A 72,089-nucleotide genomic window follows, 5' to 3' on the forward strand; every position below is an offset into this window, starting at 1 on the left:
GCTGTAGGTATTAAATCCCTTTAGACAATCTTAACTATATGCTTTTAATCCCCTTGCCATTTCCATGGTATGGGCAAGGTATTAGGCAGATGGAGCTGAGTGGGTTTGAATTTGCAGCTCTATGCATTCATGATCATGGACAATGGAGGTGTAATCTTGCCTAAATGCTTTCATGTGCCCCACATTTTATGTATACTAATCACCATATATATTAATTTAAATTCACATCAAGTATAATTGCCTTGAAACGTGACACTATATCACAACTCATAAAGAAAGAGAGGTGGTCAGCAGAAACCCAAATAAAATAGACAAATGCTTCATTAGTATTGCAGACAAATGCTTTCCAACTAAAAAAAATAAATAAATAAAAGGCTTTATTTAACCAATATCTCACAAAATATCTGTAATGGAAAATTGGAGTTAAATATTCTAATCAAAGATAGAAGACCTGTGTGCAAGTTATCATAAAGGAATCAGTACTCAAGCAAGAAAAGTTTGATTGGAATTTGAAAATCAGATATTTTAATACACCTCTCATTATTTCGTCATATGTGAAAGAACCTTGTGTGGGATTATGTTGGAGAAATAGGAAAAATAGGCAACCACAGATATTTTGGGATTGCCCAGAAATCCAAGGATTTTGGAGAAGTGTTAAGAAAGAAAATGACAAAATTATGGAATTGGATGCCACCTCGGATCCATTTTTATTTTTGTTAGGAGATGTAGCCAAAGAGATATGTGGCACGGATCAGAGATACATAATGCAGATAGTTTTATTGACTGCCAAGAAAATGAAATGAATAACGGTGAACTGGAAGCATGAAAAACCACCAACTATAATTCAGTGAATGCAGAGACTGAAAAGGGTTTAGGCTACATAATAGAGCCAGTGACTGCAAATCTACAACTGAAAACTGACACTTTTACACAAAAGTGGACTTGTGTTACACAATATCTGGGTGTTTAACCAAATCCAAATAATCTGCAATGTAAAAAATGAAAAACTACACAATAAAATTTATAACAGTTTTAGTCTTTTTAAGATTAAAATGATGGTGTTGATACCACACCACATTTAAATGTGTTAAATATTCAGTGCAGAGGTGACACAGAAATAAACATTTTGCTGTTTCATAGCTTAGCCAAAAGCTGTTGTACTGTGGAGCTTCAACCCTACAGCAGACGTGCATTTTAACGACACCCTGGAAAGTCTTTACAAGCCACAGGTGGGCAGTCACTTTCACCACATTACATTTGGGTCTTAATTTCCCGTCGTGCAGCCCCCTGCAGAGCCACAGTGGCTGGTCTTTGCTGGTTTAGTTTAAGACTTCCTTGCCTCACTTTATCTTACAGACCTGCAGCAGTGTGTTGATAGAAAACATATTTGACTGCACATTAAAAGATTTTTTTTTTGGGAATATATAACATTTAATGGCCATTAGCCACATGTTATTGCTAAAACACTGCCATTAAAATATTAAAAATAACCATCTGTAGCTGGTTGCACCTTAAGTTTCAAATTTGTTAAGCAAAATATTGCCCCAGTGTTGTATTAAGCCTCTTAGGTTGTCTCTTTACTTAAATGTTTAGACTGAGGCTTTTGCGGGAGTCGCTGTCATAATACATCACCCTCATATAATTCTTCAATGTTTCTAGACAGCACTATAGCTTACTTAGCTAACACCAGTCAAACTGGACAGAAATTGAGAATGTTGTTCTCCTTGAAGAAAATGAAAAGCAAAAACACATAATCCAAAGTAAGTTTAAACATAACAGCTGATGGGAAACACGTACAGCAAGGATACACAACTCGCTTTGCTCGAGGGCAAAGGGCAGGAGGAGGCCAGGAGCCAGTTAATATACAAACATTAATAATAATGTTATTTATCAACTGGCATTATGATTTCTTATACTTTCTTGTGGTGCTACCAGTTGGGAGCGCTGCACCAAAGCTAGCATGTTTTGACTCGTGATGACACCTGATATTAGCAGCTTTGTATACAGCAATGCAAAGCATCATTTGCCAAATTAAACACAGTGATTTAGGACTGGCATGAGATGGAACAATAAATGCAAACTCATCTGGCCATTTTTCATTGAATTGCCTTTTTTCATTTTCAACCTTTCCACATTTGCTCTCCTCACTCATCTTTGCAAAGCAGCACATTTGAGCGTCACAGCCCCATGCATATGGGGGGGGGGGGCAGATTTGGCCCACGGGCTGCAAGTTGAGTGTCCCTCCTTTATAGATTAAAGGGTTTTCCTTAACATCCTGAGTAAATCCTAAATGTGATTTTATGCCTCTCATTTTTTCCAAAGGCATCCGTAGATGAAAATCTAAGAGAAACCTTACCCTAAGTGGTTTTACACCTGGGCACCGGCACTTTGCATGTGTTTTATGTTCTTGTTGCTGGGAGTCTTGCGTAATTCTTACATAATACTATCCTAGGACGATGTGCAAGGATGAGTCTACATTCACTGACTCATGAAATGAACAGATAGTGGACTGAAGTATACAATATATCAATTTAGACCACCCTACACCCCACCTCTATGACCTAACAAAGGTTATAACAAACACTATGAGGCTGTATCCACCTGTTTAAACAAAAGCAGAACATCAGGACAATGTATCACACAATGGACAGATAACATTAACGCCTGCTGCATTAGGGGGGCCCGAGTAGACAATGATGTCACTACCACTGGCATCAGTTTTAATGAAAACCCTGAAGAATATCAAGGCTATGCTATCGTCAAAAGAACTGAGGCAAGAATGACTTCACTCTGCTCGGAGAACAAATAATAAACACAGCGCATTAAACTTTAAACTTTAATTCAATATTCCTAGTGTGAAATAGAGAAAAGTGCCCATTAGGTACATTATTGCGAGGCAGGGTTGCAGTCAGTGGGCTTGAGCAATTACTAGTGGCATAAGTCACCATTCAAACATGCATGAATGAGAAATTACAACAGTGTGGAGTGCAATTACCTCTCCCAAATCAGTGCGTGTCAGATGACATTATCTCGCCAGCGGAGAGCCATTACTGAAGTGAGGGTTTCTAGCCCCAGAGGAGTACGCAGAGGTCAACTACTGTGGGGGGAACAGACCATTTGGTCCCTGCCTGTGACATGAGGACATCTCTCTGCGGAGTCAGAGGGCCTCAAATGTTCTAAACCTGCAAGGCACGAAGCATTTAAGGGTTCATTTCATTTTTATTGCAGAGATGATTTATTTTTATGTAGGGACTGTTGAAAGTGTACAATTCAGAACAAAAAGCAGCATGTATAGTTGTTGAAATGGCACAAGGGATAATTTACATCTGAAGTGGTAATTGGGAAAACAGCAGAGTGTGTTGCGACAGACATGTTACTGCAGGTGCTCATGGGTAATGTGCATTATGTAATCTTTGTCACTTGTACAACATCTGTGGAAGAAAGACTCATGTAAATGGCAGCATTTTTACATTCAGAGGGAGTGATGCAATGTAAGTACATTTACAAAGTACTGTACAGTTGAAACAATTAGTTGGTGACTGTAACGGCATTTACTCACTATTTTTAGAATTTGTACAAACCAAACAGTCGATAAATGAAGAAAATAAACAGCAGATTAATCCATAATGAGAATAGTAATTAGTTGCAGTCCAGAAACTTTCAGATCAACTGTTCGGTAACCATGGTGATTAGGGTGATTTAGGGTAAAAAGGCACAAGCAACCTAATTTCCTAAAATCTTAAATAAACTCTCCTAACTTTAGGATAACTGTTAAACTGTCCTTATATTCACTTTTCAACCTGTAATAGTCACTAACCTGCTAACTATTAGCAACAGCTAACATTAGTGTTTGCTAAAACAAGCTAACAGTAGTGTTAGCTAAAAGTAACTAATGGTAGTAAGTGTCGGTTGCTAGGTAACAGACATAGAAAGTTGATAAGCAGTGTCGGATTAAGTGAGATTTCCTAGTTAGGTAGGTAGTTCCTAAAGTTAGTTGCTTCTTGAGTACTAAATAGGGGGAAAAAAAACTTTCTTGGACTTGGACCTATCCTTACTTAAAACTAAAGATATGAACTTTCTGTAATAGGCCCCTACACAAAATAATTTAAAATGAGCTCCATCTCAACCAACTATAACAGTAAAATCCTGCTTTTACATGAATGAATGAGTCACAGTAATATAATGATTATAGTATATAATCATATAGCAGTCACAGGGGACATTTGTCTGCATTGAGTACACTTTTAATACATAAAGTAAAATTTGCTGGTAATAGTTACATACTTTCAACTGACAATTTAACTGTATTTTCAATGCAAAATTTTACCAGTACTTACTTTATCAGTACTTACATAAAGGATCTGACAGTTCTGAGGATTAACAGATTATGGGTGTTGCTTGGTTGTGTTTCAGGCTCTAGAGCAGGGCAGGGCTGCACAGAAAACTGACAACAGCCTCCCTGAAGATTAAGACCACTTAGCTCATATGTCCAGGTTATTAATGATCATAAAAGTGGATCAATTTCAAACTGAACTTGCTTTCATTGGACCTGTGACAGGGTGTCCTGTAGGGGTATAATACATTTTGACTACCAAGCACATCTCAGACTGAGATAACATTTAACTCTGCACCAGGAAAATCAATAAAGCTGTCATTAGTATGACAAGTCACATGAATAGATGCTTAGATCATAAATGATCTGTCATCAAGGACTTGGAGAGTTATTATGTATAGCCTGGTTTTTAATCCAAGCCACAAATATGCAAAATTGAGAGTAATTTTCAAGCTGAATAGCGAATTGAATTTGAGATAAACATTTCACTCAATCAGGAAAGACATTCAAGAGCATCTGGGGGGTCTTCATAGAGCGTGACTGACTGGAGCAGCTGCATTTGATTAATGAACAGTGAAAACTAATAATGGGGCCACTGACTCATCTCTGTCATTGATTAGTCAAGGGAGACCCCTGAAAACAAAGTGGTCGATGGTCCCTGCGCCTGTCTGATCAGTCTACTCAGCCACTGTGGCAGCTTTTGTCTGTATTTATTCTCACAAGTGACTCGGTGACACTGAAGATCAAACTGAGAGAAAACTGGAGAGATACTGAAAAGTTAAAATTCACTATAGTCTATTTAGGACAGACTCGTGCATGCAGTATATCACATTTCAGCTGTAATGCAATTAAGCCATCAGAAGGGCTCTGCTGAAAAAGATCGCAGACATCATGTGATGTCTAATGATGCTTGTATGAGCTTGATTTATTAGTGTGGCTTGTTGGTGAGTAAACAGCACATCAGTCAATAATTTGACACCTAATTGGAAGCTGTAGAGCTTTGAATACACTGAAGTTAAACAGTAGTGAGACTGGGGAAGCTGTAACAAGGGGCTATTGTAACACACTGCAATCAGAAACAAGCTAGAGTGATGACATTACTCTGCACATGCTCAGAAGGATCTTTTCTCTACCCGTAGAAAAGAAGCAGGGTATAAGAACGTTATATGCAGTATTTTTCTTCTGCTGTCTAAAGTTTAGATGGCTGTTTAGATGTTTAAATGTGAATAAATTTTGTCTTTTGGCTATTCATTAAGAATTAACATGACCAAAGTATTCTTGTAAAGGTGCTGCCAGCTAGTGTATAAGATTTCATCATGGCGGCAACATCAGGGGTTCTGGGGCAATGTGAGCACCTTCTCTGTCTGTGTCAACATACTTTTCTATCTTTATATTTCATTAAATTTTAATGCAAAATTACTTTTGACTCAATTTGAGTGATTAGACCTTGTGCACACATGAATAGTTCCCTTGTCCTCTGCAAAAATAGAGATAGATGTTTGCTTTGAACACACATGATGCCTGACATCTAAAAGAATTTGAACCATATACAAAAACAAACTTAAGTAACATTATTAGATACTATAGCAGTAATGTGATTACTTTGAGGTGTGCATTTATTTGACATGCAGTGGGTTAATGTGACTCCCAAACTACTGTTGAAAACTGTTCCCCCACCAAGGGGTAATAGTCTTGTCCTTGTCCGTGAAAACATATCAGTTGTATTACTAATTAGTGCGTGTTTCTTATATCAACAGGTGGCCCTTGTATTTCAAGTATTCTGTGAGTTATAAAGGAAATATAAAAAAGATACAATTGCCTCCACCTCCTCTAATAACTGTGAACATTCATTATGCATAAATACAAACCTTAATATTCTTATGAGATTATATGACCAGAGGCACTACCATCTTTATATGATCATTATATTCTTTTACTCAGCATCCTTATTAGCTTCAGAATCATCACTTTGTTTTTACTGACTACACACATTTCCCACTGACATCACCATATGTGAAGTCATTTCTCGTATTTGTTATGCAGAAAAGGGAACAGAAACGATTTGTAAGGAGCTGTAATCAATTCTATGGAAGTTTGTAAAAAAAAGAATATGTCATAGTTGCTCCATGTCTCCCCTAATAATTGTGAATAAGCGATATGTACAAATACAAACTACAAACTTTTATAATTTTTGGATTATATGACCAGAGACACTATTATATTCGGTGTGATATTTTTTTTTTACACAGCATCCTAAATAATCTTCATCACTGTATTTTTTTTTTATTGACAGCACTTGTCCTTTCCCGTATTTTGTATGCTTATAACGCAGAAAAAGGAACAGAAACCAACCGTGAAGACTTGGGAGTAATACTATGGAAGTTTGTCCCGCCCTCTCAAAGAAAAAAAAAAGGGAGCGAGGGCGCTTCCAGCCTCCCAAGTCGGAGTCAGGGCATGTTAAACTTTACGCACAAGTTTCCTTCAGGAGCACAGCAGCAGCGGCACTGCAAGGAAGGTCAGAGACGCAAGGTAGGCAACGTGATTTTTATGGATAAAAACAATCAGTGCCAGCGCACGTTTTCATACACTGAGGAGCCTATTTTGAATTCCACTTGACGGATCCCTCTGGAGAACATGTGAGGATAGGTACACATATTTAGATTTAGATCAATACTGAATGATATTTATTTGAGAGGTAATTTATTATAATCTAAATCCACTGTTCCTGCATGGGTGTATCATAATGAGAATAAGAAAAACGCTTTAAATGACTTTATACTTAATTTAATGTGTTTAATATGAAGTTCAAACTGCTGCTCAAGTCTTCAGTCTTACAGAAATAAGCGAGTCATACTTAAATTAATAGCCCGTCATTGAAATATTTAGGGACTGATGTTTCAGCCTGTTCGATGCTGCAAAACAGTGTTTGCACATGTGTATGTGGGCGCACACGGTGAGCAAAAGGATAAAGGTCAGTTTTTGGCTACTGGGATGGCAAAGCACACAAGTCGCTGTTTGAAAAGGCTTTGTATGACATACCCGACCTGACAGAGTCTACAAACAGTCCAACAGGCTGTTTTTCATTCAGCAGCTTTAAAAGTACAACCAGAGGAGTGTCATGCTCAGTCCGTCAGGTTTCCTTATCATCAGGTGTTTTTTTTCTGTGTTAAAATTTCCCTTTCACTTTCTATGAATGTTATAGACACGAGGTTTTGGGGGGTTTTGGTGTTTTTCAGGCTGAGCTGAACACACCATTGCAGTGGGCAGTGTGCCTGTTAAAGACTGTGAGATCTGGTAAAATGATTTTGAACCCACAGCACACAAAGACATCATTGATTCAGCTGCAGTGCACTTTGTGTTGTCCTGTGGCTTTAGTCTGTTTTATGAAGGAAGTCAGAGCAGCAGATGTTTGGACACAACATCTGTAGCTTTATTTTGAAGGCCTTTTGATTTTATTTGTTAATATTAAATAGGTGCACGGCATGTTTTGCTCAGCACAGAGGCTGGAATTGAGTTCCTCAGTCAGATGCACTTGAAATAACCTGTTTCCCACATAGGGCTGAGCAATATATCTATATTATATCAATATCATGATATGAGGTGAGACATAGGTCTTGGCATAAGTGTTATCCTTTTTAGGAGAACAGTTCACTCCAAAATCAGAAATACACATTTTTCTGTGATGCTATTCATCCATCTAGACAGTTTGGGTGTGAGTTGCAGAGTTTTGGCAGATATTAGCTGTTAAGATGTCTGTCTTCTCTCCAGTATAATGGGACTAAATGGCACTCGGCGTGTGGTGCCAAAAATACATGTTAAAAAGTAAAAAGCAATGTCTCCTTTCAGAAATCATGACCTGGTTACTCAGGATAATCCATATACCTTGTTTGGAGCAGTTTCATGTAGGAACAATTTTCTTTCCATGGTAGAATCTATCAGAACTACTGCCTTTCTACTAGAAAGAAAGTAGTTCAGACTTGAAACTGCTTACAGGTCATGATTTGTGGAAAGAGACATTGCTGTTGAGTTTTTTTTTTTGTTTGGTTTTTTTTAGCTTTGAGCAACACAAGCAGAATGCCATGTTGCCTCTTTATATTGGAAAAAAGACAAACATCCCTGCAGCTGATATCTCCAAAATTCTGCAACTCACACCGAATCAATCAAGACGGATAAATTGTACAACAGCCAATGGGAAAAATATGTAATTTCAATTTTGGGGTGAACCGTCCCTTTAAAGGCGTTACAGTAAAAATAAAAAATTTCTCAACTTACAAGACTGTTCAAGCTGTTCAGTTATTTGCCTTCACCCACTTAGTCTTAGTCTTATTCACATTGCTGATGATTGTTTATCAAAAAATCAATGATGTCTTTGGATTAATACTTCAAGCTGCATTCATGCGTCTGTATGCATTTTAAAGTTTGTACCATTTTTACATACTTTATGAATGGTTTGGTAATTTAATCTGCAATGCATCATATTCTATAAGATCATCATATGTCTGCACTATTTGAGAATTTACAGTATGTTATTTTAAAGAAACTGTGTATATCAAGATAAAAAATTGTATATCACAGAAAATCCTAAAAATATACATACCTTATTTATAAGCCATATTGCTCAGCCCTGTTCTGACATGTCTTTCTATTTTCTAAAAAGATGAAGTGTTGTAAGTTGTGCCTAAGTGGGTGTAGATATTGTTTGTTGCAGCTCCATACTTTCCAGGACACAAGAATAGGCTGTTTCTACTGAAGAAAAAGTAATCTTCAGACATCTTCTGCTTTCTGTAGCTGCTCGTCTTTTGGTGGGAATCTATTCCAAGGACATGCCGTTTGGGAAAAAATGTGATAACAAAATAGGGCAGTGAAAAAGCACCACTGAAATTGGTTAGAAACATTCCAGCAGGAAATGTTTTCAGGAAGAATAAAAGTTTGTCATGCAGAACCGATTCTGGGCTAATCTCTAATTTTGAAAAAGACTTTTCACCATGAAATGTCATAAGTCTCTTGCGACTGGCACAAATGCAAGCAGTGAGGAAAAACAGGAAAAGTCAAATAGAAAACACCTGGGTTTTTCAATATGCTGTATGATTTAAAGTCACATCACTTACGCACTGGATCAAGCCTGTCGTATACTGACTCTGCTGTCACTCTGTCTCTGTAGAGAATGACACAGAAAGAAAAGCTGCAGAAATCTCACCAAATCCATTATTTTTATACTTTATAATACATAATTCATTGCAATATGCCTTTTTCTTATGCTTTTTCTAGTTTAGATAGTATTAGTTGTGCATTATCCCTGTAAGAGCATGGTTTGCTGAAACAATTCCTACTCCACCAGTTATTATTGCCTTAAATTAATAATGGACCGAATTCTGGGGAAGTGTGACAAACTCTAACATTGTCACAGAAGGGAGGTTTTGTTATTTCAGCATTGTTTTTTCAACAACTGACCATTTTCGCTGGGCTATTATTGTGCATTTTTCCCGCAGTCAACCTTTGGTCAAAATATTCCACAGCTTTCATCCCCCTGTGGTGCCAAAAGAGTGGGCATGGAAAAATGTACACTTGGCAGGTGTTCAAATTAAAGCAGACAGGTTATTAATTTAAAACATGTGTTCTTGATAATAACTGTGAAAACAGAGCAAAAAATACCAGGACGCAGATTGTTATCAAGCTGATTGCCAAAGTTTACACTGTAAATATATCATTAACCTCTGTTTGCTTTCACAGGCTAAAAGAAAACAAATTCTCTCTCATAAAATCTGGCCTGAAGAGACGCTTACTTTGAAAAACAGACTTTACATTTTTTGCTTTTTATTTTTATTTTTTATTCAAAATGAACATTCAGAGGGCAACGTTGTTTTTATGTTGGATGATCCTGTGCATGGACACCTGTCTGAGTCAGAAAGACTGCGCAGGTGTGGACTGTCCTCCCTTGCAGAACTGCATCGAGACGGTTTCACAGAAGGGAGCCTGCTGTCCCACCTGCACACAGAGAGGCTGCACCTGTGAAGGCTACCAGTACTACGACTGCGTCCAAGCAGGCTTCCATAAAGGCAAAGTCCCAGAAGGGGAATCGTACTTTGTGGATTTCGGAAGCACTGAATGCTCCTGTCCCCAGGGCGGAGGGAGGATAAGCTGTCAGTTTATTCAGTGTCCTGAAATTTCCCGCAACTGCATTGATATTTTACAACCTGCGGATGGATGTGCTGAATGTGGCCAAATTGGCTGTACCCATGGCAACAAGAAATATGAGGCAGGACACACGTTTCAGATGGACGGGTGCCAGGTCTGCCACTGTCCAAATGAAGGTGGAAAGTTGATGTGTTCACTAATCCCCAACTGTGATCTTCGTAAGCCCATGTGGGTCACGACCACTGAGAACAACAACCCTTTGAGAGACATTAGTGGTCACCATGACAGCCAGCAGACGAGTCCCGTAGAACCTTTTTCCAAGCTGGCGCTGGGAAACACTCTACCACTGTATAAGCCGGACCCACCCAGTTTTGGCACAGAGGATTATGACTACACACTGGCAGGGCCGACATCCTCCACCATCCAAGATCTGGCCCAACCACTGGAATCTACTACAGCACCACTAGCTTACCCAGCGTCAAGCTCCACTTCCTTCAGCTCCCATGATGACAGGAGAAGACATGAGCTGAGGGAGACGCCAAAAAGCCCTGATCCACAGAGGAGTAGAGAGGCTAACATGGATCCAACCACTGCAGCCGCATCAACATCAACAACCACACAGGGAGTGACCACAGAGAACCACAGGCCACAACAGGAAACCAGTGAAAGGACCATTAGACAAAACAGTGACAGAAACAGAGTGGCACAGGACGTTTTAAGAGACGCAACACACACCACCAGTGCAAACAAGGGGGCCAACAGGCACTCCGGCCATCACAGACGTAGCCAAGGCAGCCGCACAGGGAGTCATGGCAGCTCCCGTCCCGTCAACCATAACAAGGAACAAGAAAAAGCGTCAGTGGAGCGCAGGCAGCCGGCCGGTAAAGAGGAGCAGGGCTCATATCCCACAATACAGTTTAGTCCCACCAGCAGAGCTCCAGTCAGGATGAGGGAGGATGGAGAGCAGCCACAAAGACAACCCCAAACCCTCTACAACTACCATGGTGTGCGTGGAGACACAGAAGGTAAGATAGCATATTTTAAAGAGTTTTAAAGGGATAGTTCAGATCATTTGAAGTGTGGTTGTATGAAGTTCTTATACAAAGTCACTGTATTACTTGCAGTAGATGGTGGATGGCACGCTCTAGGAAGCTAAGCAATGTACTGCTGCACAGCTCCTGCACTGAATGATGTGGAAGAAGTGACGATGTTGAGAGCTTCCTTTTGTAACCTGTAGGGGCAGCTGTAACTCAGTCTGCAAGGACTTGGCTTTGGGACCAGAGGATGGCTGTTTCAAGTCCAGCATGGATCACAATATGGAGTGTAGATTGGTAGCACACAGAGATGCCAATACGCCTTTTAGCATTTTAGCCACCTAAAAAGTCAATATCAGTATATTTAGAATATTTTTACCACATTACCTTGTCCTCAAACAGTCTTTTCTGCTGGAAAACCACCACTATATAAGACAAACATCCCTCTTTTTAAACCAGTCAGACTCAATTGACAAAATCAGTATTTTTTTTTTTTTTTGCAAAATTTTGCAAAAGTGATATTTTGTGCATATAAAGGCTGTTTCCTGTCAGAAAATGCTATCTGATGGCAAGTTAAAGCAATGAAAATATTTTGAATAAAACATACACTTAAACTTGTATTGATTTTTTTAGATAGGGGAAATTACGTTTTGCGGCTGATCCTGTCCACAGCAGTACATTACTTATACCAATAATCCTGCTGCTTCTTCAAACTGGGGACGTGCCAACCACCATCTACAGTAGGCAATACACTGAGTATTGATAAGTACCTCATATATCCCCACTTTAAGTAATCTGAACTGTGCCTTTCAGCAATCCTGACCTTTTATGATCAACAATATCCCAACTCTCCTGGTTAAAAAAAAGTGATTGAAACAGTTGAATTGAAAAGAAATGTGAAATCTTTTGATTCATTTAATGCCTACATCACCATACAACACAGTGTCACGATTTATAACCCAGTAATGACAATGTTTGGTTGTTGCTTTTTTAGAAGACTTTCTGCCTTTCCGTGTCTCACATCCTGTCTTTTGAGGAGGAATTCATAATCACTCTATTCGAGCTGGCAGCGTTCCAGGAAAAACAATTGTCCATGGAAAGGCTGTTTTCCCTAGATAGCATTTATCTACCTTACTCAGAGGACAAAAGAATTATACTTGGCATGTACTTATTTTCATGCATTTAAGTTGAGAGAAAGCTGTATTTATTTCTCCAGAGGTTTGTAAATAGCGAGCTTGACGGCATATTTACATTGTTATGCTTAATGTATCTGATATATATCTGATAAATCCTGTAAGAGCAGCTGAAATCGCAATTTCTCTCCCTACTTTGCTCCTTTGAGAGTCCTGAGGTTGTGCCTCCTGCCTGTTTCTTTCATGTGATTATCAGCATGTTCTCAAACAGATCAGCCTCCTTCAGGGCATACAGGGCCATCTACTGCAGGCACTAGGATGGGAGGCAGATGGTGAAGCGATTACAAGGATGTCTAGAAGATGAGTTACAGTGCACTGGAAAACATCATGTCTTATTCCAACATATGAGATTAGGTTACATATATACAGTACAATACATTTAAAAATCTGTCTCATAATCTGAATTTCATGTCATGTCATATAATAATCCAAATGCTTTAGCTTTTCAAGGTCCAGTGTATAAAATTTATGGGTATCTATTAGCCAAATGTGGCAGAAATAGTCCCTTTGCGAAGCCCCTCCTCCATACAGCAACTCTCTCTCCATCATACAGTAGCAACTGTAACTAGGGCACCAGAGGCCTGTCAAGCTTTGCATTTCTCTTCATGTTGAGGCAGTTTGCATGGGGCTCTAAGAAGAGTGATGTTCTGTGTCTCATAAGTTTGCAGGGTGGCATCTATTTTGTAGACTTTCAAAAAACTAAAACTGGAGCAAATGTGAGAAATGGATTAAACTCCGTCTTTATCTGCTCTAATGTGCAAATGATAGCATGTCCGGCTAACTATCTTACTACCTGTAGTAATGTTACATCTGGCCAAACGTACTGCATTTGCCAAACTCATGGCTTATTCTCAGGGGTTAAAGTGGGATTTGGGAAGTGGCATGTTTGTTTAAGAGTATGTGGGCTGGTGCAGAATCAAAGTGGGCTGCCACCTCCGCATCTCTCTGTCCAACCAAAATCTGTTTGGATGTAAGCTAGTGTAACACACTAATTGACCCTTGGCTAACAGGCCTGACTCTTTAGTGAATACTGCAGCTGATTGTGTTATGAGAGGTCGCTGGTTCAAATTCCCAATCTTAACATTTCGTCCTTTGGCTCTTAGGGGTGGGTGTTAACCATGCTCAGATGTTACTCTAGCTTTAGCCTCAGTCTTTCAGCATTAACATTTTATCATGTATGCAGCTGTTAAGTAACTTAACATATTTCAGACCCTTTTACACGGTTGTTGTTTTAAAATGTGTCAACGGACACGTTAAAAGTCAGCTGGAGACGGACTTCTCAGCTCAGTAACTAGGAGTATGGGGCTTACTGGAGGGTCGGTTGAATATAATATTCGAAGTATGTTTTCATTGGTGTATATTCACCTGAAAATCCTCAGAATGTGCCCTTTATTTCTACAGAGGGCATGGGTCCTCTTTAATGGAGGCCACCATCATGCCGCACCGCCATGTGTTGCCCAGAACGGTCAAACACTGGCAGGTCTAGTACGGCTTTTCATGAGTTTCATGGCCACTATAGGTTCTCCTACATGCTTGGAGGGGTAAGCGACGTGTTTGAAATCTTCAAGTGTACTGCTACATGCCACTAAATCCTACACACTGGTCCTTCAAGCTTTTGAAGAATAATGTGATTTTATGCAGCTCCGTAAGTGTTAATTATTAATAAACGTCCTGCCAAGGAAGACCTAATTAGATCATAATTTCCCTGCACTTTGTGAATTTATGGCACAAGGTAGTTTCACTATATTGTAATACTCCTCTATGAAGTGAGTGAACTAAATTATGAATGAGTGAAAGTTATTAGCCTTGTCATTTCATCTGTATAACCACTTCAGTGGCTGAGTTACTAAAGAAATTGGTTCAGGGTTCTGAGAACTTTCTTATTGGTGTTGTGCTGTCCAGCAAACTGCAATCTGGAGGTGTGTAGTTAACCTACTTTACTGCACTATGATGTTTGTTGAGACCTGTCAGGACTTTTCTTTCCTTTCAGCACCTGGCTTCTATAGGTATGTATAGTATACACTGAATGTATCTGTGGGTGCGATCCCCAGAGGTACTTTTACCAGCAATAAGTTACAGAGTATAGGTTAGAAATTGACTGTTCGCTGCTGTTTGCCATGAGACATTTTCAAATTGTGTGTGAATGCCTGTGAGCCAATATAGAAACTCTTTTCTCAGGGAGAAAAAAAACAGGTATTTGCTTTGACAGATGTCCTAAAATGTTTTCCACACTGTCCATAAGTGCATTAGGATGAAATCCAGCAATTCAATTGTGAATTATAGCTTGATGGAGGAGAGTTTAAATTCAAAGTCAAAGTAGGAATGTTTTTTTTCCCTCCAGGGACAGGGAGCTTGAACTAACTGGTCTGGCGGCTCAGTTTGTAGAATGGTTTGACACTGTGAGGGTTCAGTGTTGAAGGTCGTTGGACTGAAAGGGAAGATTTCCAGAGTGATGACATGTTAAAGTACAGAAAAAAAAAACAGCTGATAAGGGTCTGTTATCAATTCCATTAGCAGAATACGCCAAAGTTATTTGGAGAAGAAAATAGAAAGCATGAAGAACACGACCATTTTTTACTGAACATAAATGGTCTGACTTTGCAGTGGAACACAGCCCAAGATAAATGTTTTTTTTCTTTCAGTCAATAATTCCTGCTCATTTGCCCTCACTCTCTTTCCAGCCAGACACACTGTGTGCTCAGAGGGGGGATGGGATTGTTTAGGCTTTCTGATGTTGGGCTGGACCTGGTATAGGATTTCTTGGGGGCTGTACCTGTGAGCGGCATAATACCCATGTGATGAATGAGAGCACTGTTGTGGCTTGATTGCCAGACGCTACTCACTACTCCCTCATGAGCCGCTGTGATTACCCGTCTCCCGTGAGGCTGCTGGTTTCCCAATCTTCTCAGTAATCACTTCATGTGAAGCACACCTCCACACGTTCTCCTCTCAGTAACTTCCCTTCCTACTTTACCAAGCACCGAACCATGACATTGAACTAAACTTACACATCTGCTCAACCCACTCCCATATGCAGCCTGTTGTGACAGTGCTGTCGGTAAAAACAAGCACATCCTCAGTTATTCCAGCTCACCTTGGATGATTTTAATCAAGTTTGATTAAGTACATATACATACATATACATATCTCGCACTCTTTTAGGGTAAAGCATTATATTAAAGTCCTTGTAATAACTGTTAGTTAAGAGGTAATAAAACCCTTATAAGATGTTTATTAGCATGAATATGTGTTAATAAGACTATGTAAGTGTTAATAGTAGCATAAGAAACATGTTTATTGTTATATTATAAGACATTTATAAGCACTTTCATAAGACACTTGTTAACAGTTTATAGACTGTTAATAAAAGCTTTGTTAGCTTCTTATAATTACATTACAAACAATTTATTTAGGTCAACTAACTTACCTACTTATATCATTATGCATTTATTAGAGGTTAACTATGCAGTTATTAACAGTTAACTATTCAGTTTGGGGGGTACAAGATCTAAAGTGTGAACAGTGCTTATTAACGTTAATTAGTCCTTTAGTATGCAGCAATTAAAAGTTAACTTTTGATTTGGGGAGGTATCGTATCTAAAATGTGCATTATGTTTATTAAGGTTTATTAATGCATTTATTATACACTTATTAGCAGTTTAATTTTTATTTGGGTGGTACTGGAACCACAGTATGAACTATGCTTATTAAGGTTAATTAATCCTCTTATTCACTTGCTAACAGTTAACTATTCATCTAGGGGTATTGGAAGCGCGAAGTGTTATTGTTTGGAAGCATTTTATAATGTATGATTTATATTACATAGTACAAGCACCTTAACATAACGTGTTACTCTAGAAGCATGTTAGACATGTATAGCTTGATAAGCAGCAAAATCATCCAAGGTGAGCTGAAATAACTGAAGACGTGCTTGTTTTTATCAACAGCACTGTCACAACATGCTGCATATGGGAGTGGGCTGAGCAGATGTATAATTTTCCTTAGGATGAGAAGGAGGGTGAATTCCAGAGCTGGTCATGTGAGAGTTCATTCCCACTGCACAGTTACTGTGAAGATCAGTTTGAAGAAGATGGTTCACTCTGGTCAATCCAGGGTGCCTTCCAGGTCATTTCCAGGAATTTTGGCGTATCTCCGCATCCACAACGTGTGCTTACTGAAAAACCGCCTGATCCACATGTCACTCGTGCTCATAAATAAAAAGAAAACATCTGCTGCAGATCCAGGAAGCTACTCATAAAAGACACCCACTGTATAAGTAGACAGAGATTGGTGATATATTGTGTTACAATAACAGAACTGCCTCTTGCACAGATCTACAAGTGCAGCTGTATACAGATGTTTTCCAACTTTCAATCATGGCTACTTTTACTTGAGTATTGTTGTTTTTAAAGGAGAAATCTGTAATATTTACTGTACTAAATCATAAAATGACCATGATATGTCATCAGCGATGAAGAAAACATGCTGACTGGCCTCTGTGACAAAAACACCACAGCCATTATGTTCTTCTTTGAAATTTCAGTTGGGTTATGAATCCACTGCTGATGCATAATAATACAAAGAGTTAACTGATGAAAATACAGAGTTTAAATGGCTGAATTAAGTCCTTTCAGAAATCTATGTTTTCATCTTGTCAAACAATCACAGTACCATTAGTATGGACGGCACTGGGCCTAAATTATTAAACACAGAAGTATTGTTATGCTTTGAACCTTCCTCTGTACATTTTTTATTCTATAGGCTCTACAAATAAGTTCAGTTCAATGGTTGATTCATTAGGTTCTGTAAACGCATTGTTGCAACAATACAGCAATGCACTGACATTAAAAAGAAAATGTAGTTTTGAGTATTTAAACCTGCTGCAGGGAACTTTCATATTGTATTAATTATGGAGGCCCCTGTGGACAAAAGCGGTAGTGTTTCCTCCATAACCACAAAATATAACATCAAAAATCAAATTATCTAAAGTAAAATCTTTTAACTGGCCTTTTAACATACTACTCACTGCAACTTTGCCAGGGAAAATATAAACACAGGTTCTTGCAGATGGTCTCATTTGCTTATGTATGTCACATACAGGCATTAAATTGAGGCTGTTTCATAAGCTGTTCAAAACTCCTTGTAATAGGTTTGAGTCTTTTTAAAAGCAAGTGCTCAGTAATTTGACCAGGAGTCATCTATACCTGCCTCAAATAATGAAGTTTACTTTCTCCAATTCTGCTGACAATACAAGCAATCTTTCAATGCCAAATATGAAATACAGTAAACCTTTAAAATGAAGTCTAACGTCTATAGTTATGCTTCAGTGATATAATGATTTCTAATGCAGAAAATAGTTACTTCTAATGGGACTTGGAAAACAGCCAATCAGGCAACATTATTCCTTCATGTTATTTTCGTCCATCAGGGCCAAAATCAGGATTTGGATGGATTTCCACTGGCAAGAAATGACCAGATTTCCTGTGGTCTGGTTTGTGAACACACCTTGGAATATATAAGGCATAATAAGGCAATGGGAAACAGGTTGAGATGACAACACTGACTGGGGAGAAAATTTGTTCAGAGGCGTGCAGTGGAATACACTTAAACCAATTTAATATGCAAAACTAATCTCTAATGCTGAGAACGTTACAAAACAACATGGCTGTGTGTGCGCTTGGGTGTGCCAAGAACATGTGTGGCATCTTTAGAAAGCCACAGGAATAAATCAATTCACCATTAGCGACAAGTCTTGGCAGTGTGTATTTTAGTGTTTCTGTCAGGATTTTTAACCGCAAGGAGGTATAATTGGTTTGAAGGTTTGGAGGTTATGAAACCATCAAAGACTGAGGCAAGCCCCCTGGGCTCGGATCAACCAAGTTTAACCCCGATTAATACCGCAAAAAGATGGATCGCGTGATGGCTGGCTCACAATATCAGGGAGATTAAGACATGAGTTGACAATAATTGAAACCTGAATTGGCCTTTTTGGAAATGAAGTCATGGCGACAGCAGTCCTCCCTCTTATGTCACAGCCAGCTGTTCTGGGACAGTGATTATGTGTTTCAAAAGACACGGTATCTCTGCAAGTACTCATGTTAAAGGCGAGAAGAACATTGTGTCACTCCCCCCTGAGCTTCACACAGGCCTGCCCTGCGCGCACACACACACACACATGCACATGGACATGCTTTTAAGCTTTCAGCATCAATCATCTGACATGTTCACCCACATGAGTTTGTATGTCATGGACACTTGTGCTGTTATTCACATTGTTGGTCCCATTCTCTCCAGCAGCCCACCTGTCTTGTAAATCACTGCGAAGTCCACAAAAGCAAAGACACATGAGCCTTGATTAGTGGCAGCGCGCTCATTTATGACACCTCCAGACATGTCGAGAGTTGCCCTTTTTTGGTTGTTATTCCAGCTCCATATTTTCAGAGGGTGTGATGTCACCAGTTTTGGATTTGGACAAGAGCAAAGCATCTGGTGTAAATGCTAGTCTAATGGCCAAATATAATGACAGGCCTGGAACTGAGAGAGATGCTCCTCACTCAGCCATCTTTCAAGTTTGGAAGCACAGTAAATCATCTTAGCTAATTATTGCACAGCTGAATGGAACAAGTTACAATACAGGCTTAATTAGAAGGTCTGTCAAAGAGACAGGAAGAGACCTGGTTAGACTCAGACGCAGTGTGGCTAAAATAGTTTATCATTGTTTTCATCCTCAGTAGCTATTTTGGTGAAATGCAATCTCTCTCCAAAGTCATTTGATCAGCTAAATCCTCCGTAAACATGGTCATGAAGTGTATGTATTTTAACTCTGTATACATCCCAACGGACAGATGGAGCAAATTTGTGTAATGCTCATGGAGGCTGAACTGATTCCACCTGGAGAAAATGAATAGGAAGCAGAAGAAGGAGGATGAATAATTACGTTCTCTGTCTTTTAATATACGTTCACTCAGGTTCAAAGAGACTTGTTTAACTGCACGGCTGGTACAGATACTGTAGTTATGTATCAAAGAGTCATTGTGCCTTTCAAGGTTTAGATTTTCTCATTTCTAAACCTTTAAATTATGCACACTGCAGCAGTCACTTGCTCTATTCTTGAGTAATTGTCTCGGTCTTATTATGCATAGGTAAGTCAAGAAGAGGTATTTCAACAAAAATAAAGTGGATGTGGAAGTTAAAATGCTCGAATGACCTTAAGCGCTCTGTGCTGAGTTTTATCTATTTAGAATTGCAATAAGATTTTTGCCTGGTCTTTCCTCTGCGCAACCTCCAGCCTCATTTAACAGACCGAGCTTTGAGAGACCAATTAAAGCTTTTAAAAGTTTGTTCACATCATTTTTTAGCCACACAAGCAGTGTGGCTCTAAGGGATGGCAACATCACCCCGATAGTGTCTGTCGATCTGTTGGTCCAGCACTTTTGTCCAGACTGATATATCTCAGCAAATATATGATTGATTGTCATGAAATTTTGACAAGATATTCATGGTCCCCATAGGATGAACCCTACTGACTTTGCTGACCCTCTGACCTTTTCTCTAGTGCCTCAATGAGATTTGCATTGGTTGCCATGAAATTTGCTATAATTATTCATGTTTCCTTCAAAATTAATTGCAGCAATAGACCTCATCTAATACCATTATCTGGTCAAAAATTTAATTTGCCTCATAATTTGGTTTATGAGTGCTACAGGTGCTAAGCTAATGAGATTCCCATCAGCCTCATCTGTAGCCAAGCCTACATTGAGTTTGTGCTAATTAGTAAGTGTTATGCTAACACACTAAACTGAGATAGTAAACATGCTAACCAAAAGCATGCTAGCATTGTCATTGTGTGTAAGTTAGCACGATGACATTAGCATTTAGCTCAAGAACTGCTGTGCCTAAGTACAGCCACATAGAGCCTCAAGTATCACGTCAGATCAGAGGTTTTTAAAGTTTTGGTGACTAAGTGCCAAGTTAGGGAGACAGAAAATGACTGAGGACTGCACAGGAAAACCCATGAACTTGTTGTAGGATTTGTTATTGGTGGCATTAAATGGCATTTAACATTAAATGCCATTTTGAAGCAAGAGTCTATCCATTTTCCCTGAAAACTCCCTTTTTTCTTAACCAGACTGCATTGTTTTGTGGTGGCTTTTTCCATCTCACATCTACATTTAACTGTCAAGTTGTCCAGCGAAATTGAAATTGACTTTAGGTAATGAGACGAGCACTGTTGATGGAACATAATTCCTGTGACACACAGGGGGTGCCACTAGTCGCCATGTAATTTCTACAAGTTGTTAGTCCTATGTTGACAGACAGAGGACGCAGTTTGACACTAGCCAAGTTGAGTATTAAGTGTGAGCTACTGAAGGTGCAAGTACTGAATTGGACCACAGATGATTAAAATACAATGCATGCATTTCATGTCAAATATGGGGGCTGCACAAAATGTTTCATTGGCCCGTGAGAACAGAAGCAGGGACTGTAAACTGTTTTCTTTTCTGTTATCATTTCACATCTGTACTACATTTACAAACTATCAGCCTGTAAATGCAACAAAACAATTACAAATTTATTTAAAGGTGAAGTGCCAAGTTTACAGGGATCTATTAGCAGAATTCTTCAGAAATCGAATATAATTTTCATAGGTATGTTTTCACTATAATCACCCAACAATAAGAATCACTTTGTTTTTTTACCTTGGAATGAGTTGTTTATATCTACAGAGGGAGCGGGTTCTTGTTCATAGAGTTTGACATGTTAGAACAGCCAAACCAAACACTGGCTCTAGATAGGGCCTTTTATGTTTTTCACATTTTTTTTGGCCACTGTAGGTTCTCCTGCTCCCTAGGGAGGGGAGGGTGAAAGAAGATTTTTGCAATCCACAAGCTCACTGCCACAGTAGATGCCACTTAATGAATGAATGTCAGAATCTAGCAGCAAATATAATTATGATCAGAAATATTCCTAAATGCAGTGGCCTGGTTCTGATTAGATTTAAGTTAAATTGGAGTTAAAACACTCAGCTCAACATTCAAAAAAAGAAAAAAGAAAAATCCAGATTGACAGATATTTTGTCTTGTCTGGTGTGACTGACTGTAAAGGAATGAATGTCATGTGTCTTCTACAGTAGTGCAGGAACCACAAATCAAAGCTGGAATGCGCTGCCCTGTTATTGAAGGAACACATACATTTTCCTGTCTGTTCCCTGACCCAGTTTGAAATGAAGTGTTAATGTGTTACTTCTTCACTCCAGTCCAGGTCTGATTAGCCAGGATGTAACAAAAAAGGGCAATTTTACTCTGAAGGTAATTTTATACAGCAGAGTCTTGGGTTTCATACTTGTCCCTGCCAATGAAAATGAGAGCAGAGTCAAGGAGTCTGAAAAGAAAAACACAGATTGTACTTGCTATTCTCAGTGTTTAGTCACCAAAACCAGCCTCTGAGACAAGAGTTTCACTTTGAATATCCTGTAACCAGATTTTGCAGCACCTCACAGATGATGGTAAATGTTAACCATCCTCCTCCAGCTGAACTGAAACCATCATTTTATGCGATTCCTTTGAAACGCTGAGTGGGATAAATCTGGAACTGGGTGTTTGTGTTTCATTATAGTGTCTGCCAAGGAGCTGGTGAAGACCTGCTGTGAGACAGGGGAGAAATGGGCTTCAGCTAATGGTCACTGCAGCACCATGGAGCCACCCACAAAAGATAGGCACTCCATCTGCTGGTAAGGCCATTATTAAACGCCCATTCATGTCATTTAGCTCTGCACACTGTAAATCATCTTAAACAGTCCTCCGTGGGAAAAACTTAGGCTGTTTATTTGCTGTTTTTGATTTTTCAACAAGGTGAACTTGAAGATGGATTAGAAAAGTGGCATAAGGACAAAGAAATGTTCATGTATTTGTTTTTTATGATGTGTTTTTTACATGATCAGTCAAGTTTATTTTACAGTACACTCATAAAATGTAATAAGCTGTACTTACTATCAAATAAGAAGAAAAGGGTATTTAGGGACACATTACAACAGAACTGTTCTATAAACTGAAGTGTGTTAATTCCCACTGTTAGACCCTTATTAGACTTCATTAGAGGGTAATTAGGGACATGTTACAACAGAACTGTACAGTAAACTATAGTGTATAATTTATTAGAGGATAATTAGGGATGCATTATAGCATAGCTGTACTGTAAAATAAAGTGTATTATTTCTCTATGTTAGACCCTTATTAGGCTTTGTTAGAGGGTATTTAAGGACACATTATGATAGAAATGTACTGTAAACTATACTGAAATGATATATCTGCTACTTCCAACAAAGTACGGATTGTTATGTCTTAGTAGTGTATTGTGAAATGAAGTGTGACCTACTTATCTTTGGAAATACTGAACAATCCTCAGAGCTTTGTCTGGTAAATTATTAACTTTTCAATTTCTCCTTCTAATCAAATTTATAGAAACGTGAAAACACTGTTCATTCAGCTCTCCAGCAGCACTCGTGGGAAGAATAGCCGGCCCACTCGTTGTTGCCGTAGGGCCACGGTTGCAGTCCAAACACTTCCTCAGTTCTTTCTCTTGTGTACTCTTCTCTGCCAGGACTGCCCAACAACAGTGCTGCCTCGGTTCCCTGGGAGGAAGCCGGTGTTTGGCTGGAATTAATGCAGCCAGGGCAGGAGACGTGTGTCAAGAGAATGCCAACGATAAATGTGGAATCGATTCCTACAAGGCGAGTACTTGTGACCAGATACCATGGTAAAGGGCAAACACAGTGCACTGGGTTCTCCGTCAAACTTAATGATGTTGTACATTTCAAATTAAGCCTAATACAGTCTGAATTAGCAATTGATAAGTGCATTACACACAGAAGAATTGAAAACACATGTAGATGATACTAGTCCGTAGAGTCTCCTGCAGTGTTTGAGTCACTTTATTCTAGATATCTCCTCTGAGCATTACTGCTGTGGTGCCAATTCCCTGTTATTCAATTACCTTATTTAATTTAGACAAAATGATTTAGGGCCAATTACAACTGAAGATTCCCACAGACCTAAAGCTTTAGTATCTTCAAAGCAGACCAGAGCATTTGGAAATGTCAGATGTCAATTGTTTGGCCTCTCTGAAATTGTGCAAACATGGACTGATAATTGATGTGGTAAAACAGTAGCAGTGGTAGACACGAGGCTATTATGGCTGCTAATAGGGGGTCAAGTCGTGGTGACTGTGTAATTCTATCGTGTTCGTCCAGCTTCCCATAGCCACTCATTTGCCATCTGACCTGCGTGTGGAAGGATACTTGCTCACGTGCCTGCCCAGAGGCCCTCGAGCAGCATGGGGTTATTGTCGACTCTGTGCTGCAGTACAGCTGTAAAAAATTGTCTTTCACCACCTTTCTGTTGGACCCCTGTAGATTTAGTAATATTATGCCATCCACAGCCATGCTACATCACAGTGGTCATTACTTCAGTTTTATGTTTCGCTATGCCCCTGTGCACTCTAAGTGGAGGATCTTGCTGAGAGCTGCAGGGCAACAGAGTGAGAGGCTGTGAGCAAAGAGGGAGTTGCTCCAAATTCATGCTTGTAACTATCAAAGTTCACTTCAACAAAATTAAAAGTCTACAGCCACACTAGCGCCTCTGTGAGGCCATTTAGACACAGAAGTGCTTTGAGGTAAATGCTAATGCCAGCATGCTAACAATGACCATGCTAACATGCTGGTGTTCAGCGAGTAGTATTTACCTACTGACTGTATAATGGATGGATGAGGCATCTCCACTGTACAAAAATGAAGCCAAAACATCCCGAGTACGAGCGCTGCCATCTTAAAGTGGTGATGTCATTTGGAAGATCAGTAGTAATCAGGGTGGAGTCATGTTATCAATCACAAGCTGAGCTTAGCTGTCGATCATGACATGAAACCTTATTGTAGCATCAAATAACAAATTAAAACCAAGGGAAAAAAAAGAAAATTTGAACATACATCAGCATGATAATTGTCTGATTCAGCAGATGTTGACTGTGGGTATAAGCCTGCCTTTGGTTTCCTGCCCCAGGTAGTGAGGCGACATCTGCTACCTGCGTTGTCAGTCTCCCCTCGCTACAGGAAATAAAAAACATTTGCAACTACTCACTGAAAATGGCAAATTAGCAACTGGATTGCTAATGATACAAACATAAACAAGCTAGAAGCTGTTAGCTTTTATTTTTGTGTTGATTTAGCCACTTTAATGCCAGGGCTCGTCTCTCGATGTGCAAATGATTCACCAAAACAAGTTCTCCCTGACACTATTTTGCAGGGGCGCCATTGCATCTCATCTTAGTTTGGTTTCTTAGCATGTTAGTATTTGCCATTAAGAACAAAATACAAAGCACAGCTGAGAATAAGGGGATGGAATTACTATTGCTGTATTTGGTCAAAAAACAAAATATTGAGGTGATGGTAGCAGAGGAAAATCAAGGGATCACCAAAGTCATTATGTGCAAGAGAATATGGAAAATTCATGGCAATCCAGAGGATCACGAAAGTCAGTATAATATTTTATAGCAATCTGTCTTAAGCAGAGTGGTCAGACCAACATCTTTCGAGCAATGCTTAACACAAACCTGCATACAGTGACCACTGAATGTAGCCTTTTGCATAAAATGGACTTTAAAATGTTTGATGGTGTTGCTCATTAGCACATGGCTCATGTTGCTAATGAGCAACATGAGCCATGTATACATGTGTGAAGACTGATTGTGGGACCTGCAGGAGTGCTGCGACTGCTGCTCTCTGGGGCTGCAGCTCCGCAGTGAGGGGCATCGCTGTGAAGCCCACCAGTTCCTGAGCTTCCACTGCAGACACATCTTTCTAACCTGCTGCGAGGACGACGACAGCGGAGCCGGGAATCAAGTCAGAGAGAGGCCCACTCTCACCCCCACTCCACCACCTACAAAAGGTACTGTCGGGAAATATTCACTCACACTGACATTCAAACCCAAAATGCTATGCATAGCTGCTCCATGCCAAGGGAGGGGATGTTGTTTTGTTGGGGCATGTAATGCACACTGCTGCACTGCTAGGGCAAAATACTGATTTAAAACAAAGACAATGAATTTTCCTTATACCAGCTGTTAAGCATTTTGGTGGGATGCCACAGCCCTGCTGAAAAATAGTGCTCCTCATTGACCTTCCAAAATAATAGCCCAGATCACCTCTGTACTGTAATTCTAAGAGATCTAGTGCCTGTCTGCCCGCCTGGCATTGAATTAAGTCAAAATGAAATGAAAAATGCCCTTTTTAACCCTGTTAGATCACTGTCCTGATCATCACCTATTTAACCATACGTGCCAAAAAAATGCAAAAAGTATTCTTACATAAAATTTGCCTATATCTACACATTTCTTTTTGCATTGTATTAATACATTTTGTGCATCTTGTTATACTGTGTATGCATTTTTAGAAGCCCATTTAGTCATGTTTTCCTCCTGTAAAACAAAATATGATGTGCGCTTGGTTCAAATTCAACCAATAACATCATGACATCCACCATCAATAAATCTTCAACCTTTGAGTTAATATTCATCAGCTACCTTGGAACTGCATGGTAAGTCAGTGTCAAATCCAGTTCTTTCCAGCATTTTGTTGCCTATCTATACTATTTTACTTGGTAGTATGTTACAACACAGAAACTCTTAAAATGCCATTTCAGCTGGAATTTAAATCTTTTTTAAATTCAATATAAAACAGTATGTTGGTGGTCATATTCTTGCAATGATTTGGTTTGGCTGTTACAGAGTGAGTCAGGCTGAACACAGAGTGATCATGGAGCATCAAGAGCTTCTCAGTAGCTAGTTTTCTTGTTTTATGTTGGATAGTTCATTTATATTTCCACGTGATAACGAAACGTATGGCACATCTCATTGGTGATCAGACAGCGCTGTATAGGAAACATAACATGCTCTGCTAACACAAACACAAAGCAGAAAGAAATACAATAATCATAACATTATATACTACAGAGGAGTATTAAGGCCAGGCATAAGGGGAAAAAGAGGAGGAAATTGTTTTTGTTTGCATTTTGATCTTGACATTTCAACTTTATTCTCAAAATGCAAATAATTCCCTTATGGCCTTAATAATCTATCATAATCTGGTATACATCCATGTGGTTCTTTTATTGTAACTCCAGGTGATGAATTTTGTGCATCTTGTTATGCTGCATGTTTTTTTTTTTTAGGTAAAATATGCAGGATTACTTGTAATCGTGCAGGTGAAGCAATCCTCAGTCTGCTCTGCATGTGTGTGTGTGTGTGTGTGTGTGTGTGCATATGTGTAAAAGACTTTCTGCAGCCCTCAGCAGAGGAAAGAGACGGAGAATGTGGTTTAACTGTTGGTCGCTGTGTTTTTATTGTTTTAGGGTTTTTTGTTTATAGTTCCAATACTCAAAACTGTGTGCTGTATTGATCTACACACCACTGCCAAACAGGCAGAAGCACAGAAGTATCCTGAGTGCAGCCAAATAGGCAGAGGGTCTGTGCACGTGCAGCCACTACCGCCAGGGATTATGTTTATTTGAGTATATTAATTGTTTTTTAAGGAAAATGTTGCATAATATGTTGTTAAGAAGCTATCTCGGGAAGGGCGGTGCAAACTTGGTTAGGATGTGAATATTGTGGTGTGGTGCAGTGGTTGTTGCTGTGTATTTATCCCTGCAAAAATAAACACTTCAATAAAAACAAACAAAAATAGAAATCTTCTTTATCATTGTGACCATTGTGCCCTCCCTATAATTATTATATTTCAAAGGAGTTTTCCTTTAGGGAAAGTGATTAAACTATTTAAACTTTTTATGCAGTTTTACATTATTATATAGTTTTATTGTCTGCGAGAACAACAGCCGCTGTCTCCCTGTGCTGCAGTATCGGACAGCCTGTACCCTAAAGAAGCCTTCTCCATCGGTGAGGAGCGGGACGGGGAGAATGCAGTGGACGGTCCTGTTAAGGTGCAGGACATGGATGAGTGCCTGATGGGCAACATCTGCCACCACAGATGTGTCAATACAGTGGGCTCCTACTATTGCGAGTGCTTCCCTGGATACGTGCTGCAAGAGGACGCTTTCACTTGTGCACAAGGTAAAGTGAAGACCACCAATGTTGTTTTGTAGCAGGGTGCTAACAGACATTTCCAACAGGAAAGCAACTCTCTGTGCCATTTGCTCTTTGAAATGTGATTTACAGTCCACATTCCTGTCAGGAAGACCCCATTTGTTGTAATTTGTCCACACATTCACGTGTATTATTTTCCTAGTCTCTGTGACTTCCTTCCTGTCTGCAAGCACTGATACTGCCTAATAATAGTTATTTTAATCGCACACTAACATCCCTTTCCTGGACTGACAGCAGTGCTCAACTAATCACATTTCTGCTGTTGTCAAAAAACTTTTCACCTTTTAAAATTCATTCTTTGCACAAACTGATCTCCTCAGATGTTCAGTTTGGTGGTATTTTTAGGTAATGCTGACGTTTCTGCAGTGCACCAGACTTTAATCAACAGTGGCTTTCACCAACACAAGCCTGTCTCAACAGGATACTAATGCCAGAGCTCTCTGCAAATTACAGTGAGGGATGGGGTTCACTAATAAAACCAAATGTTTGTCTGCAGGCAATGTGTTTTCCTGTCTCACCTTCACTGCTATTACAACTTTCATCTGTAGCCTCATATCGTTAGATGAAGATGCAGGAATTGCACAAGCCTCTAACTAAGAGTGCAGTAGATTGAGAGGTGGAATATTCTTGATTACAGTGCAATTCTTGAGTGTGATGAGATTATTCATGTTTCTGCAGACACGGTGGACGAGGAGAACCGACTGAAGGAGGATGACAGAGCGGCGGTGGAGCCCACTTCAATGCTTGTGCCTCCCACTGAGTCCCCTGCCCCATTTAACCCCTGTGAAGGTTAGAAACGTGCATCTTAAAGGGATAGTTTGGAGTATTTGATGTGGGGTTGTATGAGGTATCAATAGTCAGTGTATTTCTGACAGTAGATGGCAGTCAGCACGCCCCCACTTTGGGGAAGCAGAGAGGGACACCAACATATAATATCCTGCTATAGATAGGATCAGCAGCAAAATTTAAAAAAGGTGTACAATATATTTTGATAATTTTCACCACTTTACCATGCCATTAGACCACTTTTTCTGGAGTGGAAACCACTGTTATATGAACCAAATATCACTCTCTCCAAAGCTGCCAGACTCCATGGGTGAAATCAGTAATTTTATCTCACAGAACACAGGAGCCGCTGGTCTACCTGTGCCTTGATGTTTTAGTTTGTTTGTGTTATTATGTGAATTTCATGAATCCAAACTGTCCTTTTAAAACACAAAAGTCACACAATAATGCAAACAAACCAACAGATTGCGTCAGCAGTAGACAAACAGCTCTAATGCTATGCAGGGTAAAATGACAGATTTCACCCATGGAGTTTGGTTGGTTTGGAGAGAGCGATATTTGGCTTGTAAAATAGTGCTTTTCCATCAGGAAAGGTTGTCGACGGCAAGGTGAAGCTGTGAAAATATTCTGAATACAGTGTATACTTAAATTGATACTGATTTGACCTTCTGAAGTGGCTAAAATCTATTTTTCTTAGCTCATACTCCTCACTGCTTCCCCAATCTGGGGGCATGCTGACCTGCATCTGCTGTAGGTGATACACTGACTATCGATACATACCTCATACAACCCCACTTCAAATAATTTAAACTATCTTTTTAATGAGGAAAGAGCGAGCTGCAGGCCCGACAGCCCACAGTGAGCACTTTCATTCATCCTCAAGTCTTAATCAGAGACTTGATGTAGTTGAATGTGTTTAAAGGAGAAGGCGACACAGGCTGCTATAGACTGACATGCTGTTATTTCACACTCACCTTTCCCATGAAATGTAATTGTGCTGCAAATGTCAAACACAAGCGTTGAGATGGTATCAAAGGTTAGTTTGTTTTCTGCATCAGCCACTCATTCTCACGAGCTCTCTATATTATAATCTGTGCAGGGACACATTTTGTTGCTCTTGTTTGGTTTCCATGACACCAGGGTGGAGGTCTACCACACTGTGGGCCAAAAGTAGGAAATACAATCTGACCAGGTCAGGGATCAACCTGGAAAAAGGAAATGAGCGAACGGCAATACAGTAAATAATGTCCTTGTCTCCCACCCAGAGACACAAAGCTCTCCTCTGTTTCACCCTAAACACTGTCGTGTGGAGCAGTAGTGTAAATTTAATTTGATTTGATTTCTTTTATTTTCGTGTCTTGCACACAAAGTGCTCAAGACACCAAAAGTACAGTTGCAGAGTTAAAACAATTCATTACATTTCCCTTCATTACAACATTACAACTTAAACAACATACTCAGCCTTCTCTCACAAGCTTGGCAAATAAAGTATGTTAGAAAAAAGATCCCCTTCCTGAGGCATAACACAGATTTTTCATAGCCAGCTAAATGAAATCAACATAAATGGAGGACATTTTAGTAAAAAATACATCCCTAATGCCCTCATAGATGGGATAGCAAAACAAAAAATGAACAGTTAACAGCCCCCCCCCCCCCTCTTTTATACTTACTAGGTCCCAACAGCACTCAAATTTAGTTTTGTAATTAATTATTTTTATTTATTTATTTACTTACTTTAATTTTAAGCAAGCACCTCCTTAATGATTCTCGACAGCTGATTTAATTGTGCAACAGAGCACTGCTTAATTTAAATCTGGATTTACTCATTTTAAACTCTAGAACTAATCTTTTATTAAATCAGTCTTTGTTGCAACCCAGTCTAAGTTCGTAGTTTTTGTTTATACCATATATTAACACGCCATTTTTCTCTGTACATGAAAACATAATGTTTCTAATCTCCTCCATATCAAAAAGTAACCTATTGTGGATAAAATAAGGATTTCAACTCATTGGTCCAGGGATGACCCTGCAGAATGTTCTAATTAAATATCTTTTTAATATTTCTCTGATCAGACATCCTCAGAAGTCTCTCTCAGACTAAAGCATTTCACATTTGATGCTTGGAAGTTCCCATCCCATATTTCCACTGATGGCCAAAACTGAAGTAAATTTATGGACTCCCAAAAAAGATTGAATAGCTGTCTGATGCAGAGTGTGCACAGCATGGAAACCCCAAACACCAGGAGCACAATCAGACATATATGTATATTTCATTTAACCTCACTACAGTATTGTTTTCAGGAAACGGCCCATGTGAGCAACACTGCACCTCAGTGGGCGGAAGGCCTCAATGCTCCTGTTCCACAGGATTCTCCCTGAGGTCTGATGGACGCTCCTGTGAGGGTAAGAAACTAAAACATTGTTATAATGCTGAAAACATTTTCTTACATCACACCAAGGTTGCATGTGGAAATTTTGTGCAATCATGGACAAAAAAAAAAAGGCTCGCAATTGAAGCCCTTGTATCAGGTTTCTTTGTCAGCCAGAGGAGTTTGGTTCCAGTTGAGTTTCTTGGCAAGACTTGTCTGCCACTGATTTGTCTTTTTCTGTAATCAGCGCCTCTAGATTTGCAGAGGAGATACAGCCCTAATCCCCTTCACTCTCAGCAACACACTGTGATGCAGACAAAGAATATATAGAAATGTAATGTGAGACTCTTTTCTCATCCGTTCCTGAACGGAGTCTCTACCAGAAGGATCATCCCAACTATCCATGCATTATCACGATGCCCATCTCGCTATATACCCTTTATTTGCACTCAGAATGGTGGTGCTGGACTGTGTCTTTTATCATGAGGCTGATCAGCACCCGCTCTGTGTGTCTCAGCTGTCTCCCTGGGGATAAATCTTTAAGTTAAGCCATAACCACTGGTCTGTCTCCTGCTTGACAGCAGCAAACTGTGGCAGTGACACTGAGAGCAGCTCAGTGTGGTGACAAATTTCTCATTGTGTGGATGTTATACCCAGTGGCCATGGCCCTAATCTCTCTCCCAGAGGAGGGTCCGACCTGTCTCTTTAATCTGCCTCTAACTGCTGACTGTTACACACAGACCACGACTCCGTTGATGGGTATTTTTGTGCATTTCCTTGTCTGCTTTTTCATTTCATCCAGTCTTCTACTGTGTACTTTTCATTATTTATTCTCTTTCTTCACACTGACACGTTTGTCTTTTATTCTTTTTTTAAACATCCAGATATAAATGAGTGTTTGTCCGCACATGCCTGCCAGTTGAACGAGCGCTGCGTGAATACTGCAGGGAGTTATGCCTGTCAAAGACTGATCACCTGTCCCCCGGGATACCAGATCAACAACGACATCTGTGAAGGTACACCACACCTTATCAGCATCAAAGTATTGACTTCCACCCGCAGTGAATGTGTGGTAAATACCAGCAGGAGAGCATTTGTATTACAGCATGTTCACAATGTAAGGAAAGCACATTGTTCAGGCGAACAATCCACCTTTAACACTGGCTGGCACCAACAAAGATTAAAGGACAAATCTGTATTATATTTACTGGAATAAATCCTAAAATGAGCACAATGTGTCATCAAGTTATGTTGAAATATTTGCTTCTCTTTACATGAACGCTACAGCCACACTTCCCCCCTTTGAAATGTCCATTCCAGACAGGAATAACTGTTTGATCTGTCTGTTTCACATTAATAGAGTTCAAATTAATTTGCCCAAGTGAGTTACTGCCTATTTATAAGTCATAAGGAATCATAAATAATCTTTTAGAAGGCGTAGATGTTTCTAAATAAATTGAGCAAATTGTTAATGAAATTTGACAGGCAGTGAGACTGGCAGCCACCTGAGTCATTATCCAGAGTGTGTTAGTTCAGTGCAGTGGGCTTTTGTTTTTAGGACTCATCGTTGCTTGTTATTGCCAATTTACGAGGTTGTGTGCGTCTTGCAGCTTGCCTGTCTCTGCTATGTATGGGGAGGAGGGTGCAAGAGGAACCAACCTGCTCATTTTTGGACACACAATGGCTACATATTGCTCTTTTAATATAATATAAGAGTAGTTCTAATCAGAATTTAGCAAAACTTAGTTTAAAAGGAGTAAATCCTGATATAAAATTAAGCAGAGCTCTGTTACACAATTAAACCCAAATTAAAATAAATAAAAACCAAATAAATATGAGTGCTGCTGGGACATAGTAAGTATAAAAGACGGGGAGACGTTAACATTTCCCTGATCTGCATTCCTTAAAAAATATTATATTGTTTGATAGCTAGCAAACTAACAAACATAAAAGTTATATTGTTTGCTAGCTAGCTAAAAATTTAACAAAATGTTACAGTGTTTGCTAGCTAGCTAAAAAGCCAAAAATAAAGCCATATTTTTTGCTAGCTGGCAAACTAACAAACAAAACAACATTATATTGTTTTCTAGCTACCTTGCTAAGAAGAAAAAAAGCTATATTGTTTGCTAGCTGGCAAACTAACAAACAAAAAGCTAGCTAAAAAGTTGGTTAGCTAAGTTAGGCTACTGATGACGGCTCAGCAGGGAGTTATTTTTGCTCAGTCCATCTCAGAAAAATCAGTGTTTTTAGAAGTTAAACATTGTCAAGTGTAACTTTGAAGCTGATACTGGATCACATTTTAAATTGAAGTTTAAAGTTTTGGTGCAGCAAACTTAAGTGAGGTTTAAAGAGAAGTTTAAATTTAATCATAATTTCAGAAATTTAAGATAGTTTAAAAGTTTGGTGCAACAATTTTAAGTTAAACCAATCAGAGTTAAAAATTAATCTGGGTACAACTCAGGCCAAGAGTAAGTAAGATTTTACTCTTCACATCCAGTGTAATTTCACATGTGAGCGGCACAAAGACAAGATGTAATAATAAGATATATTTATTGAGACTGCTGTTTCCATACAGTTTGCTTGCTGTTAACTCTCAGTATGAAGAGCTGCCTGACTTGTCTTTGTGGGTGGCACCCAACTTTGAGATGCAATAGTAAACCTCCCAATACGTCTCATTATTTCCATGCACCATAAAATGGGCCTGTGCAGAGGTCTCACTCATAAAGCAGCAGCAGTGTTCAGGAAGAAGGACCCCTCAGATGAGTTTTAGATGTGCTGTAAGTGCTGTTTGCCACTGCAGATGGGTTTCTAAAGGTCTCAGACAAGGAGACCCGGCTAATCTGCAGCTACTTGTGAACTTGAAGAATGTTCAATCAGGCAAAATGAGCATTTAACAGGAAAGTATGTTTAACGGTAAGCCTCCAAACAGCTGCCACTTCAGACCATCGACATAAGTGCGGAGTGAAAAAAACATCCGTGTGCAGCACTACCTATTCCCTATTCATGCCTTACTAAGAGACTGTAATGAAAAGCTCCTTCTGCCTGCTCTCACAAATGAAGCAAAGTCACCACACAGGGAGGAACTGAACTGTGTCCCGCTCCCTTCTCTAAACAGAATGACTCAGTTAAGACCAACAGAGATGGTGCTTATTTATCTTACTTAACAATATTCGCAGTCCTCCTAACCCAGAGTTCAACAGTCTTTAATACTTTGAACCCTATTGATGGTTGGTTGATTCTTCTCAGTGTCATAGATCAAAATATCTGGATGTCATATAAATATTATCCATGCGCCAAAAGTACAAATCAAACCGCTTGAAGCAATCGTTTGTTCCAGCCTTCATCAAGCTGCTGAACTGTAATGCTACACTGTGAAGCAATAGAGCAATGTGCAATAAATATACAAGCACTTTAGCACTTTAGCACTTAGCACTTAGCACTTGCAATTTAATTTTTACAGTTTGCTGCCCTGTTGTCAATTTCAAATGTAGAGACAAATTTCTCTTTGTGTTTTAATTTGTTTTCATGTGAGGCAACAGACTTTAGACAAACCTCACATCAAGAATAACACTATAAAGTTTTCTGTATTCCACTCTAATACCTAAATCACTGCAACCTGCTGTTTCCAGTTACAGCAGAAACACATTAATCATAAATGAAAATAAAAAAAAAACACATAAGGCATGACAGATTTTTTTTTTTTTTTAATGAAAAGTTTTCTCTGTTTTATGCTATTGGTGGATTTTTTTGGCAGCAGCAGTGGTTGTTAGATTCTCAGAACACCGATATTCTGCTCTATGCATTCATATTTCATTCATATATAGATATCTTTAAAAAAAAACGTAGGAAATAACGGCAGACAAGACTAACAGTCTGTAGCCATACCAGCAGCAGGAGATACAGTAGGTCTGCTTATGTAAGACTATGTCTTTGGTTATAAACTACACAATTGGGCAAATTAAGCATTAGACTTGATGCTGCTGCTAAATTGAGTTCAGTTCAGGTGTTGAGTTCAGAGGATCCCCAAAGTTATTACAATTCGTCCACAAGGGGTCATGGATGTTTTGCACTGAATTTATTCCATGCAACAGCAGAGATATTTCATCCAGAACCATAAATCTCAACCTCATGGTGGCGCTAACTGCGCTCTGTCTCTATTGCCCTGCCTGGCATTGCTAAAAATACCAAACAATTGTGTAAAACTTTTCTGTTCATAAAAAGTGTATTTGCACATGCATAGACTCTCTATTCTGGACATAGCAATATATGCCATGTTTTGATAACACATGTAGTTTGCATGTTAGCATAAGCATGTAAATAAAGGGAGTGAAGCTACAATATGTGACATTTCCAAACGCTAGACCTATGTTGTATTTTTAGTTAAATTGAGTACTTGCATTATTGCAAATGTTTCCAAGAATGTTCAACTGCTACGAAATCGATAATTTCTTCGAGGTAACAGTGCGTTTCCTGCTAGCCATTGCTAGCTAGTTGCTATAACTTCTGTGAAAACACGGGATAAGTCAGCTACATCAGAGAGTGAAGGTGAAAGGTGGTGAATGTGACGAAACATCATGTGAATAAAACTTTAATATTACCTCGTTCATGAACATTATTTCTGCCTGAGTCATGTCAGACAAATTTTCACCAGCTATGGTGGTTTTTTAACAATAAAGACAAGAAGTCCCATGATCCCGCACTAATTCACAACACCATCACCATCAACTCATCGTTGAAAAAAGGGGAGAAAACACAGCCAGGGATTCAAGAGGTTCAATTCTCACATACACTAAGTATCTCTTTGACCTTTGTCGGATCCTTGAGCGTCTGCCTTCACTGGGAGGTCACTGCCAATCCCTCACACATTTATCCTGCTTCCTGGCTTTTCTGTCTTTGTCTCCGTCGATGTCAGATTCACTCAGCTCCCACTGACTCTGCCAGGCTTGTGTCAGGAGCAAGATGCTCAATCACTATCTGCTGTTTAGAGACCTACCCTAAATCAGCAGCACTGCCTGCCAGAGCTGGTTTAAGCAATTACAGAGTTGAAATCCTGCAAACCTGCTGGAGAACATAAGACACTTATGCATTATGCACAGACACACACATACGCTCACACATACACTCATATATGCAGCACATTTTGTGTTTGGAGATTATGATTTCCCTCCAGCTTTGGTTCATACTACAGCAGCAGATGTGGAAAGATGATTGACAGGAGGTAAATCCCACAGCAGACAGGTGGTGGAGGGCTCTGGGGGAATATGCTGCACTGTTCATACACACACACTGCACAAGACGACTGCTGCATGTGACTCCCGCTGCTTTGACTGATGAGATGTATTCAACCAGCTGAAATAATAAACTGTCACTCAGGCCATTCTAGTTGTAATGAGTGATTAGTATAGATAAGACTCGTACGTTGTAATACAATTCTTTTCCTCTTGATTAACCTCTGGAGTATTGACAGGGAGAGCTTTTTGATAGATGAACTGCAGTAGAAGTGAGCATCTGCACAATCTGCCATTTAACCACAGTGCCATCCAGTGGTGAAATGTGGCATTACATGTATATCTCCAGGCATGCATTGTTGCCAACACATGTAGTGGATTATTAGACTGAAACTAATACTATTTCATTTGTGCTTCATCAGTTATTAATCTTTTCTTCAGTTTTCATCAGCTCAGTTATTCATCTTCTTCAGATATCGATGAGTGTGTGCTGCAGAGCCACAACTGTGGACCCAGCTTTGAATGTGTGAACACGGAGGGATCGTTCAGGTGCAACCCTAAACCACAATGTCCTGTGGGCTTCAACCGGGACGCACAGGGCAACTGTGTAGGTAAGAGAAATCACTTTGTTATCAGTGGTGGCTAGTGCAGAGGTGGTGAGTGTACACACATTCTTTACTCAACTAGAAGTTTAACTTCTTAAGACTGGTCAAGAAGAAGTACTGATTCAACTTTTTTGCTCAGGTAAAAGTGAAAAAGTACTAGTTCTGAAATGCACTGAAGCATAAAAGTAAAAAGTAGCCCTCTGAAGGAAATTTCTACAGGCTGGTTCTGTGCAAAGCAAACTGAGCCTCACATCATATTAATGAGTCAAAATCTATTAACCTTAAACCATCCTAACTTCAAATAAAATTAAAAAACAAATAGAAAATAATGAACATTGCTTCAATGTGCAAATCAGTGTTAGCAATCCAAGTATCCATTTATTTGAACTCTGTCTTGATGTTGCAGAGGCAGTGAGCAGTGATGCAAAATAAAAAGAATGGATAATCTCTAAGTACAACTTACTTACCATAATAATATTGGTTGTGGTGTACTGAAATTATGAAAGTAATGTTAATGTTAGTGAGGCAAAATGTTGGGTTAAATGCTTTCTTAAGTAAATTTAAAAGCCCAACAGACCAGTGGCTACAAGACGAGTTAATATGAATAATGTGAATAACATCAAAGATTAACATTACAAGTACCACTTTACAATAAGGCTATGCTGATAAGTTATTTATAAATGGTTTATAATTACATAATTAATTGGTTTGTGAACATTTTGTTAATCCTCAATAAGCTTGTACAACACACTTGCCAAATAGTGAGCTCACATCTCAGATCTCAGTCGTTACTTTATCTTCTCCATCAGCAGCATTTCTACCTGTCAGCTACATCACATTACTAGCATTTAACCACCATCAGCACATCTTAATAGTCCCAAAGTTTCACCCGGGAGATCAAATTAACATAATAAATTACCACTCATACGCTAAGGCTTTGGCAGTATTGTTTACCTTGACATTTTCAGCATGCACTGTTTCACACTTTATAATGAGGCTCTGTTCTGCCTGTAATAGCAGTGAGTCATTAATAAATGGTGATGAGTTGTATATTTTACTATATATTTTGCACACTTAAAAAAGACATATACACAAGAAGGCAAAGATGACAAATATAATACAGTGCAGGGGGAGGTAAAAAACCCCAGAGGGCTTATTCAAAGAACTTTAAAATACATAAAAATATAGAACAATACAAAAATAATACAAGTGATGTAAAGCAACAATGTGAAGCAACAATAATAAACAACATTTATAATAATATCCATTTAAAAGCAGAAAATGTGAGCATGTGATATATGAGGGTGTGTGTGAGTGTTTGTTAGTACACTTGGGCGTGTGTGTGTGTGTGTGTGTGTGTGTGTGTGTGTGTGTGTGTGTGTGTGTGTGTGTGTGTGTGTGTGTGTGTGTTGTATGTGAGGGGGATATTAGTTTATACTGTACCGAGCAACAGCAAAAATGCATCACAATGAGTAAATCAAATACAATATGAACAATAATACATGAGGGAAAGCGATTACAAAACAGCAGTTAAATGCTTTTTCAGGCAACTTTTGTAACTTTTCACAGAGATACAGCTTTCTGACATGTGGAAAAAGTAATTCCATAATTTAGAACCTCTAAAACTTATTGAAAATTCAACTCAACAAGCAAGAAATTTCAAGCAATAACTGGATCTTGCCAAAAAGTGAGCTTGCATAAGATAAGATAAAACTATACTTTAGTGTCCCTGTAGGGGAATTTTTTCTGGATGTTTGAAAACTGTGTTATAACTTCCATATAACTGTTTATTGAGATTTGTGTTTACAACCTGAGTTATAAGGGTTATAGTGGTCTGATTGTGTGGTAGTATGTTACACTAAACTGAGTATAGCTCAAAGTAAAAAGGAGATTATTGACTCAAACATAGATATGTGAGTAAGGAGTAGAAGTACAGCAACATGAAAAGTATTCATTCCCTGAAATAACAGCTCATGTGTATTAGTTGTAACTGGTTACTACCTGTCTGTGTTTCCTACAGAGATAATGATGTAACTGCTTATGTCCATTACGGTTAGGTTGTTCCCGGTCTTGAGCAAGAGCTTGAGAGAAAAATGGAGCTTTTCATTCCATTATACTCATATCTTTTTCTGGTTTTACTGTGTTGGCAGTGAAAATAAACTGATAAAGTTTTTGTTTGGGGTAAAGAAAATATCATTCAGTATGAATATGTGTCACTGTATGAGGGTTAAACACGCAAACAACAGTCTCTAGTCTTGTTTTACACAACGGTCTGTGTTGTTTTTGTTTTTTTGGAGATTCCCAGTCTTGCTCACAAGCATGAATGAATGAACCAGGCTGAGCGCAAAATCTCCCCCCTGGTGAATCACAGTCCATGTAGACGCGTGGCGTACAACCACGCAGGTGAATCAGTGGGGCTGCAGTGACAGAGGGGTTAAATGCCACACATACAGGAGATCAGAGAGGTTGCTGTTAGGGGCTGCAGCGGGGTGGATAAAAGCCAATCCTCTGTCCTCCTTTAGTACAAACTGATGCTGTGGAATTAGCCCCCAGGGGCAGGAACTGGGGCATGTCGAGGCAGCCGACGCCCCTGTAAAAGAAGTGTAAAAGAAATGCTCTGAGAAATGAGAAAATCGAGAAAATGTCAGACGCACACGTACAACAAAGTCATCCAAGAAGGGAATGCAACTGTGTGTGATGTGTGTTTGCTTTGATTTCACAGTGTGGTTGAAGAGCTGCCCTCCGGTCTCTCATGCCCTGCCTTTGTGCTTCTGGGTCGTCCCTCTTCTTCTGTCTTTCTTCATCTTCATCTCTCTCTGTCTTTGTCTCTCTCTGCAACAGACATTGATGAGTGTGGCGCTGCGGCCCAGCCTTGCAGCCCCGCGTTTAACTGCATCAACACGATGGGATCCTACACGTGCCAGAGGAAGATAATATGTAGCCGTGGATATCACGCCAGTCCTGATGGCTCCAGATGTGTTGGTATGATTTGTAATTGCTACACATGAAGAGTGTATCATCTGACAATTTGATATGCAGATTTAAAGACCTTGTCAAGTCAAGCGAGAGGGGTTAAATGATGAAAAATAGCATCATTTGTCTTGTGTTTTTCCAATGCAGCAAATAATAAATAATATGGTAACACTTTATAGTGAAGGAACATGAATTATCATTCATCATTCATACTGCATGAGAGCATAAAATCATTAATGTAGTACTTGAACTGAACTGAACTATCAGGAATGTACATGAATTAAACGTATCTCAACAAAATGTTAATTAATGCAACAGGTAGGGCCTTCCATTTCACTTTTCAACAGCAACCGACACTCCCCACCCACCACCCATCCCCTCCCACTCTCGCCTTGAATAACTTTGGTTTCATATGAGAAAATAAGGCAGAGAGGAAAGTGGAAAAAGGTCTTGTGCATAAATTGCATTGATTTTCACAGCCCTCTGTCTATTGTTTACAACAGTGGATGTATAGATAAAAATTTCACAGCAGTATTACTGATAATGATTGGAAATAAGGACTGGGGACATAATAAAAACACATTGATTAAGAGAAAAAAAAAACAAAAGAAGAAAAAGAAGAAGAACAACAAAGACACCACCAAGATAAAAACACTGACAGTCAACCAAAGATATAAATCAATCTTAAAGACGGTCAGGTCACCACTTTAACTGAAGGGCCACAGATGTGATGAAGTCATAAAAAAGTAGCACTTAGTCCCGCCCCTTTTTTCTCTGTGCTCCAGTGACAGTGGAGCAAGCTTGATACCTCAGTCAATTTTCTTCTTTTTCTGTTTCTTGTACTGAGATATGCTATGTGCTAGGTTCAAATTTTGAAGATGGTTGAAAGAAGTTGCCGGGGGACCTGTAGAAGTGACACGTATTCCCATCTTAATGATGTATTATAATGAGCTAGAAGCAATTAGCAAAAATGGTGCCCATCCAGTCCCATTAGAAACTGCTTGCCTGGCGCACAAGCCAATGAAGTTTTCTAGCTTCCAGGTTTACTTCCTGGATATTCGGCCAACTGAATATGTGCAGTAGTGTTTCACCCCTTGCCCACCCCCCGCCCGCAAGTTTTACAAATGTTAAACCTCCATAGATCAAATATTCATAGTAGAAAGTGCCATAATTTAATTGTCTTGTCAACAGTTTTACAGATGTCTCTATAATGGTGTTTACAGGAAAAGGGTTGGGACTTACTTGGAATAAAGCAGAATACAGACAGTATATGTATGCACTGTCCCTTTAACTGCAGACATACCTCTGAAGAAGACACAAACATCATCGGAAATCATGATGATTTAAATACGTTAGCTGTCGCACTATTTAATGCATTGTTCTTGCATTTAGCCCTGCATGAGATACTGTTAATTCAAGTTCATTCATGGTGGTTCTCAAAGTACAACAATGGATGAATTCATGTTTTCCATATTTAGTCAGCATGAATTTAATGATCATTCATGTACCATTACCTTTAAAAACAGTATTAAGCCACACACTAATGTGACTTGTTGTTATTAGTTTTTATCAGTCTCGAAAAACTAATAACAACAAGTCACATTCCTTTACGAAGTGAAGTGGCAGCTGACTGTTATCACTGTCATTTTATCGGGTTTTACGTCTCTTTACCGTTCATGTGTGTCGTGTAGATGTGGACGAGTGTCAGAACGGTCTGCATCGATGTGGAGACGGCCAGCTGTGCCACAATCTGCCTGGATCCTACCGCTGTGACTGCCAGACAGGCTATCAGTATGACTCATTCAGGAGGATGTGTGTAGGTATGTAGGACGTCACACACACCATCATGCAGAAAAAAGTTCATATACAAGTTTTACGATTTAAAAAAATCCTTCACACTGTATATACAATGTATTCCTGCGCACATAGCAGTTTTCTGCTCTTAACCTTTATTTGTTTAGCTTTGTTGTCCTTGTTCTTAGCTGTTATTTGTACTCCATGCTGTTATTCTAGTCTCAGTACATTGAAAGCAATGAAAAAACTGAGTCAAAATTCTGTGTGTGCACACATTCATGACCAATAAAGCTGATTCTGATTCTGTCTTCACCTTCCTGTCTCTCAGTTCCCTGCTCGATCTGTTCTTTTCTTCTCTTCCCTTCACCCTTCATCACCTTCTCACTCTTCTGTAGCACTGTACACTGTTAGACATGAAGGTGCTAACAAGAACCAGAAAAAGTTACTCAGCTTGTTCCCATAGGAGAACCCTTTTTGGTTACTGTCAGTGACTTTTATAAAGGTTCCACTTGGAACCCTTTCAGAGCGTGCTACCTAGAACTCAACATAAAGGGTTATACATAGAGCCATCTGTGAATGGTTCTACCAAGAACCCCCTAGGAGCAGTTCGAGACAACCCTTCAATGGTGTAATGGTTTCACCCAGAACCCTCTCTTTACACCACCCTCTAAAGTGCTAACATAAAACCACCCAGGGGATTCTACGGAGAATGTTTTTATATTCCAAGGGTGTAATCTAGAACCCACTCAGGGGGTTCTACCAGAAACCCTTTTATATTATTGTACAAAAAAAAAACTTTCAGCACCCCTTGATGAAAGAGGATTTCATCAATCCCTGAAGAATTTTTGCTTCCAAAGAGGCTTATTTGGATGGAAGGGGTCTTGAATCCTTAATGAATCCTTTCTTTAAAAAGGTTCTTCAGAAGCAAATGGTTCTGCACAGAACCACTGCCCTTCAGGAAGAACCTTTATGGAGCCTTTATTTCTAAGACTGTACAGCCACCCTCTTCTTTTTCTGCCTGCTCTGCTGCTCCTGTTTATTATTCTGCGGTGGAGAGCTGCTGCTGCTGCTGCTGCTGCTGCCTCCTGCAGTAGCCACCGGGCCGCTCACGTCTCCCGCTGCAGAGTTCTGTCCTGCTGCTGCTGCTCCCTCTGTTTGTGATTCACTGTGTTGTGACTCTCATGATAATGGACTCTGCTCAAGTGTTTAGACTATCAGGAGGCAGCTGGTCCCCTCACACCACACTCTCGTTGACATGCACACAAGCACGCACAGGCATGCACACGTCGTACGCGGTGGTGCCAGGCAGCAGGGCAGCGAACCCGCTCACGCTCGGCTGCACACGAGAACTTGCACACATGGATGCAGACACACAAATGCAATACACACTCTCAGAGGTATGATGACGCTGCTTCTTCCTCTCAGATGTAAATGAGTGCTGGCGCTACCCAGGCCGCCTGTGTGCCCAGACCTGCGAGAACACCCCGGGCTCCTATGAATGCTCGTGTACCTCTGGCTTCCGCTTATCCGGCGATGGCAAGACCTGTGAAGGTGTGTGTGTGTGTGTACGAATGTCTGCCTGCATGGGTGTGTGAGACAGTGTGTGCATCCATGTGTACGTGTTGGTGCATGCAGTTGTATGTTTTTGTGAATTTGTGCATGAAAATATGCCTGTGTGTGTCGGTGTGCCAGCCTTGTGTGTGTGTGTGTGTGTGTGTGTGTGTGTGAACAGTGCAGATTCCTAGACTGAGCTGATATTAAAGCTGGCCACTGTACAGCACGCTGCTGAAGAGAGATGACAGTTGGAGGTATTAGTGTATTATACTGTACATCATGCCATGCCTTCCAGCACAAAACAGTAAAAACATAATTGTCTTTAATAACAACATCTTGTTTATATGTTGGGATAAAAACATTGAAAATCCTTTGATCAGTTGAATTGTGACAGTAATGAGCTCTAACCTCTAATCTGCAGATGTGAATGAGTGTTTGGCCAGCCCATGCAGCCAGGAGTGTGCCAACATCTACGGCTCCTACCAGTGCTACTGCAGACAGGGCTACTACCTCAGGGAGGATGGGCACACCTGTGAAGGTGGGGCACGCTCCATTACACATCGCAAATACCAGATTTACAACAAACTTGTGTTTGGACAGGTTTATGAATGGGACTACCTTAAAACGTGGCATTGAACTGAGGGAGGCTGCTTATGTCCTGCGTTACACAGAATGTTGTGGGCCTGGACTTTTTGGACGTCGCTTTTTGGACGAGCTTGCAATACTGTAACCTATAAAGTTGTTTATTAAATTAATTTTTTGCCCTAATCCCCAAGTATCTTAGAGCCAGGCACAGTTCCAGAACAAAATGAGTGAGGGTGCATCTCAAATGAACCACACATGAACCAAAATTGAAGGTGCACACACAGTGCTTGTGTCCTCAACATGGAGCATGTTGAGGACACTGACACCTGCAGACACCACAGACACATAATCTACCACAATCTGCACTTGACATTTATTATTAAAATTTCAACTGGGGGTGCTGATGAGCAAACTTGCGCTTAATTGTAACTTCAGACAGAGATTATTTGTTGTTTTTGTGATCATTTATTTACCTAGATACACTTACTACTTCTTATACTGCTTGCATAGCAGCAACTGCAACTTCCCTGTAGATTTTCAAACCACTTTTACCTGACTGTTGATGAGTGACTAAATATACAAATAACAGGGAAACGTGAATAGTGTATTGTGTATGCTGTCATACTTCACATGTGTTCAGTAAACTGATATTGTATGCCTGTACTGCAGAACTGAAGTGTGTACTGCTGTCTCCTGCAAAACCACATCCATCTGGGTGAAATACCAAGCTTTTAGGAAGTCCCTTTATGAATCAGTTTCACATGATTTGCTTTGTCCTTTTTGTCCAGACATCGACGAGTGTTCCCAGAGCATCGGCCATCTGTGCACCTATAAGTGTGTGAACGTTCCTGGCAGTTACCAGTGTGCTTGTCCTGAATATGGATACACCATGTCTCCAAATGGACGCTCCTGCAGAGGTGAATTCCCTCTCTAAAGAACAAAAACAGGATGCATTCATTTTCTGTACTGCCTGTGTTCCTCATTGAGTTCTGCTCTGAAATAGATTTTGCAGCCATTTAACTCTACACAGAGTGTATAGTAATGGTTATGCTCAGATAAATATAATTGGTACTTTTACAGTGGCTCAGTAATTACACAGGCTATAAAACTTTATTGGACTAAAAATCTTGTCTGGCTAATTTGAATTTTTTACTTGAGCAGTTTTTTTCCTCCCACAAGGGCGAGTTTCTGTCTTACATGTTTCAGCAATGAGGCTTTTCCTCGGAGTTCAATTGTCCTGTGACTAACACACATTTCCTCGGCTCCAGGCAGTAAACCGGCTCTTGTGCATTAACTGTGTGTTTTAGATATTGATGAGTGTACCACAGGGGCCCATAACTGCTCTCTAGCTGAAACCTGCTACAACATCCAAGGAGGGTACCGTTGCCTTTCTCTCAACTGTCCACCAAACTACCGCAAGGTGTCCAACACGTAAGTAAACACCCATACCAGTGTTCAACACGATGCTTTCTGTTCTGTTCTGTTTTTGTGATTCACAGGAGGTTGGATAATTCCAGGAGGATCTTCTTGAATCACCGTTTCTTAACATGTCTCCCTTCAACACCATAAAAGCCTTTCATGTCTTATGTAAAGAACTTTTCACTGCCTGTTTTCTCCTGGTAGTTTTTAATCGGTGAAAAGCACAGGCAAACAATAAACATAATACCAAATTTATTTTCTTTTCCCCACCAACCTTTTAGCCTGCCCAGCCCCTGCACAACAACAGCAACACACATTACCAATTAAAATTTAAGTAAGAAAAATAGTAATAAGAGGACAGCGATACCAAATGAAAACTAATACTGTAATATTAACAATGGGTGTGTGTGTGTCCTTTTGCTGGGGGCCTCCTACAATCCACTCAAGAACCCCTGCTGGTCCCTGGACACCAGTTTGAAAACCACTGGTTCAAACTGGTGAATGTCCATGGGCAGTTAGTCAGGAGGAAGAACAGATAAGCCATTAAAATAGGACACAAAGGGGTTACCATGTCTTTAGAAAGTGCTCACTAGACCCTCTACATGCAAACTTTATCTTTTCTGCATGGGGGGTGGGGGGTGGGACAGTAACGGCCAAGTCTGAAGATTATTGTTATTCAACATCGTAGAGAATAATTGAAGACCAAGACATTACAAGCTGTGGGACTGGGTAGGACTAGAACATACTGCCACAATGATCGCAATCATGTAGTTTAGATTTACTGAAATTTAAATTGCCTTGTTGTTGAAAAATTGCCTCGCCTTCACTGTGTTCCTGTGTCCCTTACAGGCGCTGTGAGCGGATCAGCTGTCCTAACTACCTGCAGTGTCAAAACTCTCCTCTGAGAATCACCTACTACTACCTCAGCTTCCAGTCCAACATCGTCATCCCCGCTCAGATCTTCCGCATCGGACCCTCCCCCGCCTACTCGGGAGACAACGTCATCGTCAGCATCACGAAGGGAAACGAGGAAAACTACTTCAGCACCCGGAAGCTGAATGCCTACACAGGTGCCGTGTACCTGCATCGACAGGTCGAGGGTCCGAGAGATTTCTTAATCAATGTGGAGATGAAGCTTTGGAGACAGGGGACGTTTACCACTTTCCATGCCAGGATCTACGTCTTCATCACAGCCAGCTCGCTCTAACTCTCAGAAACGTGCTGTGGCCGCTATGGACCTGAACTCAACTCATGAGGAGTTCATATCACTATTTAACAATGTCATAAAGTATACCACTGTCTGTCATGATTGATTCAAATAGCCTTGCTTATGTGCAGTTGAAGTTAAAGAGACGTTTCACCCCAAAATCAAAAATGCATATTTCCTCCAACCTGCAGTGCTGTTTATCCATCTAGATTGTTTTGGTGTGAGTAACCGGGTTTTGGAGATGTGAGCCATAGAGATGTCTGCTTCATCTCAAATACAATGAAACTAGATGTCACTCAGCTTATGGTTCAGAGCAGTTTGTGCTTAACTTTTACTACAAGCTGACAGAAATAGAAAACTCCACTTCCTACGCTATTTTATGCTGTTTACAAGGTTCATTATTAGAAGGTAAGTCAACTCAATCTATGTGAATTATATACATTAAAATATTGTCTGTTCCTGGTGAGTGGATAGACTGTTAAACCAAACTCCAGTCTAAAATTAGGTGTTTTAGGGGCACAATGTCACATATGTCATTTACTCTGATATATAATTAACTAACCTGTGCCACAGATGTACACTACACATAACGAGTGCACTTTTTCGCCAGACGAAGTGATAGATATAGGGACGTTCAAAAAGAATTCAAAATAAGTTGTGTTTATGTGTGAATAATTTAAAAAGGGGAGTCAGTTTCTATCAAACATATATGTTCTGAATTATATAATTTATTTAGAAATAATTTATTCGGAAGGACAAGTAAATGTTTTTTAGATGTTAGCATGGACACGTCCCCTCCATCCCTCCTGGGATCTGCACTCAAAGTACGCTCACCAACCGTATCACCTCACAGAAGGAAGCGCGCATCTACTCACGGACCTGAGGCTCATCCTCGTCACAGCGCAGGAAGTAAACGTTAGTGGCTCGGCTTATCTGCGACATTAACAGCATTTAGTTAGCCAGCACAGTGATACGGATTACAGGTGTAGTTCGGTCGCAAGTTCCTACATGAAGCTGCTCACAACAAGGTCTGTGGATTATATGGAGTGACTGGATTTCTGTTGAGTTTTTCAAATGTATTTTTTTTGGTGCTTTAAACTGAGTGCCATTTAGTACCTTAAAATGGAGAGAAGGCAGACATTTCTATACCCAAAATCTTTAAAACTCAGCAACTCACACCAAAACCATGTAGATGTATAAATAGCCCTACAGTTAAGAGGAAAAGTATATATTTTTGATTTGGGGGTGAACTGTCCCTTTAATATTAAAACATTGCAGTGAGATGAGTAGAATATTCAGAGAGAAACTGTTTGCTTTGTGTCAGTTTCTATTTCCCTTAAAATTGCATGAAAACCCTGTAATTTCACCCAGTTTTTAATTTCTTGTGAATACACAATACATGTCGTTCATTTCCACGGCTCAAAAAACACGTTCCACATGTTCAAAACAACATTAAAATCCAAAACCGGAATCCAAAATAAGTTTGGAGATGCAAAGATATTTATTGAACCAGCAGAATGAAACAATTTTCCATTGTTTTGATTTTCTTAACATGATGTGAGTAAAGCGTAAAAATAATAACAGACAACTTCTTGCTTCTGCCAGACTCTTTGTTTTTTTTTTCATACTGAGAGACTTGTTGTATCACAGTCTTCTGTTATCAGATGATGATGTGTAATTTGATAACAACGTGGTGAATACAGAAGAAATAGTTTTGTAAGTGCTTCTATTACAGTGCCTAAACAACTTTTCTTTGACCCTGCGCTGCTGTTTTTGTTTTGTCTTCAAAGTATTTTATATTATATATAATTTTGTATTACTCAATATGGTGTATTTTTTGTATCAGACACATTATGGATGGATGTATCATATTTTTATGCTAGATTCACATGCTGCAAAGTATTTTAGTAAAATATTAAAAAACACGTCAATGTGGTTTGGTGGTCAATTTTATTTATTAGGATAAATATTATTATTTTTTCATTTATAATCATTCTTCAGTCATTTTAATTTGACATATTTGTTTAATTATGCATATGTTCTTGCCTATATGTGGTAAATAGTGAACATTATTCCTCAGTTAAGTTGTTAAAGTATATAATCCATTCTTGTCAGGGCATGTCACACAGTAAATATCCATGCCTATTTACATACCTGTTCACACCTTGCTGGTGAGCTCAACACAAGTGTCACTCGTCGACACACGTCTGTGTGTGACACACACACACATTCGACAATGGCTAATAAAAGCAATGATCATGTAAAGTTTTATTTGGGAAATAAAATTATCATAGTCCTCTTATATGTGTGTGTAAGCTCTCATAAACTCTTAAATTCAACCCAATCTACTGCTGGTTGAAACTTAGAAAGAGTTACACTGCCACCTACAGGACGAATGCAGTCCTACACCCTAAACTCTGGCTTCCTTCCAAGGCAGCACTTGTGTCTTATACAACAGAACAAAAACAAAGGGGAATGTGCACCAAATTCTCATTAATTTGAACCAAATTTGAACATTAAGTTTTTATAAACAAAGGAGTCAAGATTGTTTTCTTTTTAATAAGTTCTACCTTCAGTTATGAGGTGATCTTGTGCCCCTGCTCAGAGTTCAGTGAACCTCCTGGACCTGCTGTAATCATCGGAAAGGGTGTGTGTGTCTCTGTGACAGCTGTATTAATGCACGCTGCACATCCAAACAGAGCTGCTCGCCAGCTTTCTGGTCTCCGGGATGAGTTATACTACCGAAGGTCGTTTCAACAAAAGAGACTGATGTCTGCACTAATTTTAGTCCCCTGCTGCTTGTTTGGTGAAATTAATAATTGTGATAATTCTGTAATAATAGTCCCAAAATAATCAAGGAAACATTCAATAGAGCTTTCTCGACGTTCCTCCTGACATAACTCATAATAATAGCTGCGTGTGTGTGTGTGACTGACTCAATCTCTCAAACACACCCAGTGACTGAGATGCCACTCTTGGTATGTACAATTCATAACGAGCCCTCGAGCTGTGATTGATGTCTCTTTCCCCTAATTAGCTTTATCTGCTCTTCAAGATTAGGTGGTGCTGCGTTTCAGGGACAGTGAATCACGCATCCCAGACAGGGGAAGACACACACATCTATTACGGGTTTAGGGACACTGACAGGAAGTGTTGAAATCTCCTGGACAAAGGAAGAGGGACTGTAAGAGGGTTGTAGGACTTAGATAGATACAGAAGAGACAGACAGAGTGCCACAAAGTCACTGGACTAAAGATCATTAGGGCTGCTGGGTATGTTGCCTCAGTGTTTGCAAAACATCTACTGATATGGTATTTCTATTAAACAAATCCCGAGTAAGGTAAATCACACATAGGTCTTGATTAGAACTGCAATGATTAGGTGATGAATTGATTAGTTGTTAACCATAAAATTAATCAACTATTTTAATAATGGATTTAATTGTTTTGAGTCTTTCTTTTGAAGAAAATATGCCAAAATTGTCTGATTTCAGCTTCTTAAATGTAAATATTTTCTAATTTCTTTACTCCTCTATGACAGTAACCTGCATATCTTTGGGTTGTGGACAACACAAAACATTTGAGGATGTCATCTTGGGCTTTGGGAGACAGCAGATCAACATTTTTCATCATTGTCTGACATGTTTTGCATCAAACAACTTCAATTAATCAATGGAATTATCAACAGGTTTTTCAATCATTAAAATAATCATTGGTTGTAGCCATATATATGATGCTGCAGAATTTCTGCATTAAATTCAATCATCTTTGGTTGCAGGGGATCTGAGAGAGTGTCAAGGAAAATGTGGGTAAGGAGAATGAAAGGGGAATGCCCTCCTCTCAGTCAGAAGTAACTGATGACATGCCCCTGAGTGAGGCACTCAGGCCATGTTGCTCTAGGAGAGATGGTTTGTTAACTGAAAATTTGTCAGCATTTGTTACTGATCGAAAATAATGCCTTTCCTTTGTAGTTTTGAATGACGCACACTGTATTATGCCTAACGGTATCGATTCCTCCCATTTATCCATCTTGTTGTTTCCTGCCATCTTTCTTTTTTGATGAAGGCATGACACTCTCTATCCTTAGGCTCCTGATTTGTATAAGAAAAAAAAACTCTTCTGGAACCAACAGACATGCAATTGATGTCAATAATATGATATAATATATGCCTATGACATATGTATATGCTGTATGATGCAATTATAGTGCTACTGGCCAGTATTGACTTTTCCTGTACATTTGTATTGGAGAATTTGAACTGCCAATCAGCACCTGATTGTTTAAAGGCACACCTGATAGAAATTAAGCACAGAGAGAATCAGTGATGAAGCAAGGCTATGGATGGATGCCAAATCCAAATAAAGAAAAGATTGAGAGGAGCATATACAATTCAATAGTTGCAGTTCCAGACAGATTTATTTTTTTCTTTTCTGGCCAAAAATGGCTCTTTTGAATGTAAAGGTTGCAGACCTCTGGCCTGAACTGCTTAACTAAACTTTAAATGAAATGCCATAAAGAGAGATGTGTCACTGATAACACACCTTGAGGGAATTTATTTTAACTTGGCACAAATGACCACTTGGACCTGAGAAAGAACTGCTCAAATTTTGGTGGTCAAAGGTCAAAGGTCACTGTGACCTTACAAAACACATTTTGACCATAGCTCAAGAATTTGTGTCACACAAATGTCAAATAGGATACTGGTAGTGCTGGAATGTAATTAGTTAGATATTATTAAATTACAAAATCCATGTTGATGGTTTTCAAGGAGTTTTGTCCAAATATTCTTTTCGGGTTGCCTGGTGGAGCAACGGTCTGTTTTTGAAAACGTTTAATATTGCTTAACAGAGTCATGTTGTGTGCATTTGTCCCTTCATTGTTGTAGAATATTTGTTTGCAGCATCATGTTTTTAGATGGCTAAGTTAAGCAAAGGGCATCTATTGAAATGTGTAATTGTTTAAAGAAAAAGATGCTGTCAGGCTGGAATCCGTATCGGCAGATACTCAAGGTTGTGTATCTTTATCCGTATTGGACATGAAAAAGTGTTAATGAATCATCCATACTCTGTTTTGTTTCATGCACAGCAGTATTACTACTTTTTCTTATGTAAAAGATCTGAGTGCTTCTTCCATTACTGTCAAAAATACACTAAAAAAATTTATGTAGCAGAAAAGACGGAAGACAGAAGACTGCATGGAGCTGATGATGATGATGATGATGATGATGATGATGATGATGATGATAATGATGATATACAAATTCAAACTAATCTTAAAATGCCACTTCTGGAGGGAAAAAAACAACTGCAATCTACAGTGCAGGCAACTGTACGGCATGTATCTGGGTGGAGGTCGGAGTAAAGGCGGGGTGGGGATGGAGTGTGATGAGAGGAGGAGGAGGGGGTGGTGGTGGGGGTGGTGTTACAGACACGCTTGTCTTTGATAGCTCAGGTGGTCATCACCTGAGGGCGAAAAAGAGCGTTAATGGGCATTCTCAGCAGCAGACAAGCACAGGCTAGCGCTCCCTCTTCCCCGGCTGCCATAAACAGGGGGAAGTATGCATCATTAGATTAGGCTGAGGAGGCTAACTACTTGCAGTCAGGCCCACCACTTCATACAGTAGCTAACAGCAAGCAGAGCGCACACACTCGACCTCCAGCCTCCCACTGCTCACTGTGATTGGCTGGGTGAGGAAGTGGGTCCTGGAGCACGGCAGTGGAGTGATTACCTGCACCACAGAAAGAGTTATTATTGTAGACTATGTTATGTGTCAACATTTCTATTATAAGCAATTAAATTAACAATAAAGTACGATGATTGATCATCGACAGTTTTCACTTTAATTACATTAGAAGACAACAGAGTTGTCTATGAGTGCTCAGCCTGTGAGAATAAACCCAATAGCTTCTGAGTTTATTAAAAGGAAAAACAACCCTGCAGCTAATACGATTTACATGGGTGGGTCACAGTTATCTGGGCAAGAGACTGGGCATGAAAAGACAAGGGACAAGCACTGCAGAAAATATCAGTAAGGTTAAACCTCGACAGTTTGTTCCATCGAAAACATCCAAACTGTTGAACCTGCATTTACAAACTGCTTGTCATGAAAAATGAAGAAACGTTTGCGTGAGCATGAGAAATACATTTGTTTGTTGTTTGTTTGTGTATATGTGGATTTGTTTTGCAATTATGTATGTGGATTTTTTTTACTTTTACATACAAAAACATAATAGGCATAATAATAGACAATGAGACCCTCATAAAGCCAGCTGCAAAAAGTATAGTTAACTTTTTATAAGTGCATAGTTAACTGCTGATAAATGCTAATTAAGTATGTATTAATTTTAATAAAGCAATTTTTAAAAGGTAGGAAAAATTTAGCAATGCTTGGCAAGTCATTTAAAGTCAATAAATGTGTTTGTAATGCTATTATATAACAAATATATATACACGAAACTCATCAGGTTTTTTACTAAAGTCCTTAAGAAGTCTATAAACTGTACTGTAAGTGCTTCTAAATGTCTTATAATCAAACAATAAACACATTCATGATGCTATTATCAACACTTGGACAATATAGTCATATTAACACTTGTTAATATGTAGCTTATAAGGACTAATAATGGCCTTATTACCTAATTATATTAACTTATATTAACTAAAACTTATTACAGTGACCTTTACATACAGCATTACCTTAAGTGGCAAATGTTAGCATGCTAACAGACTAAACTCAATAACCTTTTTTGTGGAGAGAATCATTTATATATAAATCCTGAAATACATTGTGAATCCCTCTGTGTGCATTCATTAATACTGAGACTGATCTGACTTCATAAAATCGAGGGAAGAAGAGTTGAGAAACTCAGACAGAAAGACAGCGGCAGAGGAATTTGCCTGAGAGGAGAATGAAGGAAGGTATGTGAGGTTGCCTGTCACTTTGAGGCGCCTGATAGCTCTGCCGAGGTGTCATCTCATCACACTTCAGCAGATATTGCACCACATCCCTAATATTCCGCCTTTTTCTCAGTTAGACTGATTAGACGACATGCGCAGAAGGACCTAATTGTGCCCTTAAACCTGACATTTTGCTTCCAGTCTGACCCGTGAGGAGACCAGAAGGAAGCAGAGATCCACGGTAAAGTGTGAGATTTAGCCCCGGGGCCAGATACAGAGGAAAGCGAGGCTCATTAGCCCTGCAGGAGTGAATTGACCCGAGGGGAAGCTCTTCTCCTAAAGGCTCCCTGGGTGGGAAGATTTACTGGAGTCTTAATCACAGGTCGACACTCTGACCAATGGGAGCGGAGCCACAGATGATGCGCTGCCTTGTTAACTGCCATTCTGACAGAATGTAATGCCAGACATCTGTGGCATGTGTGACTTTTGACACCACAAACCATGTTTTTAACCTTCGAGATGTACTGTATTGACTCACTCTAAATTAGGGTTACACTTGTAGGGCTGTATAGTATGAAATATGTGCATAGTAAAGGGTCAGTTCACCAAAATGACATTACAAACCAAAATAAAATGTCAGAAAATCAAAAAATGGATTTCATTGAAACCTATTTCTATTGAATAAATTGTCTGCAAATAAAATCACAGATGAATTTAGTGAAATCAGCTATTCTTTTTCTCATTAACTAAATAGTTTTATTTGTTCAAGTCACAAAATTTTTATTTTTTTGAACTTCTAAGCATGAGTTTTTCTTATTTAAAGTGGCTTTGGCTTACTGTTCAAATTAAGTTTCTAAGGAAACATGATCATCTCATTAACAGACTTCCCAGCATGCACTGAAAGCCTCCTTTTTATAGTTTGAAGAGAATATTTAGATGGAAACTTACTGTGTGTCTCTAATACACTTGAAGATCAGTTGAGGTTTCTTTTTTTTCACAATAATGAAAACACTGTGAACCATGATTGAACTCATTCCCACCCCCTCACACCTGAAATGTAATAAATGCACTAGAAGCAGTTTTGTATGTCATCTTTGTGCCAATGCTGGAACAAAGTAGCTCCAACAGGAGCAGCTGCCAAATGAAGAACTGACTTTTCAAACTGAGAAAATGTAAAAGATAATCAAATATCTTTAGTTGCTTATTGAGCGAGTTTTCATGTTTTCACTGAATTCATGTTAAATTTATTTGACAAGAGAAACTTATTTGTTTTGAATCGTTGCGAAATTAACTCAACTTCTCCTTTCAAATTCAGTGAACTTTTAATTTTAAGATGATTGCTTCTTCAAACAAATATTTTTTTAATTTATGTGTGTGTGTGGTCTGTGTGGCCATTAAATATATCATGACATGTGATTTTTTTGTTGTTGTTGTTGTATTCTGTGGTTGCGTCTCACTTCGCAGTGTCCACATGACTACTGAAGGTGGCCACATCTGTAAGTTTTCAGAAAACGTGCATGAATTCTGACAAAATGAACACAGAGCACAGACAGAAGGCTAAGAAAGTTAAGCTTAAATGAGCCTTTAGTCTTGTTTGTCATTTGGATAAACTCTTTAGCAACTTACCTTGCAGATGTAGGACCAGGGATAAATTCATGTACAGCATGTTAACTGACTAATACAATCCAGTTTAAATATCTGACAATACTGTAAAGATTATAACATAAAAAAGCATAGAAAATAAACACTGTAAAGTTTATAGAGGGCGTAAACTTTTCTTCAAACCGATATCTAAATGATTTAATTAAATTATTGGTGCCAACATCTGTGCATCATAATTAATCTTTTGTTTTGTCTCCTTGATGATGATGTTATTGATAAAGAGAATGTTGATGCAGGAGAACAGCGTATCAGTAGATCATCTGTGATCCAAACCATTTGTGTTTATCTAACCATACCAACAATCCCTTCAGTGGTGATTTAAAAAAAAGGGCCTCCCCAATTTAAGCGTTGAAATTTCACAATATTCAGCAAATGAATTTGCAAGATGCAACAGGTACAGCACTGCTTTCATGACTGTCTGCATACCAATGTGACCGCAGTCTAACTATTACTCTCTTTATCTCTGCCCCCTCCGGCACCAGGCTAGAAAACCCTGTGTTCTCTTTCCAGAAAAACCTCTTCTTTAAAACTTCTGTGGGATATGTACATTTGTTTGTGTTTACCCCTAGAGCTAAGTCTTTTTATGGCAGGTCTGTCATTTATAGAACGCAAAGTGGATACAGGATTCTGATAAAGACAATTCTGCCCATGCTTGAATGATTAGATATGAAACCGTGCAGTATATCTGCTGTTTTACTAAAGACAACATTGTCTGTCTGGCAGTGTTTTGTTAAAAAAGATTGATGTGTGTGTGTTTATCTGGTGTAGATCCTGTTGTATGAAGCAGCGAGCAGGTTCATTCTGACTGACAGCTGCTCAATATTCTTATTCACAAACACAAGCAGCAATCAGCATAAATCATGTCATTCACTGCACTTTATACGCTTCAAGAAATATTTTTTTAACGACAGGTTGATTTGTTGTTATTTCTGTCTAATTGTCTAACTTGTCACTGATGCACACGCTTATGACTCACGAGCAACACGCCCAGATAATGGTCTTGTTGCAGTGGGAAATTTCCCTCACTCTTCACAATAACTTGCGGGTAGCCTTGGGGACTGTGGAGGATGCCCGTTTGCACTCAAGGCGTTTAAAGATATTTTCAGATCTATTTTGGAAAACTTCACCTACTGACATATGGCCATTTTTCTGTCTGACAGCGAGAAAAAAAGAAAGCCACAGAGCACCAGTGGAAAGTCTCATCATGTTGAAACAGTGTCACTGCAAAGAGAATGAGCTCTGAGTCCTGTCAGATCTGTTTTCCTCTCTGACACAGAGAGGACAATGACATCAGACGTTGTTTTTGTGTGCCAGTGACAATAAGTCATGGCTAATGTTGACTGAATTCAAACCTTGGCTTTTAACCAAATAATAAAAAGAAAGAAATTTTCAGTGATATCTAGCCATGCAGAGAGTTTTGATTTTATTTGGTCATATCTGGAGATCTCTGTCTTAGGTTCAGAGACTGTATGTATATATATATTAGGGCTCCACAGTTAATCACAATATTATCAAAATTGCAATATTCAAATTGCGGAACCAGAGCCAAGTCGTGATAAAAGAAAAAAATATCTGGTAAAGACATAATAATGGTGAACTCAGGGAGGAAAGATGTCCCTATTGTAGATAAAACATGATGTAGTCCCCTCTAAGAGGCCTCTAGCAAGCCGAAATCTCGAGGCGCACCTGTATTCATAACCTTGCAAAATAGCCTCTCAAACCAAGCTAACCAACAGAGGCAACGAGTGAAAGCCTGCCAGAGTTCCTGGAGTGCAGGTGGGAAGAAAACAATGAGGTGTCAATCATTCAGGGCCTCTGATGTGTCACTCTAATAACTCCAACCATCCAGGAACTGGGGTTCACTGTTTTGAAAGGATTTATTTTAGTGTGTACAGGGTATAGGATATACCTCTGTACTGGGAAACGAGGTCGTACAAAGTATTGATGAAGCAAAATAAAAATTAATTCTTGACTTTTTTGTATAATTGTATATTGCAGTAGTAATGTATGGTCGTCACAACTACACCTGCCTCACAGTACACCAGTGTGCTGCGGCACACCGTTTGGGAAACACTCCTCTAAGGTGCCCTTCCATCAGACGAAACGTGGTGAGGTTCCCTCTGGGGTGCCTTTGAGTGCACTGATGGGCTGAATATTAGAAATGTGTCGAAATATAATGCAGTCTGGTACAACTACAACACCACTAACTATGACTTCAATGCTAAAAGACATAATTTTAACACCTTTTTGATAAGTGTAAAAACCCTGAACATTACAGAATTCATAAACGTAGACAAAAAAAAAATCTTATTCAAAGAAAACTTACTCACTGATATCTCAAAACCGTGGTTGGCAGAAAACTATCTGCATGACTACATTCAACTTTATGTTAGTGAGAAAATATCAAGATATTTGTATAATGAAATGAGTGTTGTAGTTCCTTCATTCTGCACACACATGCAATACAGATAATTAATTACATTCAGATAGAAAAGGATACAAATATAAAACAAAACAAAATAAATTAATATAATATAATATTATACATTTATTTACATCTATCTATAATAATACGTTGCAAATCTGAATTTGCATCAGTTTGAATGCAACTTACAACTTTAAATTTCATGTAAATAAATTAGGTCTTGACTGCATTACTGTGATGCAAAAAGGCTGCAATTAATGACAAAAAATTATGCTGTTTCACAACATCAGTGAGTATAATTCTGTGATAATTTAAGATTCACACCTACCTAGGGGCACTTGTAACTACTTAGTTATGTTGTAGCTTGTCTCTGTGGTGCAACCGCTTTCATTTTAGCAATGCATAAATCACAACTTCATATACGCAACATAATTTACATTACAACTAGGCTTAATTTGAATTTACACACAGCTGTACAAGGCCTCAAGATTTAAATTAAGGTTAAAGATTGTAATGTAGATTATTATATAATTTAGATTATACAAGATATAGATTCATTTAGCATTATACCACACAGGGTTGTATAGCAAGATTTCCTGTTTTACTACTGATAAAAAACATTTAAAATTATATTTAACGGACTGGTTGGGAGAGAAAAATAAAACAAACTACTTGCATAGAGCAGTTTCGAAAATGAATTAAGCAGTTTCACTCTGCTCTGTAGTCTGGTGGTGCAGCAGTAGATGTTTCTGTATCTCTTCCCAGATGACAGCAAGTTGGACAGGCTGTGGCCGGGGCGATTATGGTCATTTGGTCTCCTTAACATAAATACATAAATAAAAAATGTCATGGTTGGAATCCATAATTGTACAGTATTGAGTTTTTCATGAATAAACTATCAAATAAAGCACATTTAACAATTAAAATTGAACTTTCTTTCCAATTCCAAACTGTAAAACAATCAATCAGAGAAAACAAAAAAACAAAAACAAAGTTTGTCAAAATAAAACTCTTCCCTGGAAAGATGGCATGATTTCAAGGTACAATTCCACCATCCACTCACCATCTGTTTAAAAACACGAGTAACATGACTGCTCCTACCCTCTTTCCAACTCTATCACCTGCCACATAAAGTTACAGGTGTGTTTTCTCACAGCTTTGGCAAATCAACATCCACGTGACACATCTGACCTTGAACACCCCATAAATAACTGGTCCAGTGCACAACTGTGCCACAGACTGCAAACACAGCAGTGAAGATGAAGATATCCTCGGTCTTCTCCCTGGTGCTGATACTCTGCACTCTTTGCAGTGCACAGAAACGCAGCGGTGACAATGATCTCTTGCTTCAAGCTGTCGAGAGCGGTCTGCAGCCCAGGACTGAAGCCGAGGGAGGTGAACCAGAGCCGGTGCTTCAGTCTGACATCTGGGCTGAGCTGAGGAGTCTGAGAGACGTGGTGGTGGAGCAGAGGGTGGAGCTGAGGCACCTGACAGCCAGAGTAACAGCTGCTGAGATCCTGGTGGAGCAACTGCAGATGGAGAATACAGGTACACTGGAATAAAGGACTCACTTTTTTTTTTTTAACAAAATAGATGTAGCTGAGCTCATGTGAGTACTCTTCTTACAGACATGGAGGTGAGGATGACAGCTGCTGAGATCCTGGCAGAGGAAATGCAGATGGAGAATGACGGTAAACACTGTGCCATATGCTGACACATTGCCTAACCATACCTGAGATATTTGTGTTGAATCTCTGACTGGTAAACTTTTACAATAAGGATCCAACTTTCCTGTCAATTTTTTCTGTCACATTAGCTCAAGCCATAGAACTTTCAGTCGCTCAGCAGAAGTTCAGCTCTCTGCAGGAAAGACTGACAGTCAGTGAACGCCTTGTGGAGGAGCTGGAGAAACAGCAGGAAGGTAAACAGAATCAAGTTTAACTTTGGTATTTTTCAACCTGGACTGCATTTTCCCACTTTCTTGTTTATGTTTTTGGGATAACATTTTTTGAAACTGGTCCAGTATTATAAAGTAAAAAAAAAAAAAAAGAAAGGAATTGTACCTTCATTGTACATCTATCTTCAGATTGTGAGACTCCTAAAAGTAGGCTACATACAAAAGAAAGCAATGTACATTTAAATATACTTGTCAAACAGTTGGTTCAAACTAAGGTCCCGCCTCTATCTGGACAGATCAATCACACTTGGGCGGACGGTGTTTTTCCCCTTTTTTCCCAACTACACCCTAGAAACTCCACCCATAACCCAAAATGTAATAAGTTAGAGCCACTATGTGCCTCACAATATGGTAGTTAAGTTTTCAAATGAAAAATTACTGTGTCTGCAAAGGGGGTCTGGTGAGTTTGGTGAGAGCAATAAAACAGATACTTCTGGTTTAAAAAAAAGCATATCTTACTCTTTTAAAAGGATCTGTCTCTGTTGTCATTGTCTCCATAATGTTGTCAGACACAATCTGAGTCTGTCAGTGGCAAAATCAAGCACCATCAGTGGATTGTACTTTGAGGGTGCATAGTTACCCGGAGGGATTATTATCAGCTTAGTTTTGCTTCTGCAGCACTTTCTGAATAAAGGCCAAAACTGTCCCCATTAGACACGAAAAAATTCCTTTAAAGGGTTTATGATTTGTGTGATGAAATGTGTGCACATAATTATGAGCATGTGTCGCATGTGATTTCAGGACAAAAGGTGGCCGTGCAGGAACTTCAAAACACCAACAGAGGTAAATCATTTTTGTGTTTTGTGCAAGTGTGACTGTGTGTATACAGGAAATATGGAAAGTAAATTAAATGTGTGTTCTTCTTTTATTTTGCACAGCGAGAAAGATGGCCTTTACTGCCTCAGTTCTGGCATCTGGTGAAGGTAACATAGTCCACGATGTTGCTCGTCCACTCATCTACAGAAATGTCATTACCAACATTGGAGGCCACTACAACCCGAACACAGGTAGTCTGATTTGTCTTCCTTCATGTGAGAAATTATCCTCTCACTTTCAGTAATTTCACTGGTATCAGTTGTGACTGTGTTTTTCTGTCTTAGGTTTCTTCACTGCACCAATAAGAGGAGTGTATTACTTCAGACTCACTGGCCATACAGCACACACTGACCGAAGTATGGTGATGAGACTTGTCAAGAATGGACAATTCATAGTTATTGCAGGCGACCGTTATACCACAGACACAGATCGTGAAGACAATGCATCCAATGGTGTAGTGTTGCAGTTAGAAGTGGGAGATGTTGTTTCTGTGCATCATTTTGGAAGTGTGTGGGATGACCAATACCACAGAACAACCTTTAGTGGCTTTCTGCTCTTTGAACTGTAAGACATTATGTTTGTCAAGTGTCTCAATAACAGCAAAATGAGAATTTCCATTTCCATTTTGTACCATAAAAGAAGGATCATTAAATTAAATCAATTAAATTTTCTGACATTTTAATAATTCCAAGACATTAAAAAACAACAAAAAAACAACAAAAGACAATGATATGACTATTATATGAACAAAAAACACTGAAACTACAAAGTAAAAGTGCTGATTTGGCCTTGGACCTAATTACATGACATTTAAAAATAAGAATTTAATTGACTGATAGTCAATAAACTGAAGTTACAATGGGTGACATGGACACATTTTCTGAAAAAAAAACTTGGGATATAATGAAAAAATACTTTCAACTGTACATGCTCATGCTGTATAATATACCAACAAATTAATAAACTTCCATTTCCTGCGTCTGAGTGTCATTTGCTTCACTCTGAGTTCTTTCAAATCAAACATCTTCAGATGTGAGTGGAAAGTTTTGTTCTTGTAACTGCATGTCGAACTTTTTTTGACTCAAACATTGCTTGACCATATCACATGATCTGCCACCTCAGTCAAGAACAAATACGGAAAATGGCAGAGGAACATTTAATGTCCAGGGATTCATATTATAAACACGACCACTGTGTAACAATCTGGCCACAATTTAGCACAGTGACCAGCCATATACCTAATCTTAATCTATAATCTAATCTGATTGTTGATCAGCAAAGACATTTGGCCAAAGGATTTTGGCCCCTAATAGCTGAATACTGAGTATTGATTGATTGAAGCACACAGATGGGTTGCTCTTATTCATGTCTTTCACTTTAGATGTAAGGTGAGCACAGCAGATTAACGTGAAAACGAACGCTGCACATACTACATCAGTCTTACATGTACATGTAAGAATAGATGCGACTGTAAAATCAACTGACCTGTGCCGTATTAATGAGAATGAGGTCAACCTTTTTCAAACAAAGCCTTCTAACAAAGGCCCACTTTGGATAAGGTCAACACATTACGTTATGAAAAAAGTAAGTAAGGAAAAAAAAAACTCAACAAATTCCTCAGATAAAAGTGGAAGAAAATGACATCTCATGAATGTGATCATTGTTTCCTTTCCTTTGGTGTTTCACATCATAAACCTCCCGGAATGCAGCTGCATCAGCGTTTGAGCTTTGACTAAATCCATTCAGACTCTTTGTTGTGCAGTCACTCAGATCACACAGGCACACACATGCATGCACACACACACACACACGTACACACACTTACACAACACCACACCTCAGTTATCAGTCATCTACTATGGCTCTGATAACCGTGATCAGCACACAACACACTACACCTCCATTCACTGTCAGTGTCTGTGGTGAATTCTTTCTTTCCTTCTTTCTTTTGCTGCCCTCTACTTTCTCTGTTATTTCCCACAATGCACTGAGAAGACTATCAGCCACACTTGATCTACAAGCTGTCAGGTGCCCTCACGGTACAATTTCACACCCTTGCTGGCAGATATAACTCTGTGAAACACACTGTGGGCAACATTATTCCCCCTCTACCACTGTAAGGTTTGTTTGTTGTTGACTCCTTTTTCTTCTGACTTCTGAAAGAAAGAAAAATGGAGGCCAGTATCAAGCAAGAGCGCTCAAAGGAATACTTAAGCTGTGTTTATGGAAAAAGCCTGAAGAGCATGAGAGCGTGGTGTCTCCTTGAAATCAGATGGGCTTTTCCAACAGGAAACTCACATTATATGAGTCAAATATTGCTCTCTCTAAATCAAGCAGACTCCATTGACAAAATGAGTAATTCTACCTCACAGAACACTGGAGTTGTGTGGCTACCACCCCCTTGATCAGTTAGTTTATTTTGTGTTAATGTTTGACTTAAGTGTTTTAAAATGTTAGTTCGGTCTCACCAAAGTCACACAACAACACAAACAAACCAACTGATTGTGGCAGCAACTTCTGTGTTCTCTGAGGTAAAATGACTGTTTTTGCAAAAGGAGTTTGGTTTAGCAAAAAATTGCAATATTTAGGTTATACAACAGCAGTTTCCCATCAGAAAAGGTTGTCTAATAGCAGGGTAAAACAGTAAAATGTCCTTAATATAGCATACATGTAAAATGATATTGATTGATATCGACTTCTAGCGACTTTTAGGACAAAAATGCTTCACACAGTGGAGACACAGTGGAGACTTCAACATTATACTGTCTTTAAATTAGAAAACACGAACAACATCACAGTAAAGTGACAGTTCTGCCGTGAAAAGACTGTCATCATCCAAGGACTTAAGAAATCTAATTCAAAGACACTTTTTACAGGTCAGGTCAAGTGCTAATGTTAGCTTCACAGACCAGCCACTGATGTTAGTTACACGGAACAACCACTAACATTTAAAACACAGACCAACTGCTAACCTTAGCTGTTAGCTATACAGACCAACCACTAATGTTAGATACACAGATCAACTGCTAATGTTAGCTACACAGATATCGTGTTAGCTAGCTGACCTCTGAAGCTAACGTTAGAATCACAAAACAGCCACTGCTGCACACAGCAACATCTAAAGTTAGCTACACAGGCCAATCGCTGACATTAGCTACTCAGAACAACCACTAACGTTAGCTACACAGACTAATCACTAATGTTAGCTACACAGATCAACTGCTAATGTTAGCTACACAGATATCTTGTTAGCTAGCTTACCTCTGAATACTAGTACTACTACAACTACTATTACTACATGTACTGCATGTAATTGCAAGATATGTATATAAATGTTCTAACAGTGCATTTAAAAGGCATAATTACAGCTATTAATCAAAATGTGCATAGGTTAAGTTAAACATTATCACCATATTTGGCATTAAGCTGATCCGAAAGTAACACAAAGTAATCAGGTTACATTACTTTAATATTGAGATACTTGGATTTGGTTATTTTTTTTTGTTTGTTTGTTTGTTTTCAGTTAATTTATAATTGTATCACATTGCAACCCTCCCAACCTAATCATGTCAGCTAGATTTTCATCAGCTGTGGTGGTTGTTTAAAAGTGAAGACAACGACTCCCATGATCCCTTGCCAGAAGAAATAACTCTGTGAAACACACTGTGAGCGTCATCATTCCCTCTGTGAGGTTTGTTAGTTGTCGAGACTCCTTCTTCTTCTGCCTTCTGAAAGAAAGAAAAATGGAGGCCAGTATCAAGCAAGAACGCTCAAAGGAATAATTCAGCTGTGTTTATGGAAAGAGCCTGGAGTGCACTGGAGACGCGGTGTCTCCTTTGAATCTGATGAGGAGTTTAGATCAGACCTGCAGCTATGGTTCGACTAAGGAGCGCTGTTAGTCTGATCAAACAGCTGCCAATATGAAAAGGACTGCCATATCCTCTCAGCACCCGGGGCTGTGTGAAATGAATACAGCTTCTCTGGTTTCCCTCTCACAGGCACCTCTCGGGTTGGAAACATTTTTTCATAATTGCATTTAATTCTATGTTAGGTGTCCCCACGGTGCCACTATTAAGGTTAGGGCTAAGCTGGAGAAGCTTTTCAACCTTTGTCATCGCGGCTTTTTGCTCATTTAGAGGTGGTATCATTGATCCAACGCTAAGAACACAAGAAAAAACACACAACATATTAAGTTGTATCCCTGTTATTTTCAATATATTACTCACTTAAAACACAGTGTATTTAATTGACTATGTGTGTGATATGAAATCCCCCTCTGCTTTGGTATATTTTTTGTAACCGATGAATCAGATGGCTTGGGAAATGGATCTTAGTTAAGTGTCTTTAATGAGAGAGGGTATTCCCGATTTGAAAACCTTAGTCATTGTTTCATTAAGGTAGTCTTTCATTAGATCTTTTTGTCTCACTGGGAAGCTTAAAGAGATGGTTTGGATTTTTAAAAGTGGGGTTAGATGAGGCAGAGGTGGGAGCAAGTGACAAGCTAGTCTCAAGTCTTAACCTTCAAGACTCAAGCTAGTCCCAAGTTACTGTGGTGCTGTGACAATGAATTGTCAACAAATACGTTCAATGGCAACTATTTCTGTCATTGAATTTTGTCCATTACATCAACTCATCATTGCAATCAAACAAGTCACAAGTCAATCCATACAAGATTCTGATGATCTACTCTAGATTCCTCATTTTAATCAGTTAAAAAACAGTGTTCTAACCCAAGTCGACCACGACCACCAAAAGGTTAGCATGTTCACATACCTTTCTTTGTGGGTTTTGTAGTGACGGATGAAGGTGTCACTGATTTTTGAGGCACAGACTCTGCATACCACTGTTCTCTTCCTACTACAGTCATCAACAACATGATCCTTGAATCCAAATTTTATCATTTTTTTGGACGAGTCTCCTCCATGATAAGCTGCCTCGTGCATTGGCCTCTGCTGGTCTGCTAGATCCTAGTTTGTGTGCATTGCAGTACTAAACTAGTACAGGGTTATACAGTACTAAACCTTAACTCAAGTCTCAAAGTCATGAATACCAAGACAAATTGAGTCTTTTATTAATGTTTGTCAAGCAAGTCTGAAGCCCTCAAATTTGCAACTTGAGAAGAACTTACATTAAATTAAAATTGGTGCCATTTGCTACATGTACCCTTGCAAAGTCAAACCCATCTCTATCATGGCTTTCCTTTTTCCTTTGCTAACATATCCTGTAAACAGCAAAATTGTATGCTTTTTCTATACAAGCTATAAACAAACTATAAAAACAATTCAGTTGATTATTTGACAAGATGATACATAAGCGAACGCAAAATCTATCGAGACTGATCAGCAGACCACACGGACGACCCCACTCCTGGCAGCAATGCAGCAGTTTGCCTGCACTGCCAACGGTGGTCTGTCAACAACCATGCAGCAGGTATCCTTAGGATAACAGTGTGTGTGTGTGTGTGAGAGAGAGAGAGAGAGAGAGAGAGAGAGAGAGAGAGAGAGAGAGAGAGAGAGAGAGAGAGATATTTGTCTTAAATAAAGGCATTTTACCATTGGAAAAGGCTGTTTGACAGCAAGGTAAAGCAGTGAAATTATTCTAAATAACTGTATGTTTAACATGACTTAAACTGATTTTTTTTGGATGGGCTGACCGTGTCCACAGCAGTTTATTGCCTCCTGCTGCTTTTCCAAACTGGCAGCATGCTGACTGCCATCTGCTGTAGGTAATACACAGATTATTGATGAGTACCTCAAACAACCCCACTTCAAATAATCCAAGCTATCCCTTTAAAGTGTGAAGGTTCATCAAAGCTGCAACAGTGCCAGGAAGGTTGCGTGCGTCCTCTGTCTCACTCGCAGCTTTTGTAAGAGGATCTGTTGAACTGTGGGTGTTTTGGTTCAGGCCGAGTTCACCAGAAAAGGACAAGTGAAGTGTCTCTGATATAATTTGCGGGCATCTTCTAGGATGTAGGTCAGGATTTTGATGTTAATACAGACAGAAAATCACACAGGAGAAGCACAGCAGCAGGCGAACATGTTAGAAAAGTTGGTGAAAGTGTACAGAAACACTCATGCCTCCACTTGCATGCATGTGTTCTCTCTCTCTCCCACACACACACACACACACACACACACACACACACACACACACACACACACACACACACACACACACACACACACACAAAACAAGGGAATGACAGTACGTCTTTTGACTTTAAAATTAAAGGACAGATTCATTATAGGATTATAAAGTCAGCTCTGGAAAAAAGAATCAGTATTTTGTGAGATTAGCATCAGATCTTCATAGAGAATAACTAATTATGGGGTAATTTATGACAATAGCATTACAGCAATTCCAAAGTAAATTAAAATTCAAGTCTGTTGTCCTCTTGACCTCATTTTCTACACATTTAGGCTACAGATGAAAAGACAAAGTAGTTGAAAAGTAAATAAAGAAAATCTGATTAGTACATTTTGCTCAGTCTACCCTTTTATTAGCACAGTTCAGACATCACTGTTTGCAATTTGTTAATCATTTGTATATGATGCCATAAAAATATAAATTCATTCTTACAGGAGGACTTGGAAGTGTGCCACAAGAGCAGTTTATGATACAGTTGTATGCATGTGGGAGCCCCCAGTTGGTGCTATTAGTCTTCTTTTCTGTACTCCAAAAACATGTTTGGTGCAGGCCAAGGCCCCAAGGCGAGCCGAGAGTAAATGTGCATTCCTTTCTGCCTGATTTAAAAGAGAAGTCTCATCTTTTTTATGCACTTAGTTGATCAGAGATGAGCGGGAGGCATTCCTTGAAAATCATGATTATCAAAAGAAGTCATGTGACCTTTCTGGAAATTTACCTTCAGTGCCGATTTCTTGAAGTTTCACATGCTTTAAGGGAAAGCATACAAGTGTTGAGAGACTGAAGATAAAAGAGCTGATTTCAGGTGTAGTTTATGACCCTGCTCAGACTAGAACAAGGTTTGCTCTGAATCACATGCATGGCATGTTTGTATATAGCAAAACATTGTGAGGTCATACAAGCGATCCTGGCACCAAAAACGTACACGTCTACTTCTGCTGCCCTGTTTGCACTGTGTTAAAGTCTTGGTGCAGGCAAGGTGCAAGCAACAAAAACACAAAGAACCACACTCACACATGCATAGACTCATGCACAAGCACAGGTATGCACACAGAGGGCAGCTCTGAGCCAACAATTCAGTGGAAATAAAGCCCTGCACTGAGGCCAGAGTCTGTAGATGCATATCTGCTCAGAACTCTGAAAACACCTGATTGTACTCAGATTCAAATGCTGAACATTGTAATTGACCAGACAACAGATGGGCTGCATAAGAAAAAAACACAGGAATGTATGTTTTTGCCTGCTCAAGCTTTGAGTCCTATTCAAAATCCTTGTTAATCCCTCTTAAATTATTTTACCCTGAAAAAAGAAGCATTATTAAGTTTTAAAATAATTTGGTGTGCCTATGCAGTACATTATGAAAGTACAGCCACATGAAAGTTTGTTGACAAACATGGTTCAACATATTATAGTCCTGAAAGTGTGAGTTTGTGCTGTTTTGACAATAGAGGCTAAAAAAGAACAAACTATAGAAGCAAAGTTAAATGAATATGATATATGGAGGGAGGACAAACAAATAAGAGTTTGCTGATGCTAACATACTGACCTTTACTTCACTAAAATTCAATCTGAATCCTTTTTCATTAGTCGCTGCCCCAATTATTGTTGGTGATTAATAGAAATAGACTTCCCTGAATTAAAGCAAATGATAATAATAAAAACAAACGCTAACAATTTTAATTGTATTTACCAGTTAGTTTTTGAAGAGCCTTTTTTTCACTATCTTCTGTATCAGCCATGAACTATAAATTTATGTTTTACTTAAATCATTTTAAAATGTGTTTTTATTAATAGGTAATTATTAATAGCTAGCTCTGAAAGAAAAGTTCTACCTGGAAAATATATTTTAAGCTAAAACTTTTCGTTTTGTTTTACACACACACACACACACACACACACACACACACACACACACACATACACACAACATTCAAAGATGAACAAAAATTATCAACAGAATGTTAAGAAATAACAGTTTTGACATTATGTCAAAGATGTCTGTGTATTGTGTATTCAGAGATATCTAAAGTTAGCATGCTAACCCGCTAACTTCAGTCTGTCCTGTCTTGTAATACCACTGTGTGCCTCAAGAGGCAATAATGAGTCACCGTTGCATCCAGTCCACCCTCAGTCCAACAACACTGAGGTGGTTTTCTTAATCCTCACTCAAGCCTGACTGGTGCCTGACCTCCCTGTGGCTCCTCTCCCGTCCCGCCTGAACCCACAGTGTTCTGGTTCCTCACCAACATTCCCCCATGGAGTCCCCCCTGCCCCAGACCAGAGAAGCTCCTGTGCTAGTGACAAAAACATCAACATGATGCCGCTGAGCCCTATTATTTTCCCCGCTCACCCAGCTCTGGTTCTGGCGCATCTCTGGCGCATTGCCACCATCTCTAGGCCTGAAAAACTTTAGATCTTATGTTACCTTTAGACAGAACCAGGCTAGCTTTGTCCTGTGCTTAAACAGTTGTGAGAGGCATTTTGTATCAGGAAAAAAAAGGTATAAAGGAAAAAGGAGGTGACGCAGTCTTATTTGCTTTGGCTTGGTGCTTATCTAGACTACCTTGATGACATTTGTTTGGTGAGACACACAGTTGGGTGGCCACATAAGGTTCCTGGGAGTCAAAACCTGAATATACAACTGTGACTATCTACTGTATGTCAATCTCAGTCAGGCTTTGAAGTTGCAACTCTGGAAACATTTTGTTTATTATCTTATGTTAGTCCTTGCTATTCAAATCAAGTGGCCTTGTAGTTGTGTGTGAGGTAAATTCATGATGGGAACAGATATTTCACTACACTACAACAGCTCAGTCTGATATATCACCCCAGACACAAGAAGTTCTGCTTGGTCTGAATGACGAAATCTCTACGCTTGTCTTTCATCTTAGAAAGCTCATGCCTAACTTGCTGGCTGACTTGTGTTCCAGATGCAATGACATAAAATTATGCATATGCATTTTTCTACCTGTTCTGTTGACATTTACTGACGTGGCCTTTTCCCTTTTTGCACGGCAGTCTATTCAACCAGTTTCAAGCTTCCTCCTCACATAAGTATTTTTACCTGGAGGGCTGTGTTTTCTGTGTTTTCGCTCGACTCTGCCTCATTGACTCTAATATGGGCTTCCTGAATGGGTTATCTTCAGACTTGTTCCCACAGGAGCTGACGATTCAAAATGATTTCAAAGACGCATGATGAGAATGCAGATCTTTGTGGTCTGAAACAACTGGATTTGTTGTGATTTATCCTACAGACCTTAATCAAAGCTTCAAAGCAGCTAAATGTAGCACCCTCTTCTGTACTTTGTGCAGATTAGAAACCCTGAGGTCCTGAGGCAAGTGCGTTTCCCAGTCCACACCCAGTCAGGTTCCCTTCGCATCAGATCGGTTATGCAAACCACAGAAGCTGCTGAAGGTAACTGATTTAGTTTACAAATTAAAACAAGAGTGACTCAAGAGCAAAAAAAGGCAATATCAGCAAAATATGGACTGTGATACAGCAGAGACATGAACTGAAATTGATGATTACAATATCAAAAATATATTGGCATATAAACCATTGATGTCTTTGGTTAAAATTGTAAAATAGAAACGCTCCACCAGAGCCTACATTGGTATCATCAAATGCCCCATTTCCCTAAAGTATGTACAACATAGCTAAAAGGTTATGTAAGTCAACAAACCATAATAACTAATAAAAGTCTTGAAATTGTGTCATAAATAATATTTTAAACCTGATTTTTTCATTAAATTGACCTAAATAAACACATAAAACATAGCTCATTAATTCAAAAGATTCATTCAGTGTTGAATCATGAACAAAATATTTCTTGCCACTTCTTTTTAGTTTTGGAGATATGCTCATTTTTTTGAGCAGATTGCAAAGGCATTTTGTTTGTGTGCAATAGAAACCTTTACCTGGTGCCTATATTGGAATTTTTGCTTATTGTGATGTCAGCATTATTTTTTATGAATTATTTTTATTTTGTCTTTTTTTTATTATTATTTTGTCTGTATTTAATCTTGAAAATCAATGAGGGCAAAACTCTCATTTACAATGATGTTTCAGTTGGCATCAAAAAATCATTTGCCTCTCGCCATTGACAGCAGTTCAGATTTCCAAAGTCAGGTCCAGTGGTGGTGCACTGGAAGGGGAGGGGTCTCGCATCTCTCCATTAGCTAATGTTAGCATGCTAATGCGCTACAGTAACAGATGGTGAGCATTGCTTTTACCCACCAAACATCAGCATGTCAGCATTGTCATTATGTTATGGTGATGTCAGCATTTAGCACAGACAGAACTGAGCTCTCAGACTCTGGTTTTGTGTCCTTGCTCTGATTAATCTTCAATAATCTATTTGTGGCCAAAAGCACCGGAGGTGTGTGTCTTCATACCTGACATCTCATCAGCTGGCACAAGACATTCCTCACAAAGTGCTTTTCTCTCACAGCCAACCAGCTAAGGAATGCGTAGCCTACTGTTGAGTCTACGTGGATTTGAGTGAGGGTAATAAATTTTCTGTGGGTGAGCAATGGGCAGAGTTGTATAATGATGAAGAGTTGAGGCTTGCCTCGGAAGAAACAATGTCACCCGAGTAATGAGCTGGCTTCAAGTGTTTGTTATTTCAAAGGGCATTTTTTCTCAAGGTGCAATCGTCATACAGTTGTGGACTGTGCTGTGGCATGTTGTTCTCAAAAGAAAACGTCGAAAGGGATTTGTCATTGGTATTCCCAAAAATACTGCCAGCCTGTAAAAAAACACACCCAGGATCCAAAAATAGTATAACTGGATACGAAGTTGGAGCTGCAATGACTTCTTTTTCTACAGTTAGTCTCTACACGTCGTAAAGTTTCAACATGCTGGTACTCACATTAGGTTGAACTTGACATTGTTTTTGTAGTGGCTTGTTCGGAACAAACAAAAGGTCAAGTGCATTCATAAATAAAACAGGCCTTTGCAAACAAAATCAAATCAAAGAGGAGCAAAACTCAAATACATTCATTTCTTTACATTTGTTTCTTTTATATTCTAATAGTTTCTTTGTTACAGTGGGTTGCACTTTTTTAACTATTGCTGTGCTCAACTGAATCTTGCAGGTACCGCCTGCACCAGACTCTATTGATTGGCTGTGGTGTAGCAAACCATTTGCTCCTATAGAGGGTATGTATGCGTTGTCACAGTAAGCGAAGTCACTGCGTTTCCACCCACTGAGTAGCAACATTAGTGTTCAGCTGATATATTTATTGTTTTATTTGTTTATTTGACAGGGACAGTGCTCCGCTCCATAGCTGTACCAGGGTTAGCTTTAAGCTTCATCTGTAATACAAACACAATTATGAGAAAGAGCATATTCACAATACAGCAGCTTGAGCAGTAACAATAAGAATATTACACAACAATAACAATAAAACGACAACAAGATTTCACAACAATATGTACTTCAGTGTTACAAAAACACAAAAAGCATATCTAAAATGGGAAGGAGCTGTTGTGTGATTAACATTACAAATAAATTCAACAAGAAATCAAAGCAATATTTTTTTTACAAATTCTTAAAAGCTTAAGAAAAGAAAAGCAAACGGATTGCTGCAGTTCACAGAGACAGCTGGAACAGACAACCCGAATCCAGGTCAAAGGTCAAAATCCATGAACCACTGTTTCTTTGATAAGTTCAAAGAATCACTGTTGAGTCAAACAAACTGTAATTTACGCAGACAGTGTTTTACTCCCAGTTTCAGTTTTCCCCACCAAGGGCAGCCATGTTGCAGGATGTTTTGGCACTCAGTCCAACTGAGGGGACATGTCCAAGTGGGAAAGTGACATGA

The 72,089-nt window shown here is 39.2% G+C and overlaps 2 protein-coding genes across 2 annotated transcripts; both read left to right on the forward strand.

Annotated features, from left to right (window-relative positions):
* The first annotated feature begins 6,745 nt into the window (after positions 1 to 6,745).
* Positions 6,746 to 47,412, forward strand: LOC146325020 (fibulin-2-like). Its single transcript, XM_084720745.1, has 17 exons — positions 6,746 to 6,862; positions 10,064 to 11,493; positions 22,311 to 22,425; positions 23,295 to 23,424; positions 25,447 to 25,633; positions 27,597 to 27,809; positions 28,521 to 28,631; positions 30,930 to 31,031; positions 31,882 to 32,013; positions 36,699 to 36,836; positions 39,672 to 39,812; positions 41,495 to 41,623; positions 43,023 to 43,148; positions 43,573 to 43,689; positions 44,525 to 44,653; positions 45,044 to 45,167; positions 46,005 to 47,412. Exons 2-17 carry the CDS (start codon positions 10,170 to 10,172, stop codon positions 46,360 to 46,362), a joined length of 3,576 nt encoding a protein of 1,191 aa, XP_084576871.1. The 5' UTR covers positions 6,746 to 6,862; positions 10,064 to 10,169; the 3' UTR covers positions 46,363 to 47,412.
* An 11,184-nt stretch (positions 47,413 to 58,596) lies between these two features.
* Positions 58,597 to 60,988, forward strand: LOC146325021 (uncharacterized). The gene is made up of 6 exons (XM_084719981.1): positions 58,597 to 58,894; positions 58,975 to 59,037; positions 59,163 to 59,267; positions 60,045 to 60,086; positions 60,182 to 60,310; positions 60,404 to 60,988. Exons 1-6 carry the CDS (start codon positions 58,606 to 58,608, stop codon positions 60,685 to 60,687), a joined length of 912 nt encoding a protein of 303 aa, XP_084576107.1. The 5' UTR covers positions 58,597 to 58,605; the 3' UTR covers positions 60,688 to 60,988.
* Positions 60,989 to 72,089: the final 11,101 nt, after the last annotated feature.

Source organism: Lutjanus erythropterus, chromosome 6 (genome assembly GCF_056507025.1).
Source record: "Lutjanus erythropterus isolate fLutEry1 chromosome 6, fLutEry1.hap2, whole genome shotgun sequence".
Taxonomy (NCBI): domain Eukaryota; kingdom Metazoa; phylum Chordata; class Actinopteri; order Lutjaniformes; family Lutjanidae; genus Lutjanus; species Lutjanus erythropterus.

Excerpts from the sequence above, each read along its gene's own strand:
- LOC146325021 (XM_084719981.1), top strand. The coding sequence starts at position 58,606 with ATGAAGATATCCTCGGTCTTCTCCCTGGTGCTGATACTCTGCACTCTT. Across the intron at positions 59,038-59,162 it reads AATGCAGATGGAGAATGACG|CTCAAGCCATAGAACTTTCA; the intron begins GTAAACACTGTG and ends CTGTCACATTAG. Across the intron at positions 60,311-60,403 it reads CCACTACAACCCGAACACAG|GTTTCTTCACTGCACCAATA; the intron begins GTAGTCTGATTT and ends TTTCTGTCTTAG.
- LOC146325020 (XM_084720745.1), top strand. The coding sequence starts at position 10,170 with ATGAACATTCAGAGGGCAACGTTGTTTTTATGTTGGATGATCCTGTGC. Across the intron at positions 25,634-27,596 it reads CACTCCACCACCTACAAAAG|TATCGGACAGCCTGTACCCT; the intron begins GTACTGTCGGGA and ends CCTGTGCTGCAG. Across the intron at positions 31,032-31,881 it reads TGATGGACGCTCCTGTGAGG|ATATAAATGAGTGTTTGTCC; the intron begins GTAAGAAACTAA and ends TTAAACATCCAG.